The 72,089-nt window shown below is 36.6% G+C and overlaps 2 protein-coding genes across 5 annotated transcripts; one reads left to right on the top strand and one right to left on the bottom strand.

The window, feature by feature from the left end:
• Positions 1 to 29,150: 29,150 nt before the first annotated feature.
• Positions 29,151 to 43,296, top strand: LOC102231348 (protein APCDD1-like). 4 transcript variants are annotated; one of them, XM_023325701.1, is made up of 5 exons: positions 29,151 to 29,306; positions 29,452 to 29,552; positions 38,788 to 38,974; positions 39,742 to 40,261; positions 41,225 to 43,296. In XM_023325701.1, exons 2-5 carry the CDS (start codon positions 29,498 to 29,500, stop codon positions 41,984 to 41,986), a joined length of 1,524 nt encoding a protein of 507 aa, XP_023181469.1. In that variant the 5' UTR covers positions 29,151 to 29,306; positions 29,452 to 29,497; the 3' UTR covers positions 41,987 to 43,296. The 4 variants fall into 4 exon arrangements, with proteins under 4 accessions (XP_023181469.1, XP_023181470.1, XP_023181471.1 ...); XM_023325702.1 differs by having other exon boundaries at positions 29,421 to 29,552; XM_023325703.1 differs by having other exon boundaries at positions 29,151 to 29,552; positions 38,791 to 38,974.
• An 11,567-nt stretch (positions 43,297 to 54,863) lies between these two features.
• On the bottom strand, positions 54,864 to 71,725 carry LOC102227542 (vesicle-associated membrane protein-associated protein B/C-like). The gene is made up of 6 exons (XM_005807547.2): positions 71,479 to 71,725; positions 65,879 to 66,031; positions 60,288 to 60,391; positions 58,735 to 58,815; positions 57,807 to 57,983; positions 54,864 to 55,114 (listed from the first exon to the last, which is right to left on the bottom strand). Exons 1-6 carry the CDS (start codon positions 71,534 to 71,536, stop codon positions 54,959 to 54,961), a joined length of 729 nt encoding a protein of 242 aa, XP_005807604.1. The 5' UTR covers positions 71,537 to 71,725; the 3' UTR covers positions 54,864 to 54,958.
• Between the last annotated feature and the right edge of the window lie 364 nt (positions 71,726 to 72,089).

Raw genomic sequence — 72,089 nt, 5'->3', positions numbered from 1 at the left:
AGCACCCTTTAATAACATCAAATCACAAAAAGTTTCAAGATGGCACCTCGCTAGGATCAAAGTATGAATCAAAGACACTCTTTTACACCTTACACCTACAGAGTGTAAGATCTTAGAGTTCACAGAAAGGTCAAGTCTGTGAAACTTGGACAATTAAGAGGTCCAGGAAAAACAAACTAAAATCAAACAAACAAAATAGCCCTTTTTTATGGAAGTTATCCAACTTAGATCCAAACATTTAAAATGATTTTTTGCAAATTTGTTGTATCAACAGAAAGGCATCTAGTTTTCAGATTCATTTAGGCTCAATTGTACAAATATATTCTCTGTTATGAAACCAGGATTTGTGTCATTTTCTTTCAACACGCTTGCTGTATTTAGTCGAGTTTAATAAAGTAAATAAAAGATGATTTGTGTGCAGCAAACTCTGCGTTTCAGTAAGAGTCTCTGGTTAGACGTCTTTCTACTTATTATAAAACTTTTTTTGTAAAAATATACATACTTTGTGTTGTACTTAACATTTTCCACTGTAGGAAAATTATTTCAGTAATAATTTTACTAGTTTTTATCATTCTTCAACTACAGTTTGGGATCACAAAATATCAGTCCAAGGGTCACAAATGGTCCCCAGACCACACTTTGAACACCTTCTCTAGAAATATCAGTACTAAGAAACTCAGTCATTTGACTGAAAACATATGATCACAAATATGTAATGTTGGTTATTTTGAAACCACCATCATCATTTTTTATTTTTAACAGTTCTTCTCCTGTTTTATTTATCCACCTCTGATCTTTACTCACCTAATCTGTCTTCCTCTGCTATCCTCTTGGTATTAGGTGCGATATTCTTCATGTGGAACCAGAACAGTCACTTCTGGAGGTAGACGCACATGTTCTCCATCATCAACTGACTTCAAACACCAGGTAGATCATTCAGCTGCGTGTGCGAACAATCCCTGGAGTTTCTTTTGTGGACTTAATGACTCGGTCAGACTCTGCACAGCTTGTGAACAGTAACAGGATATTCTTCTTGATATCAGAGGATGAACAGGTGTGCAGATGGGGACCAAACTTTAATCAGTCTTCCTTTGTTGTTGAGCCGTTTGGATCTCAACCTGCATTACAACCTTACATGTTGCTTGCCAAGTTGCCACGGGTGTGCGAAGATCTTTGTGGCACAAAGTTGTGCCCTGAAGTTATTACTAATTACAGTCGAGTTGGCAGGAGTTTTTTTTTTTTTTTTGCCTCAAGCTAAGCTCTATCGTGACAGTAAGAGCCGTGTTAGGATGGTTCTGACATGCATGAAAAACTCTGCAAACATCTTCAAGAGACCTCAAAATACGTCCTGCTTTTTCTAGTGTTTTTGATGACAGACTGAACAGAGAACTTAATCTCTCCTCAGCACTGTTTCAAAGGAGCTTCTATGTGTAATCTGACACTCTTCCATCCCTTTTCAATGGATTCTTTTTGCAGATTTAAAGCCCAAGAAGTACAGCAAACAGTCTTCCTGTTTGAGATAATCTGTTTTCATGGTTGCTAGGCAAACCTCTGCCTTTGCTGTTATTTTGTCAGCCCAGTTGTGCTAGTAACAGAAGATGGAAATGTGCACATGCTGCAATATATGTTGTACTGTTGTAATCCTATTACTTTAAGCACTTCTGAGATTGAATCTGGTAAAATATCAAATGTCTTAGAGAATATGAACAATTTTCTAAATTAGTTAGACTAAAGAATTGTGTCAGCTCAGTATATTGCACTTGCAAGCTGTAGTTGCTATGAATGGAAGCAGCTAAAAGTCTAACTTTCTTACACATTTAAAGTTTTAAGAAAGAGGTTATTAATTTAATTTCATAAAGCAGTCAGCAAGCATCATCAGGCACAATATTATGCAGATAGAGAGCACATGAAAAGCAAGAAATAGGATTAAAAAAGAAGATGAAATAACACTTTTTCACTAGAGCTATTTAATGTTGCAATGACATTCACTGTAGGATATACCTCATCAGCATGTGGTATCCATAGTAGAATAACTTGTTTAAGTGATAAAAAAAAATGTCCGTTACACTTTAAATTTTAACAATAGATCTTGTGTGGTATCTAATATGACATACTCATCCAACATAAGGTAGACATTCAGGAATTATCTATTTATCCACATTGAATTTTTCTGCTTTTACTGGTAAACTCATCAACTAACTTTATCCCGATATATACGCTTATAAACACTAGAAATACTAACTGCTACTATCAAAAAGCTAAAATATAAGACTAAAAATGTGGGTTTCCATAATAAAAATCTAAGTCAAAACTTCAATCAAGTTCAACAAAACTTAGCTATTTGAAAAATAAATTCATACTGAATGTTACGCTGTAAAAATGCCTCAAAACTACAACTTAACAAAAAGTGTAACACAATCAATCCAGCATCAAGTTCAAATCTCACCTCTGTCATGGTAAAATATGCTTTGTGCCGTCACACAGAATGTGGCAGCAGAGACTTTTTTCTGCTCTTACTTTACATTTTCAGTCCATTTTCATTCAACTGCTCATAAATCCTCCTCTCCTCTGTCAGCTCACCTCCCCTCGCAAACACTTTGTCACATTAATCTTCCCACTCGCCCCGTTTCCCGCCCTCACTTATCACCACGGAAAGGCACACTTTTCCTCCACCTGTCTCTACTGTCTCACTTTATCTCCCACCATCTCCCTTCGCTTCTTTCTTTACCCGTATTTTAACTTCCTGTTCCTGCTTGCATGTTTTGGGGCCTCAGTGAGACTGTGATGTGCCCCACGCCTGTTCGCTCTTCTGTTATTCATCATCTTCTATTGGTCTATTCATCAAGTAGTCAGGATGCGACTGACTCAGTAAGCAGTGAGCCAGAATCTCGCAGCTGCAGATTGTTGACCTGTCCATGCATACAGGTCAAGGAATGCATGGACTCGAAGTCTGGACCTTAATGCCGCTTCACGTTAAACCAACTATTTTTTTTCCTCCAAAAGTCAGGACCTCGTCAGGGCATTCTTTTATTATGTGCTTCATCTTCACAGATGTATCTCTCTGATAATACCTATGATAGCAGAGAATCTCTATTCTTGATTTGACACAGAGGGAGTTACGGACACTCTTTGTCACTGATAAGCCAGCTGCACCTGCTGAGCATGTGTTGAGTTAATTATCGTTATAACATAGCGCATCTCAAACTTTAAAAACAATTAAATCTGACCTCAAAGCACAAGTATTAGACTTACAAACTAAATTGATTCCTGCATTAACATGTTTTTGTAATTAAACAATCAAATGAAAACAATAGTATTTGCTATTTTTTGTTGAATGTAACTAAATTATTTGTGGAAATTCTGCCTAAGTGCAAATTTTATTGTAGAGCATATCTCAGACATTTGAAAGAAATATTGGCTGGTGTTTGTAAAGCAGCCAATCCAGGAGCGCCATTCTTTTTCTTGGCACTGATTGGCTAAACTATTAGTTTTTGCTGTAGTGCTATGACAGTTTCCACTGTGCCTATTGATCAATTTTAAGGTATATTTGTATTTGAATGATTAAAATCTGTATTTATAAATGACTTTAGAGGGAACCATAAGCATCTTAGCTTTTCGTGGCAGCTGTGGTCTCTAACCTCCACAAATATTGACGATCCACATTATGTTTTCTTTTACAGTAATTCAGATATTCTGAATACAGAACTTTTTTTAAGAATCTTGATTTTATCCCTGAAAACCTGTCAATTAAAATGGTGCTGTTTAACAACTTACTTGTTGAATCTTTAAGAAACAAAACACTATATTTATTCCTGTGAAGTCACTTGTAAATGGAAAAAGTAAAACATTTAATATTTTTGTTTTGTTTGCTTTTACGTGAGTACAATGAGCTATTTCTATACAAATATTTCTCTATTCTAAAGGGAAGTCTTTGTGCAGTAGAAACCTAAACACAAACAGCTGTCCTAAAATAGTCTTTGTATGTTTGCTCACATCTCCTAATGAAATTATTTACATCATGTAAAAAAAAAAAAAGACACAATTAAGCTTATTTGGCATTCTGCCTGCACCTCCACAGCGCAAACACTAATCATAAAGCGATCCAAAGCCTCTTATGTAAACAGATAATTCGTAGATTAGCTCAGCTTGCAGGTGGCCTGGTTGGATATCACTTTTAGAGTTAGAAAAAAAAAACACACACCAAGCAGGCTAATCAAAGATTGGACCTGGTTCTGGTTCTGCATCCGTTTTGTTACGCTAACCTGTCTGGAAAGCCAAGCTGCAGTGAATTAGTTTGGTTTCTTTAAACATGAATTCAGAAGACGGCTAAAGACAAAACATCGGAAATTTATGGCTTGCACTTTGTAAAAACTGCAGAAATGGATAAATATTTTTGAAAATGTCTGTATACTTCGGTAAGAGACAAATCTATGCACCTGCTCCTCAGTTCCTTCCCTTCTGCATATAAATTTTGTTAAATTTAAAAAAAAACAAAGGTTTGTCTAATCAGCTTCCTAAAAACAGGGAAACCGTAATGCATGCAAGTGTAAATGCAAAAATATAATTTATACTTAAGTAAAGCTGAATACAGTAAAATCCAGTCATTAAAAATACGACAGAATTTTCTTTATGATATGTTTTTTTCATAATATTTACTATTGTGAAGTTTTGTGGTAAAACAAACTCTCTCCCTCCATCTCTCTCTCTGTGTGTGTGTGTGTGTGTGTGTGGGCGTGTGTGGTTAACTACTACAGTAATAAATATAATGCCTTCACTAATAATAATAATAAACTCACTATAGTCATACAACAGCTGGATCTATAAAGACTCATTTTGAAGATGGAAAAATTAAACTCCTGCTCACAAACACACATGCATGTACGTATAGATAGAGAGACAGATGTCTGGATAAGACACAGCTGCATTCCTTTGGTTCCACATAACTGATTACATGTGTGATTGCTCAAAGCAAACACAAACTACTTGCACTCTAATACCAGGTTTCACCACAGAAGAAAAATAAATTCATAAATACATATATGAACCCAGATATTTGCATACACAGAATAAAACAACACAATTGTTTTTCCACTGCCTGAATTTAAATTAGACCAAACTTCTCTTGATTAAGGTTAGTTAGAACGCCTCAAAACTTAGCTAAAACACTTATTCAATTTTTTCTTCCAATTCAGACATTCGTATTCATTTGGTCAGTATCAGGGACAATTGTTGTATAATCTGCAGGATTTGGGTCAAACATTCCCTGTTAATTTGTACCGGAGCAATGAAAAACAGGCATGAATACACACTCACACACAAACCTGGGGTGTTGAGGACATTGCCCAGCAGGAATACATGTCTTTTTGGACATATGTGTTCAATAGTAGATGAAAAAGTAATTGCTGTTCCTAAATCTGCTGATTTGGATTATCTCCTTGAGGAAAATGCCTGAGCTAGATGGGATTCTCTGAAAGCCTGAGAAACAATTTAAGGCTTGTATTTGTAAGTCTTTATACACCAAATTAGTTTCTTACAATTGTCTTAAAAGTTTAAGAAATGTGTCTACCAAATTGGGCTATGAACTCAAGAAAGTCTACATTTTCCAGTACAGTTGATGTCAGATTTTCTTCTGAGTAAATTTCACAGGGTCAAAACCTAGAATGTGTTAGAACAGTCCACTTGGTCACTACATAGTGCATTATGTTGTAACCAACCATTATGTAGACTTTAGAGACTTTTTCTCTGTTTACTTTTAGTCAAAAGATGTGCAAAATAAGTTCAAGATTGTAAAAGCTTTGTTGCAAAGTCCAAATAGTAATACATCATTACAAAATTAATAGAAAGGTGAAAGGGAGTGAATCAAATGAAAGTTTTGCTGTGCTACACTGCAGCTAAACTGCAAGCTCAAAAATCTAATGTTTTATATTTGAATTGTAGTCTGATTTACTCAAATCTCACACTAGACATGATGCTGTCCCTTCTCTAGTATAACTGGCCATAACTACGCAGTGGAGCAATGTGAAGCAGCTGAGAGTCTGGTGCCAACGTTAACAAGGGCTTCCTCACTGCCACGTATTTTCCCACATTGCTACACCTGTTGCCGTGTGTGGAAAGCATCCAAAGGGAAGTACATGTGGAGCTCTTATGCATTCCTTCTGCTGGACACATGAATCACTCTGTCCACTTTCACTGGCCGGCCGCAGAGAGAGAGGAAGACGGAGGAAAGGATGAATGTATGTAAAAGGTTGAAGTATGAGCAACGTCACAGCTGCGTTGTGTGTCTGTCCAGGCTGTACACTTTGTGCTTGTGTGTACAGTCTGGGCATACTTCTATTTAATAACAAAATGGACTTTAAAAAGATATAAAGTGCATAAAGTGATATACAATAAAAAGGTGGCTTAGCTTCATGTTTTCACTGAATTTGTTATGATTCCAAAAATGTTCAGAGCTTATGCAACATACTACTGCTGTCCCCACACACTGGGTGTCTCACCCACTCACACTCTCCCACTGGGGGGGGGGTTGAGATGCTCTGGGACACATTGTAACATTCCACAAGGCTAAGCTACCTGGCCCAGCTATTATTAGACTGCATGCCTGACAGGACTGGGGAGGCCGCACTGGGTTGGGACGAGACCTAAAACAACTGTGGAGCTGATTAGCTAAAGTGTTGGAGGCGTACGAAGGTCTGAAGAGCTTTTCATCAAACAGAGAACAGCTAAAAGGAAGTGGGTGATTAAACCGAACAAAACAACCAGTATGAATAGATTTACAACAAATTTATTGATTGCCATAAAAGGTGGAAATTCTGACATTGGTTTCTCTGTATTTGTGATTTAAGTCTTTTTGTCAACACATGATCACAACATTCTGATAGACTGGAAAAGTGGGTAGGATTTTCTACTATATCTCAGTGATACTGTGAACACCAGTTCTACTTTCTCATTTTGCTATTTTTAAGTAAATTATATAAACATCACAAATGGGGTTCCTCAAGGCTCCATCCTCAAGTCACTTTTGTTCAGCATTTGTTTGATCACAATAGTCACTGAGACAGCCTATGCAAAATACACAGTAATTGTTCTTATATAATTTTGTAGACTGATAAATAAATTATTGTGGCATTTAGCAACTAGCGATAATTTAGGTAATTCTAGCTAACTTAAAATCTCACACTATAATTTAACCAACTGATTCAAACATTCTTTCAGTGAAAATCTCGTAAAAGCAGAGATACGCAAATCAGATCTTGACGCATTATTTTCAGAACCTGAAATTGAAAACATTTTCCTTTGAGCCTCATTATGTCTCCAAACTTCCAACAGGCACCTTTAAAAAAAAAACAAAAAAACACCACTTCACTTCCAGCAAAGAAAATCAGAAAAATTTGGTCTGATTTAACTTCGGATGGAGAAAAAATGAGGTCTGTCTTCGTATTCGGGTATGTAAGCTTCTGTTTTCAACTGTTTATACCTCTAATTTTGCTACACTTATCTACTGTTAGAAAACTGATGTTCAGATGTCAGAATTGCATGTGTTTAGATTCTGTTCACCCCAAACCAAGATGTGTTTTTTGGTAATAATGATAACAGATGCTTCAACAATGTCAAATGAGGTTAAGAAGAAGAAATGGACTTCAATATACAAAAGAAAAGGAAATTCTGTAAACCTCAGTTAAGTCACTGAGACTGAAGCCATTGATCATTTTCTTTAGTTTAGCAGTCAAAGCATAACTTTTTGTTCCTAAATAACAACGGATTTATGGCCTCTAACGGTTTGTGTTTCTCCTGGTGCTCATCTCCTGTTATTTCTCTCATGAAACTCACATATTTTTCACTCTCTGTCCAACTCCCTTTTCAGGAAGCCTGACAAAAAAGTTGCAAAACTGTCTTAAAATGAGTGAAAAACAGCTTTTATAGTGCAAGGAATTATGATTGCAAGCCTTTGGTGTTAGTTTCAAGTCAAGATGTTTCACTGTGTACTTTATACACCAATGGTGTGAAACGTTGCATGTAGCCACTGTTTATGTCAGTCTAGGGATTAACAATATAAATTAGACTTTAGGTAACATGATACATCACATGCAAAACACGTTTCTGGCTTAATGTTTCATGACTCTGGATGAAGAAAAAACAAAACGTGATCCATGCACAAAGAGAATCGCCACACAAACACTGAAGTTCCAAAGTTGCTGAAAAAATTACAGTTTGATGTTGGTGCTTTCAGCTCTTTATGCTCCCACAGCTCTTTCAGGTGTGGCAAAATTACTTAAGCAGCAATACTCTGTTGAAACCACAAGTGTCAGCCATCAAACATGTGCTACATTTGGTGTGAGTGTGATAACATTTGCTTCTCCATGTTTCCATCTTGAAATAGCTAAAAAATATATATGGGTAACATATAAAAATTAAATCATTCCAGAGCTAAGGTGTGGCCACAGAAAAAGCTATGAACTTTGTTTGTGCAAACATATGTAAATGTTGATGTCTGACTTCAAGGACCTGGTATGAATTGAGAAGCTCAACAACTGAAAAAGAGGGAAAAGGCAGAGAAAGACTGTTAAGAACTTTTGAAAAAAAAATGATAAAAGTTTGGAATATACAAGAACGCACAGTGCACACAAAATTTACTCCAACTAATTGCCATCATAAGTCAACAGATCGCTTAAAAAATATTAGTGAACAAAACAAAACCATGAAAACCAAGAAACAAAAAGTTGTGGAGAAGCTCAAGAAGGAAAATTTCTGGACAAGAATTTAGCTACAGAAGATCTTGATGCTCAATTTCTATTTTTTATTGAAATCCAATTGCTTATGTATATACTAATAATTAAATGACACCACAATGAGACTTATGTTTGAATGGTTTACATCCCCAAAGTTACCCACATGCGCAGAAGAAGAAAGTTGAAGTCACTAGTAGTGCTATGTTAAGAGAAGCAATAATGGAAGGATCCATTTGTGGATCAGTTTTAAAATTTAATCAGCAATTAGACCCGACAGTATCATCACAGGATCATAACAAAACAGGAGAAGCTCATAAAAAGAAATAACGACTAATAGCAATGGTTTTTTTCTGGAGTATTGACTGCAACTTCTGTAGGGAAGTCTGTTTGGATGCGCTTCAATGTCACTGATTTCTATTATAACTCCATAAATATAATTTTCAGTCATTGTTGACGTCCTGATTTACCATGTCTGGCTTTTTCTGGTGCAGAATTATGACGTAAAAGTCGGATAAAACAAATGAAACACATATGATGCTGACACTCTGTGTGGTTTCAGAATCCTTACAACATATGATCTTGGGAGGTGAAAAGATCAGACTAGGACCATTCAGACTACACTGAAAAAAGCACATTTGTGTTGCATTTGCCTGCTGTGTGAACGCAGCCTTAATGATGTGCTTCACAATTCTGATCTTCATATAAGAATGACAAGAGAAAAGAAATCGAAACACTCCTGACAAAAGTTTGACAACACGACAAACACATGACAGAAAATGCTCTGATATGTTAGATATGACTGTAATAAATTAATGTTGATAAAGACATATTGAAGCTTGTGGTTGTCTGATTTAAGGGGTAAACAGTCCAGCTAAAGTATTGCAATAACTCACTTGGAGCAACCAGAACCCTGAAATGCCGCCTAACAGTACCAACCCTCTGAGGTCTCCTTGCTAAGAAAACCTAACCATGATGCTACAAAAATGGTTCACTTTTTATTTTACTAGTGTGCCGCAGTATTAAGCTGGTGTGAAGTCAACTTTTGACAAATATGGAACCTCTCTCTTTTTTTTTTGTTGCTATTTTTGGGAAACATTTCAGCATTATGTAAAAACAACAACAAAAACCTATCCATATAATGTTTTCTGTTTTTCCTGGTTACAGTTAGCCTCATTTCTAAAAAAAATTGCAAAATGACAAAAAATCTTTTTACACTTTTAGGACTTTCGAAATAGCTGACCATATTTATGTGATGTAATAAAGCGAAGCATTTTCTCCAATGATACATCACCCAGAAATGTTTGTTCTGGATAGCATTAATTTTTTGTGCCTCATTCGCCCAGAAAAACAAGAATTTGAGATGCTATTAAGGATCGTTGGAAGATAATCTACTGCCAGAGGAGCATGAGATCATCTCTGAATCAGCAAAGCTATGATCCACAATAACCACACATCACAGCCAGACACTGTTGTGTTTGGAGAAATATGTGAGGATCCTTCAGTCTCCTTTACACGGGGCAGACTCTTCTCATATATTTTTAACCTCCTCTTCACTTTCAGCCTTAAATGGCCTCCTCTTCTTCCTCCCTCTGGGTCAAAGGTCTGGTATATGGGAGAACAAGATAAAAACCTTACGTGGGAGAGATCGTCAGATGGTTTAGTCAGACAGATCGACTGAGAAAGAAAGTTAGGGGGACCGTGAGTGAAAAGATGGTAAAAGTGCAGGAGAAATCCAACAGATGCTTAGAAGTGGATGTTTGGCTTCAGCGACATGACAGAACAGAAACATCTCAAACGAATTCAAATCTTTTTCTCTCTCACTTCCTTTTTTTCTTAATTTTTTTCCGCAGTGTCTTCTTCGCTATGTCTTCTCATTTTTCCATTTCTCCTTTCCACTTATCTCCAGGTTTCAGTCATTATTTCCCTTATTTCACATCGATTCCATCTCTTCTTTCTATAATTTTTCCCTCTTTAACATCTTTTCTTGTCTTCTCTTCTTTTTCTATACCTGCTTATCCTTGCAGGGTCATGGGTGAACAAAAAGAAAATTATTCTCCTTAAAGAAAAATAAGTTTCTTTAGACTTTAGCTCCTAAGAAATGCGGTAAGGAAAGCGATGAAATGAAAGAAAACAGAAAAAGTCATTTAACATAAAGACTATTTACAACTTATTGCAATCATTAAGTTCCAATAAAAAAAAATTCTTGTCAAATTTAGAGGTATTTAACATAATTTTCATTAAGCTCAAATTTCTTTATTAATTAATTTTTTTCATCGGATGTAATATTCTAAATTTTAATGTCATATTTTCATTCATTTTAAGCAGTAAATGATCATAATTAACAGAAAAAAGAAACACCCACCTGTGTGTAATTCATCTAAATAATGTGTCTCACTAAGGGAATTGAGTTACTGACGTAAATTAAGTTTTCAATAATATTTTAATTTGTTGAATATGACTGTACTAAACTAGATAAGAGCATCATTCTTCCATTTTGGTAAATACCCTATTAGTACTGAATTACACGAATGTTTCTTACTTTGTGTTATCTTCCATAGATTTAACCAAAACTCTCCATTTGTGAAAGTCTAATATTGTGAGTTTAAGAGCCATTTTAAATCTAAATGTTTCATAAGTAAAAGTTAAGTCACTTTACAAAACCTAGTACACATTACTCTGAAATATACACCCAAATATGATTCAAAAGTTCCTAGAAAACTTCTGACGTTTCTTCAAAAACAAATCAAATGTTGATCAAAGCCACTTGACAAGAAATTGTTTGAAAAGTTGAGATCACCAGTATGAAATTACCTAACTTTTATCCAGACCCAGAGTCAGATTTTTTTTTTTTTTAACTGCGTCACACCATTTTTAGGGTGTGCAGCTTCTCTGGTCTTCAGAGAACTTGTGGTAATTACAGCTGGAGCCTTGAGGCTTCTTATATTCTCTTCAATGCTACCTCTGACAACAGCGTAATAAAACTCCTGAAATCCTATCACAGCCTTTGGTTTTGTGCGCCGGATTACCATTGGCCAAGTTTTCTGGAAGCGTGTCTCAATATTTAACTGCTCTGAACCAAAAGAAAGAAGTAATGAATCAAAACTGTTGGACAGAACCTATTTGAGTGCAAGCATGCATGTCATATTGCTTATTAAAATAGCATTTGCATGCCTTATTAACAACATGTACATATTCATAAATCAACAGGTAGATTTGGGAGCAGTAATCTTTCAGCGATCACTGGATGAAGGCTTGGAGCTATTTCTGGATCAGAGTGGGGACACAACTTGTGCTGAGATGGACAAAAATGTTCTCTCTGCCTGAAGCTAGCAAATGGAAATCATTATCTGTGATTGCAGGGTTTGCCTGCCGGAGGAAAGCCTGACTGTCTCTGTGTATGACACTGGACATCCTACTGACTCACAGATGGTATTTGTGATAAAGCAATCAGCCCTGGGGATTATAAAGGCCTCCCTGTGCTGCCTAACAGTCTGAATCCCACAGTTAACAATCAGTGTCATGTGTGGAAGAGATTTATCTGTATTTATCCTGAATGCAGTGCCAAAGATTCCCCGTCTTGCAGACAGTAATATCTACATGCCAGCGTCTGATTGGGTCTAAAACGAAATAATTAGCTCAGGCCTGCTGTTTTCCTGGGATGTTTTCCATTCAGTTCTGCTCCTGACCTATACTTTCTCCTTCATCACCTTAATCTCACTCCTTTCCTCCCCCTCTTTATCTTTTCTTGTCTTTGCTTTGATGTCCCTTGTCAATATCCTTCTTCCCTTTTCCGACACCCAACACCAGACAACCTGGTTAGTCCAGATTACAGGGTGGGAAGCCCAGAAGAATAGAGTCACAAAACAATCATTTTCCTTTTGTTGTCATGAATTTATTCATATTTACTGTGATCATAGTTTCTGCTGAGACCCTATTATTGAACCCATTCTTTGTCTAAACCAAGAAGCTTTCATGTGTCATAGAAAATGACATTTTTAATGTCATTTTCTATGATGTTATGTGTAATTAAATTTTTGAAAAACTATTTAAATGTGCAGCCTTTCTTGTAATTTAAAAAGAAATTGCAGTCTGGCACTAATATTGCATCAGCATTGACATGAATTCAAAATCTAACTATGTAGAAGCTGTAAACACACTTGTCTAACAAGATGGCCGCCCTCTGTGTTCTGAAACTCAAAGAGTGCAATGGTGAAAAAAAATAAAATAAAATCCAGATTTCCCAAACATTAAATCTTCAAAATCCAAACATATTTTTAAAAAATAATAAAATGATTGCCCAGCCCTTAAATTTAAAAATAACATGACCTTTCTTTTGAAGAAAGGCAAGGTTTGCAGTTATAACCAGGTTGCCACAAAGTTTTGTTGTACTTTTAAAAAGAAATCCCCAAATTTCAGTTTTCTGCATCCTCGACACAAAATCTCCCCCCTTTTAAGTTTCCCCCCAATGAAGCAAAGAAGTGAGTTTTCATTACTGAAGAGCCTTATCCTTCTTCCACTCCACAAAAATCTCTTTTTTTATCTGGAACCATCCCCTGCTCCACAACTCATCCACTCAACCTCGACACCCTAATCTTGACCCCAGCTCAATCTGCCCTTCTCCCCCCTAATCCTGACCTCCTCCTAAGCCCCCTCTTGTCCCGCTGGCCGTGTCAGTGTAACAAATGCGCGCTCATTCTGGAACCCAGCACGCCGCCGGTCAGTGATGGATGTGCACATCACAGCCGCAGTTTACACAGAGTCCATGAATGCAGCGCAGCCACCCCAGATTCTGTCAGCTGAATCCTTTCGCTCAGCCTTTAATGCCATACGCAGTGGGGCTGGCTCCCTGCTGGGAACGACTCTTAAAACCTGATAGTAGAGTCGGTGGAAAGCCTCATCCATAAATGTCAACTTGTTCGCTCACGGGCCCCCGCTGCTAACACCAACAGCCGCCTCAGAGGGTTTTCAGTTGGCCGCAGCACCACTTTATGAGGGTCTTACATGGAAAAACCTGGGTGTGAAATTGATGATGAATCCTTGTCACTAAAGAATGCACTACAGACACGTTAAAAATCTTCCATTTTCCCACTTCTTCCTCATTAATGGCGCTATTCATCTCTCCAGCAACAGCCTGTTAAACTTTGGGTCAAACAGGAATCCTGAGGCAGTTAAACACAAAGCCCCTCCATTAATAATGCCCCACCTCTTCACAAACTGGCAGAATTTTACACCGACTATCTATTTCATCCCATTCCAACCTCGGCACAAGCCTTAAGCTGCTCAACCGGATGGTAACCTGAGCTCTGTCATGATATTGCATGAACTCTCCGGACAGGATTGGTGTTTGTCTAGCTGTGTGAGCGCAGAGTAGGAAGTGGTGGATTTAGGGACAGCTTCAGACACTAAACCCCAAGATCAGCCACCTGTGTGTTATCAAGGCCGGCCTTATAATCCTCCCTGCCCTGTATGTGCCCTTTCTGCATCCACATACACACCCATGCAAACACACAGCCAACACGCTTTTTGATCTTTCTGGCAAAGCTTTGGGACTACCGATGCAAAATACGGTAATGCAAAGAGTCTACACTTTCGATCTATCTAAATTGTAGGGCAATTTTATAAAAGGCAATCAAAATATTTCTCATGCGCTTTTTAAAATCCTCCTGATCCTCCGGGCAGCAGTAAAAGAGAATCCCACTTCACTTCTGATGAGAAGAAATTTATTTACTGCATAATTTCACTTCACAGAGAGGAATGGGAGCAGGTGAGGTGCCCTAGATGCAAATCATGGGAATATGAGCCTGCCTGTATGCTATAATTTCCTCATCAGGAAGAAAGACATGCTGTCACAAGACCTGCTTCAATCCAAACCACATCTCAGCAGGTAATTAAACATCAGCCGTTCCCTCTTTTTAGCTGAACCTACAGCAGAGTCTTTTCAAAAACGCAGAAATGTGAGAGCCAACATGTCAGGCCCTCACTGTGCCCCACAAACCACCTCAACACTTGATTTCATTTTGGTTCACTCACTCCTCCGTTTGACCTGTTTTTGCCATTTGTTGCTACAGACATAAGTTAGGGCCACTTTGCTGAAAAATGGGTAAACCTAGCCAACAAGGGAGCCTATTCTTTTGAAGGACCACTAAATTTCTGGTGTAATCTAATTCCTGCATGCCTTCTGTCCCATATCGTGGCTGCGCGTCTCCAAGGTGCAACAGCAGAGTAAATGATGGCCAGGGGCTCCACCTCTGCTTGGCAGGTCATTATTCCTTTACAGTACAAAATCATAAAGAGGCTGAAGCCATAAATACATTTCATCCAACAGCTCTAAAGACTACGGTGATGAGAATTATGGCTGCGCAAACCTGTCAGCAAGAATTATTATTTAGAAAGTTGAAATAGGATGCCTATTGTTCTAGTGAGGTTCAACGTACCTCACTAGAGCAGCTGGAGCAAAGCAGGTAAAAAAAGAGGAAGAGAATGTTGCTAATTGAAATAACTTTCAGATTTTGTTACTGATTCTAAGAAGGTGTGTTCCAACTACTGCACATGTATCAAAGTCAAGGTCCACAAGCCAAAAATGTCAAATGTACCAATTAATAACAAATGAAAATGGTAAGCTTAGTGAGCAAGTGTTAAATTTACTAATACAATTATACAGCTGAGTTATAACTACTATGGTCTATTATGGCCATGCTAAGAAAATTAAAAAATAAAATGAGAATAAAGTCATAATATTACAACTATATACTCTTAGTATTATGACTATTTTTGAAATATTATGACTATTTTCATGTCATTCCGATTTTACCTTCATTCAACTTTATTCTCATATTATTTCTTTTTTGTTGAATGACTTTATTCTAGCAATATTATGACTTTATTCTCCTGCAAGTTTATTCTTATAGTATTATTACTTTATTCTTGTAATACTATGACTTTATTCTCAAAATATTATGACTATGTGCTCACATTATTAAAAATGTTTTCTTGTATTATTTCAACTTTATTCTCATATTGCCATATTATAATATTTTGTCTTTTTATTTTTTTTAGTGTCTCCCTATTACTCCTTTGGATTTAGTTTTTAAAAGTGCTTTATTAGTTTTACTATTAACGTTTTTTCTAGAGTTGTTAATAGCGAGACACAATTGTTCTGCTTGAGTATATTAGTCCAGGTTTTTGCTTTTCGAGCCAATATAAGACATATATACCCCTCCGGCTAGCAAGCATGACATTGTTCCCTGTTGACTATTGTAATGATCAAAACAAGTCCTTCATTTTGATCTTAGTAACCCATCACATCCTCAGGGCCCCACCCAGACAATCTGACACCGCTTCCCCTCCACAGGAGCAAAACGCAGGAATGAAATCTATCGTTTCCAGATCAGTGGAGGAGGGAGAGCGAGGAGGGAGGGGGTGCAGGAATAGTGTGACCTTCTTTGATCCCCTCTGAAGGTCTTTGTCATTCCCACTCCTCCCTCTCCTCTCGTTTTCCACCTCTCTGGTGCACGTTCCACCCTGCCGAGCACCTGTCTGCAGGTATGAATTTAGACAGAGAGAGAGAAAGAGAGAGGGAGAGTCAGCCTGCACACTTTGTCTCCTCTCTCCTGCCTGTCCCCAAAGCTTATCTGTCCAACCTTAGCTGCCTCTCACCACATCAGTCAGCATCAATATCTCCAACTAAATTACAGACTTTGAGTGGCACAAAATGGAGGCAATGATGATTACAATCAGACAAGAGATGTGCAATCCAGAGGTGTTTCAAAGCAAACACATGCTGTTTTCAAAGGGGGGACAAGTCAAAGCTTGAAGGGGCTGCAGCTGCCTTTTTTTTTCCTTTACCATGACCCTTACAGCTTAAAAATTCAATATAAGAGTAAGACAACAATCTCTCTTTGGGCCGTTTATCTCCTGCTGAGAACAAAAAAAAAGCCAAAGGACAGAGTGGGTTTGTTTTCCAAACTCAAGCAGTCAATCTGAAGGAGCGTCGCTCGTGGAGTTTGAGAAGGAAATAGTTTTCCAGATTGGAGCAGTTTTATTGCTCAATTGCAGTGGATGGTGTTTGATTAGAGGTATGTTGTCCATCCAATGATCAAACTGGTCAACACTGATGGCTTCAGATGCAACCCCAGCTCAGATCCAGCATGTCTTCTCAGCAAGAAGTGAGGTTCTTGCTGAACCTCACTTCTTGCTGAGGTTCTTTTGACTTACAATCAAGAAACCACTTTCTACATTCTTGATGGCTGTGCAGGAGGCTCTACTAATGCTTTTCAAAGATGTACAGCTATATAATTGCATATCTCTTGTCAGCCATTTTCAAACCCTGGTGTTGACGTTGAGTTGGCCAGCAGCTTATTTGGATTTGAAGTGACTAGGGCCCCTAAAAAGGCTCCTTCTGAAAGGATGTCAAAATAGGCAGAATTCAGCAAACAAAAATCTTATTATCTAAGAAGGATTTTGTGCAAAAAATGTAATGAACAAAGAAGCATAATATTGTATGCATTTTTTATTTACAAATGTTGGCAGAAAGAGATACTAAAGAATTCCCATTTCTGACAAATAATCACATTAAGAAGCAGCTTTAATTTCATTATGCTCTCATTTCTTTAGAGATACAGCTGTTAAACATCCTTTATGAAAACCTGCTGAGCACTTGTTGCTGTATGACTGTAAAAACAGCCTCTAAAGCAGGACAACATCATGAAACGCCTGGCGTTGCCCCCAGAGGTGATATCTGTGGTCGGGATCAGCTCTCACCTCAGCCGGCCTCTTTGTGTCTTTCTCTAATCTCTCAAACTGAGACTAAGAGACCTTGCAAAGACCCCCAGTGGAATGTGACAAGTCATGAGACCGCCGTCGCTGCATCTCTCTCTCCCTCCCTCCTTTCCCCTTTCACCACGTTCATGCACAGACAAGAAACCAGTTATAAACTGAAGGGTGTGACGTTCAAACAGCGACTGACCCCCTTTCAGCCAAAATACCTGGGTCAACCTATTGCATGGTTGACCAAAGTATTTATTAATTTACAACATATTACTACAGTGACAGCTATCTGTAAAAGCTAGGCAACACAAATGAAACAAACATTCTCCAATCCAAGATGTGGCATTTGTAATTTCTAAATGTGTGCTGCATGTGTAGCATAATAATCTACCTCTGCTGCTTTGTGGGAGGCTGATGCAGAAGAAAATGTGATGAATTTGTGGTGCATTGATCATAAATCAACAGTGGCAGAGAGCAGGTGGTGTCAACATCTCCCGTTAGGCCGTTTAAGGTTTTCCTCTGCCTGTGGATTCAATCCAACTTGACTTTTTTATGTCAGGTTCTCATTTGCAGCTCAAGACGAAATCTCTTCTGCCGGCTGAGGTCAAGTAAAATAATATGTGGGCAGATTTGGAGGGCAGCTTTTATGGATCCAGATGACAACGTCCACAGAATGGGGAGTGTTTCTCTTTTTAAAGTGTTTCCTTCGCATTCCCCCTTGCTACAGGAGATCCATCATCTGGGTCAGATTACAAAGCGGTGGGGATCTTTGGTCAATTCTGGCTGATGGATGAAAAGAAGATCCAAAATGGCAGCTATGTCAATAACAAACGCAGTCTGTTCTGGCATCTGCCAGGCTCGAACCTTCACCCTCTCACCCCATTAGCTCCATTTTGTTCAATATACCAACCAGATGTGACTCCACATCTGTCATAGACACGACCCCTCACCCTTACCTGGGTTTGGGTCGCTCATTCAGTTTAAAAATAAGAACTTCAACTATTATTATTTTTTTTTTTTACCACATGCTAAAGAAGTCCTTTATAATGCAGCTGCAAACTAAAGGTAATAATAGAGTTATTATAGATTATTTTTGCAAAAACACATTTATCTGAATCATAGCCTGGAAGCTGTCCAAGCAAGTCTTTGCACACAAGTTGGTTTTCTACTCAGGAATATGATTACAGAGTGCAGGGTGTTTGCGTAAAGCAGCATAAATCAAGAAAACATTACTTGGTATAAATTAAAACACATGTGTAATCCATGCACAGACTTGTTTAAAGATTAAAATAATAGTGGGGAAAATGGTATTTAGTTTTGTAATGTTGCATAGAGGATAAAATCTTAGTTATTTCACAGTGGCTTAACTCCAGTTAAGATATGATGATTATACATTTCAGAACAACAAACCTGGAGCTCTGCTGGGAAAATTTCTAAGAGGATGGGCGCATTTTTATGCTTTCTTGTATAAAGATTATCCCTTAACCACCTTTTATCTCTTCTCTAAGATGGAAAATAACACATATAGAGACACGCCACATACCAAAAGACACTTTTAGCACAATGTTGAGTGATGGACCAGGGTGCCACGCATCCTCTTATCCTCTTTCATTATGTTCACATGGTGCTATACATGTTGTTTCACAGTCAGATATTTTAGCAGCAGCAATACATTCAAATTAAAAGTGTTTTCATTTATGCTTTTCATTACTTTTGAAGTAAATAGCTTTATATATGAAAGATATTCCGTTGGTACTCTGGCTTCAGGAAATGTTCAATGGAATTACAAGGTATCTGCATGGAAATTGGTTAAGCATAAGGGCATGAATCATAGAGTGGAAAAAGCTGGTTTCAATGTAAAGATATAATCTGTTAGACTACAGGTGTCTGTATTTGTCTCCGCTAACGACTGAGTTGCTACGGATCATATTTTAGAAAATGTTGCAGTTTAATTAACATTGCTGTCTTATTGTCTTGTTTTCTTTAATGATCTGTAAACAATAGTTCAAAGTACACACTCCTCTCACTAGTCAAATAATACTGAATTGATCAGAAAGAAGGCCAGTGTGTCGGATGGGGCTGCTTTGACTATTTAGCATCATTAAGTAAGTGAATCTTCATCAGTGCAGCCATAGTTGGGAGCATATGTGTAAATTCGATAACAATGTGCATTTACATATTTAGTCTCAGTGCTGTGAAGCTTATACTGTAGTGCATTCCCAAAAGGTTCTGTGAAATGAAGATCATATCTGCATGTGTCTCTGTTTGCTTTGCCTTTGTCTTCCTTTGAGTGTTATGCTTTACTATCAAGCATGTACGTCTGTGCAGCAGCTGATCAGTTCCTGAGTGAGTTTCTGTATTTTCTTTTCAATAGTTGCTTGCTGTTGCCATTGTTCTTTGATGTCATTTTTGATTCATGCATGTAGACAGAGCCTGAGGAGTAAACAGAGACAATGTGCTTGAAAAACCTATGTTTGCTCTTGTTTGAGAATGAGCAAGGCCGTAGATCCAAGATGAAGCATAGACCTTGAAAAATGACAAAAGACATGTATTTTGATCTTTGGATACAACACTGGAGACATGCAAACAAAGAAGCCCCACTCTCTATCTTTTTTTTCCCAACACCAGCCAGACAAGACAGTTGAACCATGGAACCCATTTTGGTCAAAATTGTTCTTCGTTGTTACTTCACTGCTGCCATAATTTCAGAGAGAGCATTTTATTTCTTTAAATAATTGAATTAACTTTTGAGGGCAACAATCGTTTGAGAAAAAGAAAAGTCTCTCCTAAAGAAAAAAATTTAACTAACACCACTAAATAAATTAAAACATTGAAAACTACCAGGTAAAGGGTGTGTCTGTGCAGAAAAAAAGGGTTTCTCCAAACACAGATAATGAAATATTAACAGAAAAACTAAACATACCTCCTGTTGTGCGATACTAGTCTCTGTTTTTTGGTAAAAAAAAAAAAAAAAAATCTCTTTCTTTGCAGAGTGTTTTATAAAAACACTCTTTTATAAAAGAGTGTTTTGTAAAAGGAGTGGTGACTTCTCTAAAAGTAAAAAAAAATCTGACGTGTTTGAGTGTAATTATTGAGATGGAAACTTCACAGAATTGGAGTGACAGAGGAGCAGTTGTGGCAACCAGCCGCTCAGAGAATAAATAAGCTTGTGGTTGACAATCATCTGTCAGCAATCAGTGCTTCTGAATATTTTTCTCTACTGTGCACATTTGTGCCAGAGACACTCATCTGGCTCACACGCTCAGTGGAATAAAACACTTTCCACTAACACACACACACACCCCCGCACGCCCCACACACACAGATCACACAGACAGAAATACACTTAACTGCCCTATCTACAGTATCTACATACCTACAGTATGTTTCACAGTGTTTGGCTTGGAAGCTGTTATTGTGCGTGTTTGAAACTATGCTTGACCAACATAGGATAATGTGAACCTTTATGTTTCTGCCTGTATGTGTGTTAAAAGAGCAAACATCAAAGCTCTACATGAAGATACCTTAAAATGATAATGATGAGACAACATGTTGTTTTATAGAAACAAGGATTATTTGGCCTCGACAAAAATCAATTTGTGACAGTTTTATAATTTGTTTGTCGGCTTTTTGCTCTGCCAAACTTTTTGATCATTTTTGTTGTAGTTTTAAACTATTTTGACTGATTTCAATGTAAAAGAACGAGTATAAACAAAGTGTTGGCATCACTACGCAGCTTTTGGCTACATTTTATATATTACTGATAAATGAACATTCCTGTATCTTTGTTGGAATAATTAATTTACACTAATGACCAATCATAGCAGCTTCGTTAAGCTTGGAAGCCTGGAGAGAAGCATGTACATTAAGAACACATAAAACACCATAGAAGAAGAAATTCTGATGAGAAATATGGCAGAATAACTCAAAGTAGATAGATAGATAGATAGATAGATAGATAGATAGATAGATAGATAGATAGATAGATAGATAGATAGATAGATAGATAGATAGATAGATAGATAGATAGATAGATAGATAGATAGATAGATAGATAGATAGATAGATAGATAGATAGATAGATAGATAGATAGATAGATAGATAGATAGATAGATAGATAGATAGATAGATAGATAGATAGATAGATAGATAGATAGATAGATAGATAGATAGATAGATAGATAGATAGATAGATAGATAGATAGATAGATAGATAGATAGATACTTTATTTTTTAAATGGTACTCCTTGCATCTTGTTTGCGTGTTACCAGGTAGTGGCGGCTATAACAGCCATCACGACATTCCTCGTCTTTATAACGCTGTAACATGTTTAGACACCTTCAGCAGGGTAGGATTACAGCATCAGACACAAACACGGGGCAAATCTTCTTGACATTCCCAATTCCTTGGGTATCTTTGTTTATCCTCTTCCTGTTTTGTAAAGCCCAACTAACTTTTTCTTGTAGATCATTTGATAATTCTTTCATTTTCCCTATTATTCTGCAGCACTGAATGAAACATGCAGGGTTCTCTCTGGATCTTACAAAATAACAGATTTTCTTAAGCACGCACACTGATTTCAAGCAAACAGATCAGGACAGTTACCTTCAGCTAGCATTTAAACTCATGTATCAACTTTTGAGTGTGTTAACAGGCCAAAACTTCCAGGTTATGTAAACCTTTGATTAGGATTATTTTGGTAGTTTCTGTCATCGTTATGTGTTAGAAAGCCCAGACGCAATTTCTTGATAACCATCCACTACCCGTGATATATATATATATATATATAAGAAAAGGTGACAAAAAATTCAATCTTCTGTCAGGGCATATAAGCTTATGAGCACGTCTGTCTCTACAAACATAACACTTAACTAGATCTTAAGCATAAGATTTGCTGTGGACCTTTAAGACCTACTTACACTGCTTGGAAAACCTTCCACAGTATTACAGGAAGCTTGATGCAATGCTAGAGGACTTTTCCCTGGTCACAGTGTTTGCGTGTTCCCAGATAGTGGCGGCGATAACAGACATCACTGCATTCCTCCTCTTTATTACACTGTAACGTGTTTAGACATCTTCTGAAGGGTGAGATTACAACATCAGACACAAACAGAGTGCCTATGTTCCCATCAGCACATTTAGAAAACATCAAAACATCATCGTATCTCAGACCTCACCTGGTTACGCCACCCAGCGTTGTCAGTGTAGCCAAAGCTCCAAAAAGTGTCGTGCATGGTTTAGCTCACGGGTGAAAGCTTGAGTTTCTCAGCACGTTGTGGTTATGTGGACAACGGTAAAGAATAATGTGCAAGAGATGCGGGTGTCTGTCTTTTTCTGGAGGTATGCATCTCATAGATAAGAAGCAGATGAATGTGTGATGATTAATGAGCAGCTGTCAGATGAAGGTTTCAGTGTCTGTGTGTTTGAAAGTCAGAAAGGAAAGACTGTCTTATCTAAAATAGAAGTGGAAGGAGGATAAATTTGAATCCTTGCTTGTTTTTATGTATTTCCTGAAAAATTATAACTTTTTAACATAAGTTAATGTTAGTGGTTTTATCTTTTTAAAGTGTAATACAGTATTTGTTTATTTAATCAAAGTGGGAAAAGTTTGTAAATTGGAAAATATGTCAGAAATTTGCTTGCCATCAATAATTTCCCATTAACTATATACAAAGAAATTCATACTGATTACACTTTTGTTCCTGAAAATTATGTGCAAAACATTTTTCTCAAAGGACTTAACTTAATATTTAAGGTTCTTCTTCTGTTGTTTTTTTTTTTATTATTTCAAGAACTAAGAAATTTTACTGCTACTAAGGCTCACAAAATAAGAAAAGTTGTAAAAGTGAAACTGTGCTTTGGATGCAATCCCGACATTAATCAGAACAAAATAAATCAGATATGTGGATGTATGTTTTATTGTTTGTAGATATAAAACAGTAAAATGTGAACATAGAGGAAAAGACAGAAGAAAATGTCTGATGCACATCAGCTCACAGCCCTACTGAGGGCGCTGAAGACTCCCACCAGCATCAATGAATGCAGCCTCAGGTTGTGTGTATATATGCACTCCATGTGAACATGGAGGGGGTGTGCGTGTGTGTGATTAGGCGTAGGATTTGTTCCCAAGAAAACACCCACCACACACAGAGCCCACCGAGGTTGATAGCTCACGCTCAGTGGAGGGGTATAGGTTACAAGATTGAGAAATTATTTGATTATAAAATAGTGCTGGCTGTGTACTCTTCAGCGCCTCATGCCAGCCCGAGCGCTCTTGTGCCAGCGGGCCGAGCCCAGTAGTCTGTGAGTGTTTGTTTATGGGGGTTTATGTGGAAACATGAGAACGTGTGTTGCACAGAGGGAAAGAAATTGTGAAATCATGAATTTACATCATCATCGATGCACTCAAAGCTATCTGTGTGACCTAAAATGTGTGTGTGTTGCGTGTTTATGCATTCCCGGGAGGACCCTCAGTGGATGAAAGCTGCTGGGACCTCAGGCGGTGTCCTCCGGAGGGAGCCAGCTGTCAGATCTGAGATCAGAGATCCTCTTCTTCGCCCTCTGAGGGGTCTGTCACAGCAAGTTAGCACTTAGCCACCGGCACTGATCAGAAATCAGATTAGGCTCCATTCAGATTATAGCCGGGACATTTGGCAGCAGGGAAAACAATGCTCAAAGGAAAAGTGGCCAAACAAGAGGTTTCCTTCTTACACACTGAAATACAAATCTTATGAAGCTATTTTTGTAATCTGATCCAGTGAGAGATCTAAGAGGTCAGTGGGTTGCATGTGGGTTTAATCACAAATAACTTCTGAATTAATAAAACAACAACAACAGCAATACATTCTTTAGTAACTTAATCTCTGGATTGATTAATCCTAATGGCATGAACCCTACAAACTCAGATTTTGTTGAGGTTGATGATGAAGTTATTCATTTTGAAAGCATTTTGGAATTTGTATTTTATCATTGTTATCATGATTAACTAAATTTGATTGTTTTGACAAATAAATACAAAAATTTTAATGTCAAATTGAAAACTGATTTCTACAACTAAATACAAATCTGAAGTAATTTAATAGATTTTGCATTGATGTTCTGATTGTTTTTTGGGGGGGTTGTCTTTTGTTTGCAGCACTTTGCCCAAGACAAATTTCCTTTGGGGAAATTCTATTCTATTCTATTCTATTCTATTCTATTCTATTCTATTCTATTCTATTCTATTCTATTCTATTCTATACTATAAAAAGTGTGAACTTCTCACTTCTTTTCAAAAAAGCACAGTAGCTAAAATGACTAATGTTGCAAAATTGTAATTTTTTTGTGTGCAAGTGTTTAAATGTGTATGTATATGTACGTACTCTTGTTCTTATTAATATTGATTTGTCCGAAATAATGAAAGCATATAAACTACTGCATTCTATTTTATTTTTACATTTTTTGACCTAATTAAACAGAGATCCAGCTAATTTGTGCTTGTAGTTTTGTACGTCTCTACTGTTTCCATCATTCAATGTGTGACACAGTCTAACTACAAATGACTTGTTCATCACTTTCTCCCACATAATTGAATAGACAATGTGTAGATTCAACAATTGTGACATTAAAAGTATTGAAATCATCCAGAAAACTAATTTTTAGAACAGTCAGAAGGACAAAGCGAACATCAGTAGGAGCCGTCTCCTATTTTAAGGCCTGGAAGTTATTTTCCATTCCGAATGCGAATATTTTAATTAATTTTTCGCAGGATGTTTTTGACAGAGGTTTTAGATACTAAAATATATTTTTGCAGAAAAGTGATAAAATGACACAAACATACAACATAAGACCTATTTTAAAAAACTTACATTTGTGTCCTCTTTACCTGTTAATGTAGTTCTTAGGGCTAATGAGAATGTGGTGTAAAGGTTGTGAGAAACTGGTTTAGTATTTTTAAGAAGTCAGGAAGAAAATCTTTAGGCAGAATGACAACTGGCACAAAAATATTAAAATAAGCAAGATGATGTATTCCAAATGTGCCATATAAAACAGTTCTGGTGGTAAAATTACTGCGTCCAGTTGCACTGACCATTAGCTGTGTGTATGTGTAATGGTGTTGGGAATGTGTGCAGCCTTGACCGAGTGCCAACGCTCCAGTCGGCCCACTCTTCGTAGATGAGTTGCCAGGTTTGGTTTGGCTGGAGACTTGAAACCCTTTTTTTTTACGTCTCCAGTGGTCAGCAGTGTCAACAGACCACATGTGTAGTGTGATTCAGTGACACTGGACTGTGCGTTAGCCGTCCTAATGCGGCGTAATGCAGGTTTGTGTGAAATGTGTGCATATGTGCGCCAGATTTTCTGATAGTATGCATGTATTTTATTCATCAAACAGGAAAATGAATTTTTCTCTGACCCCCATTATTTTGTTGCTTTTTTCCAACAACCCATGATGCTTTGCATGAATTATGTGGGCTACATCCAATCACTCAACTGGAACTGAGGCTTATCAGAATTTACACCAGAATTTACACACTGAGAGGGGTGGATGTGTTTGTTAAAGGATTTCGGGGCAAAACCTCATGCACCTCAAAACAGACAGAACCACTGGTTTTAGAAATAATCCCAGTTCGTTTTGAGTGCAAGCATCACACACTTCTTGTAGTCATGTGCTAATCTTTGTATGACTGCTCTAATGAACAACTCAACAAGTACCAGGGATTTGCACAGATGTTTATATCTCTGTTTACATATATATATGTTTATATGAGTGTGTGATTACCAAAACAGACAATAGAGAAGAAATATAGTTAGACTGCAAAACAAAAATACAACTCACTTACATGGGATTAGTTTATAAAAAACAGGATTTATTACAACTTCTTCTAGCTTACAGGAAGTTTCCCTCATCATAAATCCTACAGAAAGAGCATTAATTTCTGGGCGTGATATTCTGTGACTTTCACTGTATTGCTTTTTCCTTTGCCTTACTATTGAATTGAATTTTTTTCAAAATTTGCGTTTTAGTCAACAGTATATATATAATAAATTCTCAAAGCACTTAGTTTAATTTCCAGTTTTTATTTTACACCTTACCACTGTCTGATTCTGGGTTATAATAGTTTTTTTTGGTTTTTGGTTTTTGTTCTCGTGTTTGCTTTTTTTTTTTAGCTATTATAGGTTAAATATTGTTTGGTTTTTACTACATATAGTGGAAGTTTTAGTTTTTTCATACTTTGTTAAACTTTTAGGTGCAGAATTCTAAAAGGTCAGAGTATTGTATTGTGATTGTTGACACATCAGTTGTGTCTTGTCTTTTGAAAATTGTGTCCATTTTTTGAAAAATGGTATCAAAAATCTTTCAGACTACAGAGTACAGAGTGCTGTAACTTGCTGACAGCTGACATAAGATGCCTGTGTGGGAAAAATTCGAAAGTAAATTTCATATCAGTTCAAAATAGATTCATAAACACAAAAATGAAGGATATTATGTCTCTAATTTCAGTATATTTTTAGTTTTATAAACGCATAGTATAGTTCCAGTTAGTTATAGTTTTCCCAGTTAATTACTGTTTTTATTTATTTCAATTAATGAAAATGTATTCTCATTTTCAGTTTTGATTATTCCTTTCATTTTTGATAGCTGTAATATCTTCGGTCTGATGCAGATGTTTAATAATGTTCAAAACTCTGCAGGTTGGTTTCTCCAACAATCAAATTAGCAGCAACAGAACAAAGTATAACAATGCAGCAGCACAGAATATGGCCTTAAGAAAAATCATATTCACTCTTGGAGCTACGTCACTTAATCATGTTGAGACCCATGAAGGACGTTGGAAGTGACGTAAGTTATATTTATTTAAATCCAGTTAGTTCTCACTTTGGATCTTGTTTGAATGTAACTCCATGCAGTTCATTTCCAGTGCTAAGCTACAATGTTTCAATGTCTCACTCCAGGATCTTTTAGCCTTTCTGTAACTGTTTTATTGTCTTACTCCATCCCAGTTGGCAGTTTTGTTTGGCTGACCCCTGTTAAGATTTCTAACTGACTTTTATTTGAGTCTGCAACTATTTCACCCTGTTGTTGTAATAAAACCTTTTTTCTTACATGTGCTTGACTTTTTCTGCTCTGAATTTGGATCCTCTGACTTTTCCATGATTATCAAAATTATTTTAAGCTCAAAACAGGCTTATTAATGGACACCATTAATGGAATCAAGAATTAAGCTCATTGCTAATGGACCAAATATCTTCTCTCTTCTCATTAAAAGCAAATAAAACCAGGAAAGTCTCCTGGGACCCTTCCTTTCCTTTGCACATGTGGGACACTGAAGAGTGTCACTGTGGAGCGACTTTTATGAGCTGTTGACTTAAGCGGAAGGCAGTGGATAGATTTTAATACATTTATGGGATAGACATATTTGTCAATTATTTAACTTATAGAAGCTGAGCTATTTTTGTTCTTTTTTTCCTAAATATAATAAAGTAATTAGCCATGTAAAGTAACATTGGGTGATCGCTGGGGTGGGGGAATTATGTAAAAAATAAAAAAACAACATCATATGATACACATTCCCACTAAATATACCTACTAAATGCTGCAATGCTAACAGTTTATTCCTCTGCACCTAGCTAGCTTTTCTACTTATGTATGTATGGTCCTTGGGTAAATACCCTTAAATTTTACACAAATAAGAGTAGCACTACTTCAACATATTTTTATTCTAGTTAAAGTAAAAAAAAATAGCCTTCCGAGAAATGACTGAAATAAAAAAAAAAAAAACAGTATTTGGTAGAAAGGCAATTGAAGTACTGAATCCAAAAGTCAATCATTGCAACATCAGATGGAGCAAAATATAAATTGATGTGAAATTTTTGGTATTTTAAGATGAAATAATTTATTTTCTAGCAAAATTAAAAAACTAAAACAATCTGACAAAATCTCTCTCTATATATATTTTTTTTTTTTTCAAATCGATTTCTTTCAACATAAAACTTATGAAACTTTGATAAAAGCTGTAAGTGTGTATCTGGTGAATGTTAGATTAAACAAAGCTTGACTTTCATTCAGTGAAGTTACTCACAGTGGGCAGAGTATCCAGGAATTTTATCCAAGTAAGAGTAGAGGTGCTTTGTAAGAAAATAAATGACTAAAGTAAAAAATGAAAAGTACAGCATAGTAAAGCTACTCCTAAAAGTAAAATGAATGAGTCAGTCCACTGAACACACAGATGGGAAAAAGCTGCCACTATAAACTCAGAGACAGTCAATCTTCAAATTAATGAAGAAAATTATCACTTATTAATCCATCTGTTTCATTAAAACCGTATTATTGATATGTTATTATTATTTGTGGCTGTTCCAGTCACAAATGGATCTGAAAAGTGAATAAAATGCAAATAACATGAAAACTTACATCATGATTAGGTACTGACTGTCTCAAAATGGTGAGTAATGAAGTTACAGACATTTCACTCCTGGGTTGCTGCACTGCCGTTTTGCACCTTCCTAAAAGCTCGTCAGCCCTTCACTTCACTCCGAAGCTGAACCCCTGCTGCTCCCCCTCCTCCTCCAAACACACTACAACTTTCTCTGTCTGCCCTCCCTTTCTGTCTCCCTGTCTGCTCCCTCCTCTCAGCCCAAAACTATAAGAGTGAGACAGGAGCACACACACACAGAAAGTCCACCCCGCTCACGTGCACAGACACATTCGCTGTACATACATCGAGTGGAGCAGATCAGAAATCTTTGCTCCTCTCGTCAGCCAAAGGAAAACACCTGCACGGAGAAGAAAAACTGATTTTGCAAATCAAAGTATGGAAGCCAAGACAAGGAGGTAGAAGGGACCAAAGTTTTATCAGTTTCTGAGGGAATACTGGATTTCTCATGTTTGAGCTTTTGTCTTGTTCTTTTTTTTATTTTTTTCCGCTCTCTCATCTCTTGGTGACAGGAATGTCTCTTTGATTTTGGATTTCCAACAGGTGAAAGTTTCTATTTTTTGAGCAGTTTGCGTGAGAAGCAGAAAATATGTCAAGCGGACAGCTCAGTCACCTGCTGAGGGGAGTCCTGCTGCTCCTTCCAGGTGAGTCCAGATTTACATTTCACTGCAAGGCTAAAGATGCAAAGGATCAATTTCTTTTCAGTCAAATATAAACTTTACATTTATTAGATGCAAACCCTTGTTGTTAATCCAACAGGCGCAGCTTTCTCTCTGCAAACCAAAGAATCTCTTGTGTGAAAACAAAGATTGTCTCATGTGAGCAATCAGCTAAAATCTGTGGGATTATTGCGGCTTAGAAAACAGATGGCAGCGCAGTGTGACAGAGCAGATGAATTCATAATTGCAAGGAAGTCATTATGTAATTCACAACTGTGGATCACCCAGTTTAAAGCTAAAACCACAACTGATGCTGACATTAGTCTCATGAATGGCCAGCCTGTGTTTCCCTCTCTGTCACCGTGTGTGTCTTCAAAGCTCAGTGCGATCCGAGGCCACAGGAGGAGTCTTCTTGGCTGAGCCGTTCGGTGCGTTTAAACAATGGTTCCCTGGGAGCAGAGAAGCGTGGCCCTGGAACTAATGTTACCATTATGGTAATGGTTAGAAAAACAGGAGGCAGACATTTCCAACACCTCCGCAGGCTGCAGCCGATCACCCAGAGACGCAACGTTGCCGGTAACATCAGGGAAAGTTAGTGTTACAGGCGGCTGGATGCAGACAGGAGGAAGCATCTGTCTGCTTCTAATCATCATTTAACAGCTCAGTGGTGCTCTGCTCCGCCGTCTTGCACTGCTTCAGTGGCAGACTGGTATCTGTGGCCTGTTTTCTTTGTCACAATTCAGGTTTGGCTGAGGAGACGGGCGAGGTTATGGTTGCTCGCTCTGAGCAGATCACTCTAACCGACCTGGATTGAAATTAAATTAATGGGTCACAGATGTCAGAGTGCCGGACCGTTTGATTTTTAACAGATGTAATGTTAATTCTGAGTAAACGCTGAAAAATAAACAATCCAAAGAAGGTGGTGTTGCAGATGTAAACTTGAACAAGTTTTAAATATTTTTACTGAAAGGAAATTTCAGATTATGTCTCCTTCTAACTTAAACACTGTCTCCAACGGTGAACCGTCAACTACATCCACAATATCAGCTGCCGCTTTATTATAAGATTTACTCCGGTTCATTACTCACAAATTCTTTCGATTAAATTTCAGCAAAAACTCTGAGAAAACTGAAATGAGTGGATGTGCTGGCTTTAGACACAAAACTTTTGCCTGTTGTTTAATTCAAAGTTCACAAACTACAGAGCAACTCAACCAAGCAAACTCCCGTAGATCTCTTATCTAAATAAACAAGGCTGTTGGATTAAGGCGCTTATGCGGTGATGAAAAGACAACAGTAGTTGTCCTTGCTCTGCCCTGAGGACAGAGTGATGCTGCAAGTCTGCAGGGCCGCGATCATATGGGGGGTGGAGGCAGAAATAAGGAAGACGGCTGGGGAGAGGGGAGAGGGGTTAGAATAACAAAACGAACCTTGTGTTCTTTAAATCAACCTGACCTTCGCTTGACTGTGGCGACAATTGTGGCGGGGAGTTGGAGAAGCAGGTACTGGTAAATTTAAACCTTCTCTCCTTACCTGATGGTGTTGATGGGTAACTCACTAGTCAAAGTGTAAAACAAATTAGATTTTTTTTTCTTTATATCGGTGCTTTTGTTTAACTCATTTACAAAAGACTGTCATTTATAATACAGTAATTAACGTTCATTTTTAAAAATGCTGCTTTAAAATTCCTGCCTGTTAGATTAAACATTTAAGAGAAAATAACAGAGGAGACAAATTCATCTCCAAGCATATCCACTTAGCATCCTCAAAATACATTAAAAAAATGTTTGCACTCTTGTCAAATTCTTCAAGTCGCAATGAGACTGCACCAGTATGGATAATTATTTACCCATTTGTGGACATAAAAACAAATAAAATCAGAAGTTGATTCAGAGACCAAATAAATAAACTTGTTTTTGTCAAAATTATGCCATTGTTTCAGACGTTTCAAGTCGCCAGAGAACTAGTTGTGGAATGTTTGTCTTGGAAACTCATATTTGTGACCCAAATGAGATGATTATTTTGTTTGGTTTGCTCTCACTCACAGCTAGATTTTGTTTAGTCGGCAAAATGATTTATTTAGGGCTAAGACGACATCATAGTTTAGTCTAAATTATATTTTTTTCACAAGACGGTGTCAGTATTTGAGCAGTGACACCAGAATGTTTGAGTCCAGAAATGCTGAGATTAGTTACATCCACATCAACCTTTTACTTTTATTGGGACATTTGCATTAAGATAAAACAAAACTCTTAATAAAACCCTTTATCACTGTAAGCCTTGTTTGTCACACTTACAGTTGTTTACTTTTGATTATTCTTCTGACTATAGATATGCTTATGTCTATTTTCTTGTATCCACTCAAGAACACACATTTGCCTTAATTTAATGCCATGTAATCTTGTCTTTCCCATTTTGTAGAGTGGCTAAGAGAAATTGACTTGTATTATTCATATTCAAAGGACACAGGACGTCATAAAATAATATTCAAAAGTTCCTAATTACCATCAAACAGTTAAAGTACAATTGCTCCAATTACATTTATTTTACAGGAATTGCTACGGGTGTTGCTGTAATTCGTAGTTTTTACAGAAAACATTTTTTAGCCTCAAAAAAAACTAAAAGATGAACTTTCATATGAATTAAATGTGAAATTATACTACTGCGATAAATATATGCATATATAATGCTTCCATAAGGAAGCATTCTGTAACAAATAGTGATTATGTGTCTCAATAAGTATAAAGTAACCAAGACAAATACAAAAAAGGAGCATCTTCTCTCCCTTTACACTTCAGCACTAAACTATATCAAAGCTGCATCAGATGAATGATTACAGCCTCCATCCTTCAGACCGTACGTCCACTTTAATGAACATGATATTTCTGGGCTTAAACCAATAAAGAAAATTAAGGGATTTTTTTCATTTGAATGATTCTTGCATCTGATTAGTTTCTAATTGACCAATGACATGAAGATCTAAATCTTAACTGGACATGTGAGATTCAGGCATTAAAGATAAGCTTTTTCCTAAAACCAGAGGGGGAGCAAGTTTCTATTTTATATCAAAAACATACATTTAAGTTCATGGTAGCCTAATAAAATTGCTCTCAGTATAATTTTAGGGATTTCCAGTGGTAGTATTTGTAGTTATTTTGAAAATATTTTTTATTATTAAATTGTAGGATTCTTTCAAAGCTGAATGTCCATCCCAATGGGCATAAGGCAATGCTTAATCATTTAGTGTTACCATTCAAAGAAAGTACCTGTTAGCAATGTATAGCTGATTTATGGCTTCACAATTTATTTATTTAATTTATTTCATCTTTATTTTTTATGTTTTTCATGAGTATAAACTCAGATTTTCTTGAATTGCTCATAAAAAATGCATTTTCTCCTTTATGTCAGTGCTGAATGGGGAGTAAAGAAAATCTACTCGGTAGATAAAATTCAAATCTAAAGGAGTTAAAAAAAATGTCCAGGCTTCTAATTAAAGTAACATTTATATATTTTACAGTAAAATGAGGTTTGAGTCCTTTTCATTGATTCACATAAAAGTCAAGCAGACTATGCTGGGCCAAATCTTCCACACTCACCAATGAAGAAAATAATATAGCTAAAATAATTACTGCTTATATTAGAAGAATGAAAATCAATTGTTTTTCACTTATTGTATCACTTGTACTAGTTTGCTCATACATAATATGTAGATGTTATTTTGTGTAAATTTGCTCTTCCTTTTCTAGAGATTAGCTTCTGACGATGGATGGTTTTATTCTAAGGTAACACAATCTTCAATGTTTGGGAATTATATACTCAGCAACACTCATCCAAGGTCTGCAGGACAGCTCTGAGGGTTCCAGAGCATAAAAGAGCAGCTGCAAGCTGTGAATAATAGGCAGCACTCAACAGAAATATGTGCATCTCTGGGCTACTGTAGCGTTTAATTCTTCTGCTGAGGAAAAACGCACACATGCACCTCACTAATCTTGTCGATCCAGCGCACCGAGACGTCTCACTCCTCTCACGTCCAGCCATTATCCTTCTAACTAACTTCATTCACCTCATCAACCACAGACAGACACCGAGAGACAGAAACAAAAGAAACAAAAGACGAGGGGGAAACAGGGGAGGAATCTGACATTCATCCAGGAGAAATGAGGCGTAAAAAATTGTGGCTTTTTCATCAGAGAGGAGAAGGAGGAGGAGGAGGAGGAGGAGGAGGAGGAGGAGGAGGAGGAGGAGGAGGAGGAGGAGGAGGAGGAGGAGGAGGAGGAGGAGGAGGAGGAGGAGGAGGAGGAGGAGGAGGAGGAGGAGGAGGAGGAGGGAGGAGGAGGAGGAGAGCCAACAGGGCGCAGTTGTTTCATGGACAGTTTGGAGGGTTCAGAAATGCAGCTTGGATGGGGGAATGGTTATGGTCATTATTTTAGGGAAAACAAACGTTCAAGTGAAAAATTAAGAGATCCAACGACAGCCTGAGAATTTGGATCTTTAAAGGGGCAGTATCATGTAAAATAAACTTTTTTGAGATTTACATCATGCTATAACGTTATTCTTTCATCAAAAACTTACCTGGAGTGTTACCTTGATTCTTTCATGCATGTTTGAGAAATCATTTAATCTCCGTTAAACCATTCAGCTGTCTAAAACGCCTGGGGAAACCGAACCACACCTTTGAGACGCAGTTTCCAATCTTCCGGGCTTCTGCCTCACAGAGCACCACTCCCCTGTGACGTCCCCACTCAACTCCTTAAGACTAGCCGGCAGCAATTAGCAAACACCTGCTGGCACTGTGCATCTTCTGAGCTCATTATAGGAGCTACAACGTTGGTAAAAACGTTGTTAAATAGTTAATAGAGGAGCAATGTTATGATGACTTGCAGAAGTTTCAGAAAGAGCAAGAGTTTTAAAAGACATAGAGGCCCAATTTCAGGGCGTTAAATTATGGAGTCAGGTTTCTTTTAAGTCATATATAATATAGGTATACATAGTTTTTTTATATAATAAATTAAGGTAACAGTTTCTTGACTGTGCTGTAAAATGACACTATGTGCGTAGAACATACATAATGCAGCCCCTTTAACAAAACTTTAACACTTGCTATTAGGGTGTATGATGTCCAAACTTTTTCTTAAGTTAGAATGAACATTTTGCACCATTAAATCATTTTGTTTAATGAATGAAAGAATGTTCATTTTTGTTTTTTAAATGACTTCAATCAGAGACAAATGGGAGAAAAGATTACACCTTGATATGTGAACATTTATTTTGACATAACTGAATTTATAATGGGAAATCCAACTCTTTTTTTTTACCTGACAGAAGGCTTCATAATGGGTCAAATAAAGATGTCCCACTCTCTGAATGAAGGCTGAAGTGGACTCTCATGTCAAGCACTTGATTCCATGCAGGTTTTAATTCCAAATTCCCTGGATCTGTTTCTTGTTTTCGGAGGATTGCACATAAAGCTTCGTGTTTGACCAGCAGAGAGGAGGGCCGCTGCTGCCAAACCGTAATCACAAATACAAACAAACAAACAGAGGCACTTTTTTTCATAAATGCTATCCTTTTACAGGGTACAGTAAATCAGTGTGTGCAGTGCGTTTTAGCCAAACAGTGTGCATGTGGGTGTGTGTGTGTGTGGGTGTGTGTGTGTGTGGGTGGGTGTCTGTTTGTGTGTGCGTTTATAGACCCTGAATGAATGCAGGAACTCAAAGACAGGTAGATTACCTTGGCTGGACATCACTCAGATGTAATACGGGCCGGAGGCAGCAGCAGTGTTGTTGATGACAGACTGACCGTCCAGACCACACACAGCTGCAGGCTGCAGCACTGACCCCTGGTGGGAGGCCTGAAGTATTACAGGAAGACAGCTTGGACTGAATTATTGTTTATTGGCAGAAGTTCAGGATCAGGAGTGTGTTGTCCAGCTGTTCACACTGAGCTGACGTGAAGCATGGACTTGTGTTGAACTGGTGCACCCTCCCACTGATCTCACTGTCACAAATAACTCTGGTTCTCATTTGCAAAACCAGCTAACAGCTTTGGTCATAATTAAAGTTGATTAATCTGTCTCAGCTTTACCTGATCCACATGTCATATGGTCAACGCAGATGGATTTATAGCTGTTTGAGTGTGTTTACAGTATGGCTTTGTAATCAGCGTACAACACAAGAACAACATGTGCTGTATGATTGTGTGCTTTAAAAAAGAGGGGATTGTGGTTTTTACCACAAAGCTCTTGGAAAGCAGAATAGCACCACATAAATCAATTTAAATGGATATGAATACAATAAATATTCCCAGCTAGTTAAACAAGATGTGTTTTATTCTCAAATGCAAAAAAGCCATTCTTTCAGAATGTGTTCACATTAAATATTTTGCTTAGTATAAATTGAATAAATCCAAAATCAACACCATGTAGGAGAAACATTGCTTGGATGAAATCACTGTATTACATTTTCATACAATTCAATTCAATGATACTTTATTGATCCCAAAGGGAAATTAAATGTTGTTGTAACTCATATTAATTCAATATTCTTCAAGGTGATGGTTGACTGAAGACACTCTGTCTTTCTATGAAGACGATGGTCAGTGTCATTGTGACTAATGATTTGCTTTTATACAGTTTTATTCATAAAAACATACATTTTCTGACCACAATTTAAAAAAAACAACAATTCAACAACTGAAAACTGCAAAAATTAAATATTTGATCAAATAAATACACATAATTACCAAGCTCTAAGCTGCATAAAATCAAGAACTTGACAATAAAATCCTATGATTTATATATGCAGTTTCTCAAATGTTTCACATGGAGAAAATATCATCAGTTCAAATTTGATTATTAAAAATGTTTAACAGACTTTAAAATCAATAAAAAGTTAATTAGGTACATCATAACTCACTTCATTTTAAATACACATAACCTAAAAAGGTTAGGCAGCATTTTTACATGTTGACTATGTCTTTCACAGACACTATGCTGACCTTAAACTAATTTAATCAGTTAATAACTTCAGCTCCTCTCTAATGCTTTGTATTGATTGCTTTTACTGAGTTATAAATCTTACTAAACACCTCTCTGACCACACTGTTAAAATGTATTCAAAACCTAATTATCCCCACTTATCTTCTTTATGTAAAATCCCAGATGAATCAGTTTGATTTTCACTTTTTACACTAGCTCTTAGAGCAAGGATAAGTTAAATCTGCTTTCAGAAAATCAAGATCTGCTCTGTGACACGGAGGTGCGAACTGCGTGGCACGTTTTAGACCGCATGGTAGAAAAAGAACTCAGTGGCCCAAACTGAAGGGTAAATTTAATGATATTCCACTGCATGTGTAGGAAGCAAATCAAATCAAATAGTCCCTCTGGTGCCTGAAGGGGCTGGACATTATCATACTGGATGTACTAAGCCATCAGCTAACTTGTGGTTAGAATGGTCTTCTTTCTAGAAGATTCACCACAATGAGCAATTGACTAAGATCTGCTTTTATGAGCATTTTATAAGTAAATGCAACCATATGTCGGGAAGAGATCGGAGGAAGGGAAGAAGCTGAATGACAAGTGACCTCAAAAAGCAATTTAAAAATGCTTTAAAAACACCCATGTGTCCGTATCCGAGGCTTTTTCTGAATGTGTGTGTGTTGGAGGCTAACTAGGCAGCACGTCAAATGCAGCCACCACAAAAAAACAGACTGGATGGAGGACTTACATGAAGCATTACATAATAATTGAACATGAATAGTCTCCAGGGTTCAACTGACCAGCTACGTTCATTAGTAATAACCACATGCAGCACAAGCAAACACATCACCTCATGCAAGAAATTACTAAGCATGTTCCAAAACCATGGATGCCAAAGATAGGCCATAATTTTTACAACAAATTGACAGGCTGCTGCATGGAGGACACATGGGCTTTCGGTTAAAACCTGGATCTGTGGTCCGTGACTGTTACAGCTTGAATAACTCAATATGTGAGTGTGAGTGTGTGTGTTGGGGTGAAGGTGTGTGTGTGTGTGTGTGTGTGTGTGTGTGTGTGTGTGTGTGTGTGTGTGTGTGTGTGTGTGTGTGTGTGTGTGTGTGTGTGTGTGTGTGTGTGTGTGTGTGTGTGTGTGTGTGTGTTCAGATCAGGTGGGCCAAGCCTGGAGAACAACTGTGCTGCACACATGTCTGTGGTTGTGGTCGGCATGTGGGAAGCAGCATTCCAAGAGTGAAAGGAACAAAAAATATCCTTCGTTTGACATTAACAAGGTTAATAAATGCCCATCAGTCAGCCCCCATCTTAGGCTTCTTCTAAAGAAAATTCAGCTGTGCATACTTTCCACTCGGTCGGCCCTGTTTGTTGGTTTCTGTGTTAGACCAAAGAAAACCAAATTGATCTGTGGGAAGTTGTGGCTTAAACCAAGACAAATATCTGAAAAAAAAAACAAATTATACTGACTTAAATCATCTTTTTTTAAGTAACTTGGTAGCAAGTTTAAAAAATTACATTCCAGCAGAAATTTCTACTTCTCTTAGAAATTATTTGCATTTTCTTTTCATTTGAAAATACAGCCATACTTTTTGTCTGAAACCAGACGTCAGTACTCAACCTTGCTCCGACATCACACAGGTTTTTATTCCGAAAATACTTCCAATGACAGACAGGCTGCAGATGTGTGAGCACCGAAACTGCTGAAGAGTGAAAAAGGGCTTTTAGTTGAATTCAGTGTCAGCTTTTGGGAAAGAAACATTCATCATCATAAGAATTTCTTTGTTACTTTAAATCATATCATCCACATGTGTTTGGCTCAGTCGGCCTGCTGTTTGTCTATTAAAAAACACAAATACAGAAAGCATGCAGTTCACACACATTTCCTACCACAGAACAAATCCAGATACAAGAAATGTGTTGCAGCTGTGGAGAAGAAATGTTCACTGAAGCCAACATTTATATATGGCTTCCATAGTACCATCTTGGCTCTCTTTGCATGAATAATGTATCAAAATTACCAGTCCTGTAACAGTTTGCACTCAGCCAGACTCATGTTTAGGTGTAACTGGGAGAAATGTAAATATTTAGCTTCAATTTCAAATGATGGAGGTGGATAATCATCAGCCCATATCCCAAATCAGACTGGAATTTACCATGATGGAGTCTCAGTGTTTATTAAACAACTGTTGTTATTTACGAATTTTAATGACTGCCCTCTTCTTCTTCTTTGCAGCAGCAGCTGTAATTGTAGCAGGAACAAGGAGTAAACTTTGGGAGGTACCCACTGGTCACTTCACATCCTCTTCTAATCAAACCGAGAACCTCCCATTGGAACGCTGTCAAAACCAGAGGACGGAGTACGAAGTAAAAATCACAGCAGATATCCCTCCCAAACTGGATGGGACATGGGTGTCAACAAGGTATAAATGTTCATGAAGTTCTCACAGCACACAAAACATCTGCTAGAATGGCATTCTCTTTCAAATAAAACAGCAGAAATGTGTTGAATACCCATGTAACTCATTTTTGTTTTTTTTTCTATACATATTCACATCGTCCCAATTTATCCTAATTAGTCCTAATTTTGGTGTGGTTTGAGTTTTATTCTGAAAAATAAAACTCATCATTTTGTGTTAGCTAGAAAGCAAGAACAATTATTAAAAAAGGAAAAAAAGATCTTTAAAGAGATGGAAAAATCTGTACAATTTGTACTAAACTTGGGTGTGTTTTAAGCATTTGGGCAGGTTTTTTTAGAAGCATTTGAAACCCAGCAGGAAGTATAAAAACGTGCAAAATGTGATCTCGTTTAATGCCTAAGACATTATGCTAAATGCTAAGTTATATATGTTCAGAAATATATTATTTGTATATTTATTCTAGATTTTTCTTCTGCACCAATAACACTTTAATATATCTATATGCATTTAGTCAGAATTATTGTTTGTCAGTATTTCTTCTATCTGTTACGGTACCCAGGCAACAACATTTTGTTGTTGCCAAATTCACTGTTGTGTCTTTGTGGAATGACAATAAAATATGTTTAAGTCTAGAAAGGTTGCTCTAACCTCTAACACACATTCAATGGTTAAAATTAAATGGAAACATGAAAAATGACCCCTTGAGAGATGCAAAACATCAACTTAAAGCTATTCTCTAAAGGCTAACTTGATTTCTGCCATGTGTTTAGATGTGAAGTTCGGCCCGGTCCAGAGTTCCTCACCCGATCCTACACCTTTCATTCCAACCGTCACTTCCAGGCACTGCAGCACTACTACACTGAGAGCAGATGTGAAGACCCGGCTTACTCCCTGATGATCAGAGGCAAGATCCGTCTGCTCCAGGCCTCCTGGATCACCCGTGGGGCCACCGAGGCACAGCACCACCTCAGCAGAGTGGGGATTGTGGTTCACAGCGTGGCAGCCAAGCAGAGGCTGGCCTCCAGGCTGCCTCCAACCTGCATGAGCCTGAGCCTCAATGAAGCGGTGCCGGGAAAGCTGTTTGAGCTGTACAACACCCGCGCAGGCAGGGCATGTCTGGCAGCCATGGGCTTCTCTGTGACGGAGATGGGTCTGGTACGCGTGGAAACGCAGCATCGCAGCCATGGAGGGAAGGTTCAGGAGCTGTTTTTAGGAGATATTCACACAGACTGGGCCCAAAGAATCCAACACAGACCCACAGGGTACCAGCAGCCTCTGCAGAACGCCATGGTGAGATTAATAAGAATCATTGATTGATGATCTCAAGACTGTCCAATGAGCAGATCAGCTGAAGTAGTACTAGCAGGGCATATAGAGGGAAAAAGTTAGGACAATTCCAATTACATTTTTTGTCATGTGGCCCAAGATTCCTGGCGACGCCCCTGAGTACTAGTGCAGTACTAGATAACTTAACAAGTAACAACTAAAATGGCCAAAGATTTAGGTGTGTTCACATCAGCCCTGTTTAGTCCGCTTTAATTACACTTCAGTTTGTTTGCCTAGAAAGTCCGGTTCCTTTGGGGAGGTGTGAATGCACAATCAAACTGTGATGCAGACCACAACCACATACTGTAAAACCTAGGTCTCAGGTCGGTCGAAGTGTTCGAATGCATTTGCAAGTGAACCAGAGACCACTTCAAAAGCAAGAAACAAACTATAGTGCTGGGAACTCTGGGTAAATACAAATACAACCAAAACAAATGTGAGAAATGGCTTTCTCTCGCTAGTGTTAGATTAGCTCTCGTGGTTTTTTAACAAAGACAAAGGAGAAATCCTACAATCGCTAAAATCTGATGCTACTCCATTTTTGTTTACATTTTGTGAAAAAGGAAGTTGTGCTCAGTGTTTTCTTCAGAGGTTTTCATGTCGTTTCCTTCAGTAGTTCTTGGTGCAGCGCCACCACAGGTGAACATGGGAACAGATTGCTTAAAGGGTTTGGTTTGTTTTGACAGTGATGGCATTTATGATTTGCACTAAAACAAGTTTAGATTTGTTTTAGTGTAAATGTAAACTTGAAACACATTTAATAGCAAACCCTCTTATTTATGTAGTTTATTTTATGTAGTCAAGTTTGCATCTTAATTGCTGTCATCAGACAGATCAAAGCACTAATTTTTCTAAGGTTAAACAAATTTTTATGAAAACAGTTATTAAAATTATCAAAGCTTCTCACCTGTCTCTGTCTTTTTACAGCATCACATCCATCCCTGCCCTGTGTGTGCCCTGGTGTACCGATCCTCAGAGCAGCGCCCCCCTGTGTTACCCTGCGGTCCTGCAGTTCCTCTGTCTCTGGCAGGCCACTGGGTCAGCCTGCGCTGTGAAACCCGACCCAACGTTCTCTTCCTCACCCGAGACTTCACCTTTAACCCAAGCCAGCACGCCTGGGAAGGCATCTACCGTCACTACTTGGACTCTGCCTGCTCACAGCCCACGTTCACCCTGAGAGCCTGGGGGCACTTCGCTCAGGGAAACCCCTCGTCCAAACTCTCAGGAGCCTCTGAGTTCGTCTTCAAGGTAACGCAGGTGAGAGTCACGGCCATGGACGAGTCCACTTCCAAGCTGCTGAACAGCACAAGACCGGGAAAGTGTGGACGAGCGGGAGAGTGGAGGGTCGGTGTGGAGCAGGACTTGACCCCCACAAACGGATGTCCTATGCTGGGCATCAAGCTGCCACATAAGGAGTATGAGCTCTTCAAGATGGAGCTGGACCACAGAAAACGCCCGCTGTTATTCACAGGAGAGAGACCGACTGACGGGTCCAGTCCAGATAGACCATTAAGGCGGCCCACCTCCTTTCAGGCTCCCATGGTACTTTGCAATGGAGGGGAGACACACCCCTACTTCTCAACTTTTAATAGCAGGCAATTACAGTTAGCCAGTGGGACAGCAGGTCTGGAGAACCTGGTGCTACTGGTGTTTGGATCCGCACTGTGCAGCTGGCTTGTTGTTTACTAGAGACGTTCTCACAAATCAAACCTGGTTCTCAGCTCAAGGTGGAGATGGCTGTTTGGCAGCTGAAATCATCTGTTCCCTTTACAGACTAGAGCTGAAACAAAAATCAGGGGACGTTTAAAAAACGCTGAAAGATTTTTCACATCTTGAACTCAGATGCCACCTTATGAGTAAAAGACTAACCTGTTCAACAAGACCCCATTCGAGAATGAATTGAAAGAAGATGGGAAAGTATCTTTGACAATATTTATCCAAAAGTGCCATAATCCATTAAATAAATAAATTCTGAAATAATTATTCCAGATTTCTAGTGCAAATATCTTAGTACACTCGAAATAAGACAAAACTAACTTACATGTAGCTTTTCAGCGAGGCAAGACACAGGAGCTTGTTTAAAGTCAATAATTCATTAATATTGTTGAAAAAGTATTAGTTTCATTGACAGATTATTTCACTTTCACATTTTTCCCATGTCTTGTTATAAAAAGAGATTGTAATAGAGACACTGAATGCACTCAAATTCATTAGATGGCAGAAATTGTTTTTCTGGTTGTTTGGATAGATTATTGAGTTTCCATTAATCCTGAATATAAATCTCAGATGCTGCATTTAAACTTTTTTGTTTGAAATATCGCCACAAGAAGCAGAAATCATGGTTTAGCCTGCAAATTAGGTTTTCTGGACAAGACTGAAGAAAAAATAACTATGTAAAAGGCAAGTAGATTTATAGCTTTCCTAGTTACTGATCTATTTAATCATGTAAATAAGGATTATTTGTGTATATATTTCAAGAATTAATGACACCCAGATATTGATTAAATTACATATTTATTAATGGAGTATGGCACTTTTGGACCTCCATACATTTTAGTTTTGGTTTGGATTGTGCAGATGTTTTCCTCCGATGGCTCACCTGCATTCTTGAAAATCTAAGAATGTTTGAGGTGTAATAATAAAAAAAAATACCAATACTGACATGAGTCATTTCCACATTAAAATTTAAGAGATACATATTATCTTAATTCACATTTATCAGGAGACACCATAACCAATTCAGTTTGTACAGAACATTTTTTATTCTTCATTGCCTAAAGACTAGTAGCTAGATAACCACCGTCACTGATCCACAGACACTGTGGACTGAAATGCTATTTTATCTTGATGCCTTTCTACCAGCAAAGTAATCTAATCAAATGAGTATTTATTTTTTACCATTTATTTTGTATATTTACACAAAAGATCATTTTTTTGCTAAAATGGTTCCCTTGTCATTTAATATTTTGTATGTCAATTAAAAAGGACTTTTAATAACACGTGGGGTTTATTTGTTATTTCAAACATGATCTCAAGGTTGTTTATTCATACAAGTTCCTCTCTTGAGAAAATTGCCTGTTTCCATACAGATAATGGAAACTGTCTTAGCAGTATCACAGATGATGACATCTATTGTTTTCCTTATCTGCCAATCACTGTCAGCAAAAATGAGTGGCACTCATGCATTGCAAAAACATAAAATCTTACCAAGCTTTTCTGTCTATTTTGTAATGCAAATATCTTAATACACTTGAATTAAGCCGAAACTAACTTACAAGTAATTTTTCTGTAAGATAAGAGCTTGTTTTATGTGGGTAAGTCCTGACTATTGGATTATTTTACTTATGTATGGATATTTTCCCAGAAGTGAAATATTCTTCCAGTGGAACTGGTATTTTTTTTATCAATATTAAGGAATTATTTACTTAAAACAAGCTCCTATGCCTCGCTGAAAAGTTACTTGGAAGTTAGCTTCGCCTTATTTCAAGTGCATTAAGATATTTACACTATCAACTAAACCAACAATACTTGGCAATATTTTGTGTTTTTGCAATGTAGATTGTTTCTGGTGTAGTTTGTCAAGTTTCTATTTTGTGTCCTTTCAAATTTATTTAGACATTCTCTGTGGAAAAATATGCAGATATTCAAATTTTCCAGACAAAAAAAGTTGCTGTTACATTCCACAGAAAAATTCCTAAATGCTGGAATACGCCGAGTGTTTCAGATCCAAGCAAAGCCCGGTGTTAAAGTAGCTCAGTTGAAGTCCAAATCTAAATCCAATTGAGAATCTGTAGCAGAGCTCAACAATTTCTGTTCACAAATGTTTTTTCATCCAGCCTGACTGATCTAAAGCTAAAAGATTTGTAGCTGCAACTGGAGTACAAAGGTGTTTGTTCAAAATTTTGACCTTCAGAGATTCAATACATATGCATGCCACATGACACTAGTAAGATTTATACTTTTTAAAAGAATTTGGAAAACGTTTATATCGGTGCTGCCATGTGGAAATGAGCCGGTGATTTATTTTTCCTGATACTTTAATAGGAGAACAAGAGTGTAAAGACTGTTTTGATTTCAGGCACATAATAAAAGGATCTTGTTAGAGGTGGAGCACAAACATGGCCGCAAGCTTCACTTCAGTTATTAGTGGAGACAATAAAGACAAAAAGGATTCTCTATCCTTTCCAACTAATAAGACGGGGAATTTGTTGCCATTGAATCAATCGTTTAAATTTATTGTGACTGCTAATATAAACCAGTCATACTGCACTGACGGTGCAAGTTTGATCTAGGCCTTCACATGATTTTATTACATTCTTCTAACCTTTCAATGATAGCACAGTAGCTGTAGAGGAAATGCATGGATTTTGGTCCTGTAAAGTAAACATTTTACAGTTTAGCACAGACAGCTGACAAAGCCCAAATTAGAGTTTATGGGAGTGTTTGGACAATTTCATAAAAGTCTTCCACTTTGCAGCCCTGCTTGTCCACTTTCAGGTCTTGTTTTCCCCAAAGTTTGCGTGAGAACTGTCGTGTGTAACATTTTTATATGTCCACACAGGATATACACAAGGCTCTAGAGCAGGGGTGGGCACTCCTGGTCCTCAAGGGCCGGTGTCCTGCAACTCTTAGATGTCTCCCTGGTCCAACACGCCTGAATCCAACAGCTGAATCTCCTCCTAAGTGCAGTCAAGTTCTCCAGAGTCCTGTTAACGACCTCATTATTTGACTCAGGTGTGTTGAAGTAGAGATGCATCTAAAAGTTGCAGGACACCGGCCCTCGAGGACCAGGAGTGCCCACCCCTGCTCTAGAGGGTTCAGCCTTCAGTAATCACTGACAATCTGCTCAGTAACTGCTGAAATATTTATTCTTGACCAAAGAGGTGGACCGACCACACTCGCAACAGCAATAGCAAAGCTTTGTTTGAAACATTTCCTGATGCAGCTGCTTTATTTCAAGAAGAACCAGAAAATTGAAGTGAACTTCATCTGCAAGTTGTCGTCTTTAGCCTGATTCAGAGCCCAGATAGTGAGTTAATGTACTGGCATTTAATAAATACCTGTCATATCTGGCCTGCAAATTATTCCAAAGACAACCCAGTGCAAATTCTCCTGAAAACACACAGAGAGGGACATCAGACAGCTGTCAGCACAGAAAACAGTCTTTGCAGCCAGTCTGGGAAGAAATGAGCCGAGGAGAGCTAGTGGAGGGAAATAAAACTCGTGCAGTGTTATGGCTAAGGCAAGTCAAGAGTTGTGAACAGACCTGTATTAATAACATACTGACACCTGCTTCCACAAAATGAAGATTGTTTTTAGTCTAACTCACTGCCGTGTCTCGAAAAAAAAATCCATCACAAAAGTTCTTTAGATTTTTAGAATCAAAAATAACTTCCATGTTTCTATGGTAATTTTTCACTACGCTCTTTATTTTTTTATTATTATCGTTTTTGAAATGCCCCCTATAATGATTCAGCTGTATATGAGTGAGAATTTGATCATTCTGCTATAGTTAAATAACAACAGTCTATGTGATGCAAAAATCCTGCATATTCCAAGAAATACTAACATTTTTGCCTCTTATCTTTTCAATTAGTATTTTTTATTAGCTTAAAATAATGTCTGATTGATCTTTGCAACCCTATAGTTTACTTCTTCACAGCAGATATAGACACAAATTACTCCCTGACTACATAGAAGAGAAGCACAGACATCTTTTAGTTATTTCTTATGAAACATACTGGTGAATGGAGCAGACTATTTATGAAAAATGTTATGTAAAATGAAAATAGTTGACCCTGGAATGGATTGTTCTGGACCACGCATGTCACAAAATAGATCATACTTTTTGAAAAATCTTAGAAATCAGGTGGAGATTTGTCCCTGTCCTCCAGGGAAATGTGCAGCCTTAGTAATCCACTGTCACAGTTTTCACTCCAGCGTTCAAAACAGCTTGAGAAAATTAAATGGTGGTTTTTTAATGAATTAGATGAATAAACAAAGATCGATTTGATTTTAGCAACACATTTTTCAGTGAATCTACATTATGACATCAAAGTTTTATTTACATAGCACACAGTTAAATACCAACTGTCCATCAAATACAGAACACACAACACTGTTAAATCTCTACTGCAAGAAAAACTTCCTCAGGGGACTCGTCATTGAAAAAAAAAAACCCAGAAGTTTAGTTTTTACTCTGTATTTAACCGTCAAAGTGAACAGTCTGTCAACCTTTTGGCTCTGTAACAACGTTTATCTTATTTATTCTACGATTATAAATTGAAAACGTTGCTTGTCCAATCAGAAAATGGAACTATTTCCACTTAGTGGCTTGTTTTTTTGCATAGACTGCGCCAAATATAAAAGCCACATTTATGCTCTGCACATTTTAAAAAATTATATTCCAATAAAATAAACAATGGTGCAAGTTGCTTACATTCAAGAAACATAGGAAAAGTAGTTTCTATATCCCCAAAGAAAGAAAGAACAGAAGAAAGAAAGAGTGTTCAGAGGATACATGCTGTTTCCATTAACTCCTGTGAAAATGGTGATGGCAGCTGCTGGCCCCATGAGGTCATCCTTCAGGCTCGGATGGAGGATACAGGTCTGTACCCCCCATACTGACCCCAAGCCAACATAGAGCGAAACGAAGACTGATTGGAAGAAAAACAGAGACTGGGTGAGCGCCATTTATCTGTTCAACAATGCACAGACTTTGTAATTAAGCCAATCATGATCCTGGATAAATCCCGATTCCCTTTCACTGAATCCAAAAGCAACCACACGGATCCATCTGGACGGTTGCAGGCTGGGGAAATCGCTGCGCTGGGGTCTGTTTGTGGTTTCTGTTGCACACCAAAAAGGCAGAGAGGAACACGATGCCAACCTGTTAGCAATCAGACCCGGTGGCTTATTAACTGCATTTAGGAAAATATAAAGCACACTCACAAATCAATTAATTACATCATACAGCGCTGTGGGTTTGGCTTTACACCAAAGTAACAGATTTCCTCTTTTCATTCACCATTTTTAAATTAATTTTGAGTACGCTGCATTTGAAGCCAGTTAGCTCACAAATTGTGAGCTTATAGATCTAGTTTCAGATTTGTATAAATGAAAATTAAATGACAAACACCAGGCACGGCTGTCTTCATGTTTTCACTCCAAATAATGTCGTCATCTTTGTTTTTTGTGTCGCAAAAAACAAAGATGATCTCTGTCGCACGAGAGATTTATAACTCAATCCGCTCAATAATGAGAGGATTGAGTTATAAATTAAAGGCTCATTTTGAGCAGGATGTGTCTGCTTTTTAAATCACAAGTAATAGAGTGGACATTCTGTTTGTAAGTGGTACAAACAGTTCCCTGCTGATGTGTTGAGTATAGAAACAATCATAAATTATGATCCCAGATGCAGCCCATGTTATGCTAAATAGGCACAATTTGGTTAAAATGTTTTGTAACAGAGGTAACTCTTCAAACTTGGTGTATAATGATCAACTGGCCCTGATTTTTTTTAATTTTGGGAGGCGGGCAATCAGCTGATCCTTACTTGGAAAAGCAGTGTCTGACTTTTCAGACAATAAAATCAATATCAGAAAATTGCAATCGGAGCTCTCCTGCTTAAAACTTATTAAAATTTAAGTTACTTCTTTTACACGTCATAGCAGAAGCCATAATACCATAACAATACATTTTATTTAGGACACAGTACAGATCAAGCAACATATAGTAAATAAAGGCACTTTGTTCTCGAAGGCGCAGCTAAGTCCAACCAGGTGTTTTGCACAGCTGAATGGTTGTCATGGAGATTAAATGATTTCTTAAACATGCATGAAAGAATCAAGGCAACACTACAGGTATGATTTGGATGAGGAAATAACATTATAACATGATGCAAAACTCAAAAACGTCTATTTTATATGATCCAGCATCTTTAAAGAACTAGATATTTGTAAAAAAAAAAAAAAAAAAAAAATGCATTCAATGAAATACGAATGACAGCCAATAAAATGGTGTGCCTTTTCTTTAACTGTGTAAAGTATTGTAGAGTAACACCTTTTATTAAGATAACTGACACAACAGTTTTTAATCTAAGTCACATTTCTAAATCCACATTTTTGTTTTTTACAAAAAGCTTTATTTTTGAAAACTTGATAAACAGAAAATCTTTATCTTTTGCAGTGTGTTGCAGCACGACTCTCCCCTTCTTTCTTTGTCTTTTGTGCCCATCAGTAATAAATAATCATTGGATACGCGTAGCGCCAGTTTGAGCCATGAGGCTCATTCAACACCTCAATAACAGCAAAATAACTTAGCAGAAAGCATAGAATCAAACTATCAACAACTAGATTAATGTTGCTGAGACTAAGAATATATAGATATTTATTACAGGTTTAAGATTGGGTCAACGTTTATTGAAATAGGTAGAGAACAAAGACAAAACAAAAATTAAAAGATTATACAACCACCATTTGACAGTGATGTTCTGTGTTGATTGATGCAATGCTACTTTAAAGCCAACCAAATGAATGTCCTGTTGTGCAGGAAGTCTTGTTTTTGGTGTTTGCTAGTTATACTCACAGGCTGCACCAGTCTCTGTCCAACACTGTGGTCACTGACCACAGAAACACACAATCATCAGACGATTGGACCCCAGATGGTGAGAAGATTAATACCATTTTCAGATCTGTCTGCTGAAGGTGCAGCTGCAGCCAGCAGCCAGTTAGCTTAGCTTAACATAAATACTGGAAACTGGGGAATCAGCCAGCAGCACTCCATCCAAAGGTAACAATATCTGCCCACTGACAGAGCAAATGCTTACCATCTAACTGCTTACATCTAGCCTGTGGAGAATAAATGTCAGGTGAGCTGTTTCACTTAAGTCATGGGAGAAAGTGAAGACAAAATGACTCCTTTTAGGCATAAAATGTGATACTGCAGGATTTTGTAAGTGCCAACCATTAAAAGACTAACAGAAATATTAAGAGACAGATGTGGTAATACATGAGAAAACTGGCCAAAATTCCTCCATTTGAAACCATCCAGGCTAGAAGTGTGATCCAAAATGATGTCAATCAAAAGAAAAATAATGTAAGAGGGAAACTTTTATGAAGGGCCAGTTGAGGAGTTCACAAAGTTGTTGTAAATCTCTGCTCCTCATCAGTTTTTTTGTTTAGAAATTGTTTCTTATGACGCTGGAGTGCCTTTATTTTGACTCCAGGAACACATTTTTTGGTCTTAAAAAATAAAAGCAAGATTCCAAAAGTTTTTTTTTTTTTCAGTCAAACCAAGTTTCCAAACCACAAATAGTTTAGTGGTTTAGTTTGACAAATGTTCTAGTAAAAGAAGGGCCGACTGCTGACTTTGGACAGGCTTTCTTCTGGTCGCTTCTCCAACATTCCCAAGAAAATCTTACATGTGCAGTTAATGCTCACAGACATGACTGAGATGATTTCACTGCGGTAGTATGGGTAACTTCCAACTTCTCCCACTCATTCAACATTTCAGGCTCGGTTTAGAAAATCCCATTATTTCTATAAGAATATGAGCTGCAGCTACATCAAAAAAAGAAAACATCAAAAAAGAAAACATGAGCCACAACTCAGTTGGCTTAGTTCAAACAATTGAGTTTCTATTTAAACAACAACCTTCTGTCCTGCTGGCCGCAGAGCTGCAGCGTAGAGCAGCAAAAGAGTTTTCCTTGATCTCAGGCCAAACAGAAAGCGGGCTCCTTTCTGTCATGACCTCATGCTCATACTCACTGAACCAACTGAACAGAACCAGCGCTGCATTCTTTTCTGCTTTTTCAAGATGAACTCCTCATCTATCACACCAACAAGCTGAAAGTTTAGACTTTTTCATTTTATTATAGGTAAAAATATATATTAAATGTATTTTTCTGCAGCTGCTATAAAATGCAAATCGGCTTCAAAAGCTTGTGATTTCCTTTGGGTCGCTTAGATTCCTGCATAGAAAATGATTTAAAAGAAATCAGATATTGTATCAGCACAACTCACAGATTAAATATTTTAACTGGATGTTTGTCCTTTCTTAGATTTGAACTTATTGCACTCCAGGTATTTTAATGTTTTTTATTTACCGGTATTTATTTTTGGCCATCTGAAACATCTGACAAAATTAATCAAAGGTGCCCGTACAAAAATTATTGATAATATTTTCTTTTTTCTTGTCATTTATATTTGATTGATTTTTCACTTTTGTCCATTATAAATAAGCTTGAGTAAACAAACTGCAACATCAGGAGGAGAAAAAAATACAAATAAAATAAATAAAAAAGTTAACATGTTAAGATTTTGTGCTTTTGTAGTGTTGCATAAATATTACACTGCAAATACACAAAGTATCTTTGGTCTAATTTCAAGTGCAAATATCTTCATACACTTGAAATAACACAAAACTAAACAGCAAGTAACTTTTCAGCAAGACATAAGAACTTCCCTTAAATCAATCTTAATATTGACAAAACAAAAAAGTACTAGTTTCACTGGCAGATATTTTCACTTATAACTAGACGTTTTTCTTATATGTAAAATAATCTGCCATTGGAACTAGTCCTTTTTTGTCAATATTCAAGAATTTATTGACTTAATATAAGCTCATATTTCTTGCTGATGTTACTTGTAAGTTAGTTTTGTCTTATTTCAAGTGCACTGAGTTATTTGAGCTATAAACTAGACAAAAATACTTGGTGAGATTTTGTGTTTTTGAAGTGTATGTATAAACCTGAGTGACCGGGTTTTATGCAGAGTAAAAAAAAAAAAAAAAAAAACACATCCAGAAGGCACAATTATTGCAATTTGCATATGTTTTACCATGGTTACAATCTTCTGTCGAAGTCACAGGCTTGAACTTTGAAACTTATACTTTTCCTTTAAGTGAGACTTAAACCACAAACCCATCGTTTTCATCTTCTCAGTAATTTCAAGCATTCTCCAGCAATTTCTTTGAAAATAGATTCTTTCCAAATTGAATATAAGAGCATAAAGTAATCTTGGTAGCTTACCGGGTTTGCAGCTGTGCTCTAGTCAAGCCAAACCAAACAGCCGAGGAGCTACTGGCCCAGAAGGGCAGTTTCCTGACCCAACCTCAGCTGTGCTGCCTTCATCCAGGAGGTACACACAGAAACATTGTGTGGTTGCTACTCATGCAATAACACTGAGTGATTTACAGGAATTTATTTTTTCTTAAAACCACAACTGACTGAGTAAAATTTTAAGCAGTGATTAATTTGCTTGCAGCTGTAAATATTTTACCATTAAACCCACTGCAGATTGTGGTTCTGCCAAATCAAACAAGAAGGAACAACCAGCAGAGCGGCGGCGTGGGCACAAATGGTACTGGCTGCAAGTCACTGGGGGAAGTCAGTTAATGATCTGTTAATTTTTACTCCTTACTCTCATTTTTTAAATTGCATGCTATATTCACATATTTGGAGTTTCCTAAGTCCTCAAAAACTATGTCTTATTTCCATTAATTAAGAATTAGGCTCCTGAAACTAGCTGACATTATGAACATTAGCTACCAAAGGCTGCATCAGGGATCAACCATTCTTCAAATTCAGCAAAACTCATTTTCATTGTAGTTTTAAAAAAATTAATATTAAATGTGTTAGTATTAATTTGTCGCTATCTTCAAATCTAAGCTACAAACCTGTTTAAAAGGACTTACAATTTATATCCATCTTTCTTATTGACTCTCAGTGTAATACCTGTTGAATGTTATGTGCTTGTATCATTTTTCTATTTTTGTAGATTATGATTTTTTGTAATTTTCTCCTTTTTTTAATCACTTTGAAATGTATTGATTAAATTTAACAGAATTTGATCTCCAGTATGAAAAGAAACATATTCCAGCTTTTGATTATCTGTGATTTTACAGAATAAATGGTGGGTTTGAACATCTGTTGCCTTTGCGATAAACCTGTGTGGAGACCTGCATGCATAAACACATTAATGTAATTCCAGGGATATCGATGTATACAGGTGCATGTCAATAAATTAAAACTTTACTAAAAAGTTAATTAATTCAATTATTCTTTTTTTTTTCAACCAAGGGGTACCTTGCAATGGATAATAAAAAGAAACAAAAAGCATTTCCTTTGGAGAAAATAATTGTCCTTAAATCTTATTTAAAAATGCTGTAACTAAAAAAATCCAAAATAAATTATTCTAAAAAAAATGCTGTTAAAATATAATTTTGACAGGAAGAAACCTCCAGCAAAACCTGGCTCAGTGTTTCATGAGTTTTATCAATCACAATAAAAAATAAGCTTAGAAAAACATTTTGAGCTCACTTAGTACTGTTACTCAGCAAACTTTCTTTAAGTGCTGTGTCTCTCTAATCCCATAATAATCTCTCTTCACATAACTTTTTTTTAAACTAAAAATTATTTTCTGGTGTTCTGAGTCAGTAATAAAGCTTCAATGTTTAACAGAAAATAACTTCACACATTTAGGAAGAAGCTTTATTCATTTAATTTATTAAGATGCTACATAGTCCAACCAGGTCGGGTTGGATTTTTTTTTTTTACACCAGACTACTCCACTAAGAATTTTAATCCTCTTCTCAGATAGACTTTTTATTTATATACATACAAAACAGTTTGAGTGCTTACAATGATCACGGTGATGTTCGGAGACTTCAGGAAGGTTCAGCATAGAACATCTTACAACCAGGCCCGAATCCGTTAGTGTTCACACATAACTGCTTTATTTGGTCAGTTCCATACGGTGAAATTTACAGCACCAGTCAAATTTACACATTTGATTACCAAGTTATAATCTGGTGTTTTTAAAAGTGCCAAACATTTGGACGCTCCAAACTGGATAGAACTAAAGAACAACTTTGTGGAAACACTAGAGACTGAACTGTAGCTCCGGTCTGCTCTGCCCTCCCTTCAAAGCAGAAAGTGATCCTCAACCCAAAAACCTCAGAGATACAGTAAAAACACAAACTCATATTTATTTCCACTTACTTACTAACCAATCAGATCCATACCAACTTTCCCTCCACTCAACAGAAGAAAAAAATAGAACATTTCTGACATTTTCTTTATTTCTCAGCAAATGTGAACTGAAAGAAAGTTTTTGTCAACCTTTTTCTGATTATTTCATTTGTACAGATGAAGATAAATATCACCAGCTGCTTATTTTTCCTTCAAAGAATGACAACTAAAAAAACACTCGTCTACCACAGAATATGAATTTGAAGATGATTTGTGAACATGGTCCCCCAAGTTATAGCCCGACTGCATTCATTCCCTGCAAATCAGCTGCAGAAGAATCAGTGATCCTTTTCAGTTTAGTGCATTACAATGTTCGTGATGCAATGCAGAGATGAATTCACAAAAATAACTAAACAAAAAACTCAACAAAGGTGTGTATTTTTTTGTTTTTTTAACATGCAATTTGCCAGAAATAAGACAGAATGTCAACAAATGTCACAATGAGAAGGAGGAAAACAAGAGCTGAAAAAAGTAGTTTCCCCCTCACATTCAGGACCCTGATCCTGCTGATGTCAGGAAAAGCCATTTGATCTCCTTCAGTCTATTATGTACTGTAATTGTACCTCCATCTTAGCCTGAGAATAACTTGCCCCAACAGGTCACAAGGCAAAGCTTTCATATCGATTTACAGAAACGATCCAAACGTCACTTCAGTTTGCTGAAATACTTTTGACTGCTTTACCTCCAACCAAAGAAAAAATATATATAACATAAAACAAAAGAACTGCAAGAAAAAAAGGACAAAGGAGAAAGAAGGAGAAAAAAACAGCAATTAAATTGTGCAAATCTACAGTCAAATGACAAAAGCAATTAAATTAGATTCAAAAGTTCAGATGCAACACTCGTGTGAACGCATGCAAACATCCTCCTCTGACAAGTGAGGATGTGGTGAGCAGTGATTGACAGGTGGCGGGAATAAATTAGGGCAACAAAACAAAAAAAAAGGGCATGAGGAAATAAAACACCCGTTGTAGTGTTTCTTACACACATCAAAGCTGTTCCACAATCAAAGACGAGATTTTACAAAGCCTTAGACTGGAGAAGACTGTTGTAGCCCTGTGCGTGACCCCTGACCTTTTGGGTCCTCCCTTCCTTTAAAAACAGGGTTCCACCGGAAGGAAAAGCAGGATTTACTGTGCGGTGGAGTCGTCACATGTCGGAGAAGATTGGCTCTGGCGTGCATCAATTAGAAAAAGAAAGTCAGTCTAATCAAATAAAACGACATTCGCACAGCAGCAATCTGACCGGTCGCATCGACGCTATCTCGCTCGTTGTTAGAAGACTCACTGAACTGAATTACCAGTTAAATTATGAATCTGTTTCCCCACAAACCCCTGAAACAAATCATCTGAATACATGAAACTTTGGGAAGAAGGCCAGAAGGATTATGCGATGATTACAGAGGTGTTTGTTCTTAAGATGAGTCATTTTTTCCCTCTTTTTCTCTCATAGATTACCCTTTTAAATTTAAACTTTTTACATAAATGGGACTGAATCAAAACTAGTACCGCCCCACCCCACCCCCACCCACCCCAACCAGCAAATATGGCATTCTGATCCAAAAATCCCAGCTCCTGTGTGTATTTTCATCCACCATGAAAGCATGCTGCGGCTGACCAAAGTGTTGCGCTCTACAACACCAACTTCCCCACAATGACGCCGACGATGAAGAAGAGGAGGATGAGGGCCACGGAGCGGGCACTCAAACCTTCCTCCCTCTTCATGGAGCCTGAGGCATGCTGGGATGACATGATGTTGCTCTTCCTCATCCGGTAACCATCATCTTCCTGCATCGGGTCGGAGAAGGAAGAGAAACAGAGGAAGAGGTTAAAAAAATGTCCGGTTAGACAGTTTTTCTGCTAATATTATGACTGGGGTGGACATTTATTGCACCGTTCATCATTTATCGTGATAAATTTCTATGAATTTTGGTGCATCATTGTCACAATAAAATGCCAATTGACAATATTTAAAAGCCTCCAAAACTGTCCATATTGCTAGTTTATTTTCTCCACTGTTCAACAACAGAATCAATAAATATCAATAAAATTTAAAATATGTTTAAATGCAGTTACTGTGTGCATTTAATTCACACTTCTTTAAGTGATTGGTGTCCTAAAGAAATGTATTATGAATCGACATGTTTTTCATGTTTTCGGAGGTATGATTGATGTAGTCACAGCCATACAGTTAGGTAAAAAAGAAATAATAAATAGTTCTTATGGTCACATTATCACCAAAAAATATTGTGATAAAAATTTAAGTCCATATCGCCCCTATTATCCCTAGTATATTCTCAGAATTAAACAAAAATTCTTGTAATCCGGCCCTAATACTCTGTTGGACATCTCAGAGAAAGAATTATTAAAATGAAAACCACTTTTTGAAAACATTTTCTGTAACTTTCATTCTGGAAAAGATCTGATATTTTTTCAAGTCATATCGCCCAGCCCTAGAAAAGAGTTTATTTATCAGCTCAAAGAAATAGGATCTGCTTAAAGTTTCAATCCCCCGAGGAACACACAAGGCGCCAGGCTTTAACACACTTCATTTCCCAGCAGCGGGTGGGGCGGGGTCGAGGCGCTCTGTTAGTTTAATCTGAGCCGCAGGACCAGCCAACAATCGCTCTGCCTCTGGCAAAACCTTAAAGGGAGGGATGGTGGTGATGTTAGAGAGGAGGCCGACTCTTTCTTGGCAGCCTGGTGGGAACGTGTGTGACTCATGCCCAGCCCGACTTTTACAAAACTCCTTTTCAAAACTTACCTCATCGATAGTTGTGACTGATAGCAGGCTCATTGATTTAAATTACTTATTGCAAAACTGGGCTTTGAATAGCTGTCGAAGGGTGGAGGGCTCTCCGCTTTCTTTGACTCAACAAGCTAATTCATTTGCTTTACTTTACCGTGATTATTAATCAGTACCAAAATGACGGTTTATTGAAGTCATATAAACTTTTGATGAAAAGTTTATTTGTTCAATGTGTCTTTCATTTAGGATACAGGATTAATTTCCGCCGTTTGGTTTTATACGCAGCACACATGAGAACATTTAGGCTTATTAAGTTGCTTTCATGATTTCTCAGACACTCAAGACTGGGGCTGAAACAATTAGTCGGATTAATCAGATTAATCTTTATTAATCGATTGTTGAAATAACTAGTTTAGTTATTGATTAATCATTATTTTGAGTGTACAGACGCAAACAAAGCCATTTTCTGAGGGAGCAACATACACAAAATTGTAGAAAAAATATGTAGATTTTGAATTTAAGAAAAAAAACATTTGTCTGAAAATATGTTCTACCCAAAACTCATCAAGTGGCATAGTTTTAGTTTCACCTGATTGACATTATTAAAAAAAACTCTCTCCATTTATTAGTTAGTGAATTCAAAAAATAATCAGTCAAAGAGAAAGGGCCAAACTTTTCATATATTGATGTTAGAAGCTTTTTTTTAGCTGCTGATGCATCCTTTGCTGCAAATAATAAAACATACACTAAAGGAATACTATGTTGTTGCATTTTAGGCAATAAATTATTTTCTTATTTAAAAAGCAATTGAATTATTTGTTTATTTCTATCTTTTAATGTGTTTCTAATGTTGTGTAAAAGAGTTAGGTGAAAACTGTACAGACTGTGCCAACATTTTTATCCAATTATCAGATATCAGATCAGATTAATTGATTAATCAATTACTAAAATAGTCGTTGGTTGCATAAATATGACAAGACCTTCTCTTAGCAATATTTGAGTATGACCTATAGATTATTTCAGCGATGAAACATTGTTAATTTTCTGAAAACAAACAAAAAATATATTTAAATATATTAAATATATTTAAATAAAGTGTTTCACTGTATATATATATATATATATATATATACACAACATGTCATTTCTTGGATTGATACTCATAATGTCATTAATAAAAGTTGAAAAACTCTCTCTTAAAAACAAAAAAGAACATAAGACAGATCTAAAAGATCCCTTTAGCTGATCTAATGCCAGCCAAGATCTTTTTTAAAATGGTCTTGATGGAAGGATGGATGTCAAGCAGTTTTCCTTAGAAATGTTAAAAAAAAACTAAGATAAATTTGGAGAGACTTAACATAAATGGAGTTCAGAGTTTGAAACCAACTTTAAATCCTTTAAATAACTGAGCTCGTTGATCAGAAGCGTCCGAACATATTTTATCATTTGACACTCTGGTTTGAAAAACCAACAATGTTCATTATTTAGACTGGATGTCCCAGTCTTCAAAACAAAGAATAAATTTTAAACCACAATTAAAACAACCTTTTAGCCAAGCATTTTTAAACTTTATTTAATTTCCCCTTGGGCTCAATAAAGTATTGTTTGAATTGAACAAACTGAAGTTTCCTGTCTATCTATTGACTTGTGAGCCTTTGAGAAATGGACAAGAGAATCAAGGAGGACGAGAAGGAATGAAGTAATTCTTGTCTTTTGAGCTGTTTTACTCACTCTAATCTGTTTGTTTTCTTCCCGTAGCCTCTGAGCCTCCATCTGCAGCCTCTTGCACTCCTCCATGATCTTTTTTACTTCTCCGTCGTCCAGGGTGGAGCTCAGCGACTTCACAGGCAGCGCAGATGACTCTGACTTCAGCAAGCTCGACGACATCTTGTTGGACTCCATATCATGCTGTAAGTGGGTTACGGAGAGTTGATGCAATCAGTAAACTGGTGCTAAAATGTTTACACTGAGATTCCCAACAACATCTAAGTCGTCTGGCACAAAGTTAGAACCATCTGTTTACATTTGGGAACTTTAACACTGTTCACTTACAACGGTAGAAAGACACAGACACCTTTTTAGGGGAGTTCACCCAAGAGTGCCTTTCATAAGAGGATCAAGCTGGTTTCCATCACCATTATGTCTGCCTTAAACACTCCATGGCACACAGCCCCTACTGGGAGCCCAGCAAATGTCTCATGTAGGTCAAAACTAATTCAAAACAACTACTGAAGGTTGTTTTTGCTCCTTGTGTGCAAGAAGCTGTTAGGCTAAGCTGCTATCTCTGATGAAATGCTGTGTATACAGCTGAACGGAATCAGGTGGCCAAGGAAGAACCACAACAAAAATAAACTACATGTAAGACTAAAACAAAGTGACTTTCTTAAAGACTGTTTGAGTTAAAGTATGGTTGTTGTAAGAAAAGGTGAAGAAACACAAGAGGAAATGGAAAAATAATTGACAACCAGAACTTGTAAGTTTGAAAAAGAAACCTGAGAGCGCAAAAAGAAAATAAATAAGCAGCCTCTCCTTGTTAAAGTATATATTAAATGTTGTAGAAATGTTAAATAAAACTATACCGTAGTACAACAGTTTGAATTATATGTAGTGACACAATCAGCATGCACAATAAAGCAAAGCAAAAAGTACAAGAGCTCACCGTTTTTTCATTCTCCATTGGCATCTCAAAAACACATCTCAGCTTAGAGTCCATCAACTCCTCTGGCTTTGCTTCTTTCCACTGCAGACAGAAAAATATAGGGAATGTTTTTATTATAAAGTCATAGGTAAGAAACCCATGTTATTAGATAACACATGTCTCCTAATAAGCTAAAGGCTTATTAAACAATTAATATGATAAATAACCAGAGTTATAATGAACAGCCAGCAGCACAAGAAATATTACATTAGCAAATTAACCACACAGACTGTTAAAAATCACTTATTTTACCAATAATATATTAGACAGATTTAAAATAATATATATATATATATATATTTGTACCATAACAAAAACAAAAAAATAGATTAATATTGGTATTATTAATAACCAATAACAGTGACATTAATAATAGATATTTGTATTTATTTGAACCAGTTCATGATGCTCAGAACTGGTAAACAAAATTTGTGTTTTGTTTATGAAAAGCACATATTTAATCTTAGTATTAAAATCATAATTTGCAATGGTTGACACACTTCTGCTAATGCGCTAACAGTGGAGCTAATTTTCAATTTAGCGCTTCTGCTAAGTTTGAATGAACAGATAAATCGGCCGCGATTTCCTTAATTTTGAGTCATACTTGCGTGAGAAACCAATCAAATCTACCACAGCAAAGGTTTGAAAATCCACAATGTCACAGATTTTTTTTTTTTGCTTTTATATTTGTTGAGCCTAACAATAAAAATGACAAGACATGTTCATACTGGCATACTTGTTCAGTTTGAGGAGTAAGATTTAGAAAAGTTTGGCAGATCTGAGTCACAATTTTCCCTCCGTGGAATAAAGTTGACAATTTAGCACAGCTTGATGGAAAATGAAGGACCTTGTTTAACGGTGTGAAAACATAAAAAGATAGAAGTAAGTCAAATCTATACAGATTTCTATAGAATTTCACTTTTTACTGTGAGAGAAGGGTAACAAGTCTTCAACTTGAAAGATGAACATGGATACTCCATCATTTTAAATATAGTCATACACTTTTAGTAAATATAAGATAAAAGTTTAGATAATCACACATTAATGCTTTATTTATCAAGATAAACCAAATACTTAAGTTATCATATAGAAAACATTTAAATATTTAAAACTCTCAAAGTAAAAACAGATGTCTTAACAAGATTCCACTTCTTCTGACAGTAAGAACTAAATCTTCAAAATTATTTAGCTTTTGAAAAGTTAAATACATAAAACCAGTTTAGTGTCCTTGTCTGTTTTTCTAGATATTAGATATTTTGCCTATTGATTACACTACAGCAGTGTAAACAATCAGCAAAAACATTATGACTAGGAAAACTTCAGAATCTTTTTTATCTTAATGAAGATAGTGAGAATGCCAGCCAGAAACAAAAATGATAGTGTAATTGTTTAAGTGTTTTTAATGTGTTTTCCACGTTTGCAGAACAAAAAAATGCAGAAATAGTTTAGATATACAGAAAGTATTTGAGCAAATATTCCCAAACTACAACCAAAGAATGATTAGAAACACTTACCACTCCCTCCATGTCAGTCATGTCAGGAGGTGCTAGCATGGACTGGACCATAAACTTGTGCTTACTTTTTTCATTTGGGTCGTATTCAAAGGGTTGCAACATGACTGAAAAACAAAAGGACAATCAGTGACAGAAAAAATGAGCAAAACATTACTCTAGCTTATCTGAGTCACAATATATTTCAGATTTGCTTTAGGGACTTTTTTAAGCCACAGCAGTAAATCTGAAAAGAATTTTGGTTGGAGATGAAAGAAGAAAGACACAGTTGTTTTCAATATAATAATTTTTCGTTTTCTTTTATTTGAACTGGCAATATTTTTTGAATATAAAACATAACTGTGCTTGATTTAAAAATCCCTTCCTATGAATAGTGATGCAACCAATAAATCTGTCAGAAGATGAAATGGGACAGTTTTTTTTGTTGTCAATGTTTGACAGATTAGACAGAAATATCTGTCTTTTCCCTGCTAAATAAATGCATCAAAATTTTATGAACCGAGTTTGAGTTTAAAAATATTAATGATTCTAAAATTATTTAAATCTAACCTCAAGTGCACAGAACCACAATTTCCAACATGTCATTATTTGTCACACAAATAAGATGTAAAGTTCGTAAAAAAAAAGTTTTTTAAAGTACCTGCCCTAAACCTTAGATATGTACAAACTATTTAAAATTATAACCATTGTACTTTCTTACCATTACTATATATTTTTTTCTTACATTTTATTGCTTTACTTTTTTAGTTTCTATTGTCTGACCAAAGTCACAGCATGGTGTATGTTAGTTTCGTGGGTTAATAAAAACAAAGATACATTTTTGTCTTATTTTCTCCTTTTTATAAAAATGTTTATTCAAAAAAGTAAAAGGAAAGGAAGAAAAACAAAGTAATGCTGAACCCTTTCCTCCCACAGAGTATGAGTATTGTTTTCACGCCTTTAGTTTATTTATCACCTTCAGCCTCATGGAAATCAAAAATAGAATTTATTTTTGCATCAACAGATAAAACTGAACCGCAGGCAGCATTTGTTACAGCTTGAAATGTCCATCATGTCTACATAAAAGTCAAAGGCTTTGTAACTACTTGTACAGCATGGAAAAAGTGGTGAATATGACTGGTTTCTGTTACCATGATGATGATACAGTGATGGACCAACAGATACCCCTGGGGCTAATCTTTCTAACAACTTTAAAGCCTTTTTCTTTCCAAACATTACATATTGCCCTAACAAAAAGCAGGTGTGGAGAATATTTCTCCTCAGCCCCTCGCTTTATCAGTCCTCCTAGTATTTGATGTCACCGAGAAGGTATTTTAAAGCTGTAAAAATGATTTACAGTAATCACTTACTCGTGTCGTCAAACGGAGGTCTGGAAAGATGAAAATGGTTATAAATGGAGGATAATTTACCTCCCTTGACTCCAACTTTTAAATCAGGATGTAATCAGAAGCCATATTTCTACGTCAGTGCTGACTACATCCACTATGTTTGTGGGATTTTTTTAATTATTATTTTTATTATAATTTCACTGAAAACAAATGACCTATATTCAAAGCTGGTCTGGATATCAGCATGACTTTCATATATGGCACATGCCAATGCTCCCAAGAGCAGAGTTGTGCACCATTTCAGCAATCAATGTGGCTCAACATTGCAAATCAGAAACAGATGGCATGAACAGATTGAGAATGTCCTGTTTCAGTCAGACCCAATTTGCACAACCATCTAGCTTGGGTCCGCTGGGACAACACCAGAGAATGGAGGCAGGAAAGTATGAATGCTTTTTAGAGTAACAATGGAGAGTGTTAAAAAGATTGTTTGAGATGAGAAAATGTCATAAAACCTCAAAAAGAGCTTCTTTTTTAAGTTGTGTTATTTATTGCTCTAGTCTAATGCCAGAACTAGCACTTTATGAAACTCTCAGGAGCTAAATATAATAAGCACAGCAAAGGCAGCTGGGTAAACAACAACCCTGAAAAGAAGCCTAAAAAAAGCATCAACAGAATGGTTTACGTGTACAATTAATATTCAACACTCCACAATGACGTAAGTTGACCTCCTGAGCTAAAGTAAAAGATGTAAAAAAAGATATACAACTTATATTCTTTTGAGCTTATTTAACAGCAGATGAAGAGATACGTTTCAAATCAAAAGTTATGTACGTTTTGGCAAAACAGACTGAAATCGCAGCTGCATTCAAAAGTAAAAGAAAACAGTGCTGCTATGACGTGATGTCTTAGTGTACAGATTTATACGGATAAACTCTTAAATCAGAACGTCTATACAAGTGGAAACTGACCGACATAAAGTGGTTTATTTGCATCAACAAGTCTATAAAATCTGAAACTGGTGCACAGAAAACACTTTTCCCCTTTCTGACAACTGAAACAATGCAGTATTTTGTTAGATAGTTGTCTAATTCATAAATCAATTCATTCAGACGTAAAGATTTTACGCCTGGAAGCTAAGATAAACAGAAGATAAACATCAAACAACATTAAAGAGCATAACCAGGTCTTTCATGAATGCTAGTTTTCTTATTCTGTCTAGTAAAATACGTTTAAGATGTTTCCCAGATTTAAAACTTTTTAAGGAGTCTTATTTTGAAGTATGACAGGAAGAAGTTCTTGAGTTGTCAACCCAACAAGACAATTTCCAAGCGTCTACTGCTTGGAAATTGAGGTGTTAGCATATTATGACAGTCATGAACCTTCATGCACTAACATACTTCACTCAGAGGCCTCTTCACATATGTTGCAAGACTGACTGCTATCTAAAATGCTTCCTGCTCATAGCATCACCATCCACAAAAACATTCTGTAGATACTTGGATGATACGAGTTATGACAATGTTTAATTTCCCTTTGGGATAGATAAAGTGATTTTGTATTTTAATTTTTGCATTGAATAAGGACTCTGCCACTTTTCATTTGTTTGTGTTCCAATACCCTGGGTATCCAATAAAATTACAAACGGTCACAGAGAGAGAGAAAATCTATTTCTGAAAACACAAAAAAGACCGTAATCAGTTTTGTTTCATTTCAGATACAGATTGAATTCAGACACATGGACCAAATACTGTGCATCAGCTGGTCTCGTCAGCTCACAGTCCAAATAGCATTACTATGGTTTAGATTTGTGTTCAAAGCAAAAACTTGTGAACAGAAAATCAAATCTACAAAAGACGTTGCATACAGTGTGAGATTAAAGAACTGAGCTTTGTCAAAAAGCTCTGTTCTTTTTGACAAAGAACAGAGGTCTTCATTGACCTGAAGACAAAACTAACAAGAATGTGAAAGCAAACTCTCCAAATGTATTCAGATTCAGATTTCTAAGGGCACAATGCCTTTACTCCCCTGATTATGTGCTTCTGAGACTGTCCTAGTCAATTAAATCTGAAAGGGAAATAAGTGCTGAGACTACACAGAAATAACCTACAAGTCCTCGGCTTCCACTTTATACGTTGAACTTTGTTATGAAAATATATTTGACTTGAAATGGAGCTAGTACGCCCTCTGATTATTAGAAAACATCAGACATAACTCGGAGACTTTTGAGCTGATATATTGAGTAAATATCTACTCAGATCGCAGCTTGGACAGATGAATCAGTCTCTGGTTCAGTCAAAACAAAAAGCCCACAGGAAATAAATGTAAGGACAAGCTAATGAAATGATAACACTATCCAGAGCAGCCTATACTTTATCATAAAAACATTCACAATGAGTTACATATATTTTAATAGTTGTGGATATGAAGGATGTTTTTACATGGTCAAGTTCTACTTTTCCATTTAGAAGATGTTAACACCAGTCATGAACAACATTCTTGTGGTCGCAGTCAAACTCAGCATATAGTTACAGCAAAGCAGTATATATAATTATATTAGGGCTTGGACTTTAATGCATTAATTTTGATTAATTATTTTTGATACATTTCAACCTGTTTAAATGTAATTAATCGCTTACATAAATGTTATTTATTTTTATTTGCATGTTTCTGTTGCACCTATAAATCTGGCACACAAGCAGCATCCACAAACAGCTCAGTGGATTGCATTTCTAACTTAATTACTTGGGATTAGTCTGCAAATAATTAATCTCACTTAATTGCATTTTAATTGTACACCATATATTGAGAAAATAAGTAACTTTCTCAATTCAAAACATTTTTTACTGCTAAATTACTCAATATATAGATTAAGTGAAATGTTAGAATTCACATGTTTCCAATTTTCTAAATGTTGCAAACCCACAGCAGCTCTTATGACTTTACCTTAATAGGCTTAATTGGATTTTATATGTTTTAGTACCAAATCGCCACCAAAAGCAACAAGCGATGTAGAACCTGAGCTAAACCTAGACTTTTTTAAAACAAAGAAAGCATAAGGAGCAACAATTTGAATTAAATTTAGTAGAACAAGTCTAGCCAAATATGATTTGAGATAGTCAGTATAGATAAAATTTTACTATTTTTACTTTTAAAGGTATGAAAGACCTTAAATCCATCTGGATGTATCCATCAAAACAATGTGCTCTGTTTTTAATAGGTACATTTTCTCAAATGCAAGAATCCACATTTCACGGTTCTGTCAATTGCAGTGCTTTAAAAAGACCATATAAGCCCGAGTACTTGCTGGAAAAAGAAACTGGTTACAGAGCACACCTTTAAGTTTGCCAACAAAATTCCATTCTAAGGCAAGAAATCCTGTTATGTGACTCCAAGCTGACCCTTTTCAGCCTAATAAGGGTAATAATTGATGGCAGCTGAGATGGGACTCAGCTTGTCACCTACTGTTGACAGCGAGCAGCAGTAACTCAGTCTAGGGTTGTTGACACCAGATAGGGGAAGCTGTAAAATGAGCATCTGGTTGGGGTGTCACAGTATGGAAACATTCGTCTCTTTACTACAGAGTGAGTAGAAAAGCAGCCTGGTAGAACTCGCTGTACTACCTGGCTTTTTTGAGAAAATCCTTTGGAAAAAAAATCTTGTGACAATCCAAAGAGCTGTATAATTAGATACTGATGTATTATATTATTTTATAGTTACTGACTAAATATCCAACATTTTAATCCTAGCCAATGAACTAGAGTGGCTCCCAGCAGCACATACACAAGTTTGATTGACAGCACTAAAATCCGCCTCCTGGCTCTGATTGGTTGTTTCTAGTTAGCACTGGCAGAAGGCAGAAAAGTAAATTTTTTTCACAGATTACCTGTCTCAAACTACGGTCATGATATAACAATCATTTTAACACATTTTAACAAATAAATAAAATAAAGTTACATATGCACAGTTGAAGCCATCTTTGAACAACTACATAAGCTAACACCCACTCCTGAGTGCACAGCCAATCAGTAGCAAGGAAAATAAATGGTGTTCTTGGACCCGCTGCTTTGCAAACACCAGCCAATAACTTCCACCTACATATTTCATCTTCTTACGCTCCATTTTATTTTGATTTACTATGAAAAAAATCCAAGAATAAGCAAATTTGGAGTTACGTTCCAGAGACAAATTTACCATAACGCTGGGGTTCACTGAAACTTGAAGGAAAATCTAACAAACAAGTCAGTACTACTAACTTATCCTTACCAGAGACATTGATTGAGGTGCCTGCATCAATGATGCCGCTGTTAGGCCGCACACAGTACCGGCGGGGCGCTGTCGTCTTGACCTTAAAACATACATTCCTGTCTGTCGGGTTGGAGAGCTTAAGATTTGTGGTGACCACGTCTGAAAATGGACCTGAGAGAAAAGTAAACAGAAGAGACCCGTAAAAATATGAACTTTACGTAATCTTAATGGTTGGGAAAAATAAGAGAAAATAGAAAAGAGAGAAATAATTTTCGGGAAGAAACACATAAACTAAACCTGCAGAGAGATTCTTTTTATTTTATAGCTAGGGATGTTATGATTTGAGCGACCACACAAACGGGTTTATACCACTCCTTGGTCAGACTACTGCAATGCCAAATGCTAGAAAAGCAAGACAAATCAAAAAAGACAGATGGAGAATAAACTGTAACTGGCACGCAAACTCAAAAGGTTCGGAACGTCTTTAAGCTACACAGTAAAAAAACAAAACAAAACATGAGTCTAAGCAAATGATCAAGATTCATCAAAGTATACATCCATCATTTACTGCTACAGGGGAAACACCAGCAAGAGAAAAACAATCAAATAACAAAAAAACATTTCAAACAAATGCATGTTTTAATAAACTGGACTGAAAAGTATCTGTAATCCAGAAAAAATAAATCTAAATCACATTCTTCTTTTATCGTAAAACCTAAAAACAGGACAGCTAACGCACTTTGGCTTCAATTAACTACAGGCATCATTATAGATGCAGCCCACATCTCTACAAGGCTCTCCAAGGCCAGCTGCATTAGGTTGCACAGATTTGTCAATATCGCAGAAAACAAGAGTCCATGAAAAAAAAAAAAACACCGCTTAATCTAAAAGGGTTGGAGAAGCTTTAATTAATTATTCATATAGATTGCTAAACAGGATTAACATTGTTCTCGTAACAAAGTTAAATCCTAAATGTAGAACAGACAGAAATTCCTGTTATTTGCAAAATATTTGAAATTGAATGTAATTTAAAGTATTAAAGCTGGGGGCAATGAAATCTCAAAAATGATGACAAACAGCAGTTTCATTTGGCAGAGAAAACTCATCACATTTAGTTTGTATACTGGTCCCATATTGTGTAAATAATGCAAGATGGCTGACTCAAGCTTGAAATGCTTTAAAGACCTTGTGTTGTTAATTTAAAGCTGAAATAAATGACTCTTCGTGGAAACCCTCAAGGACTTAATAGGGCCTTGCAAACACAAATAAAAATTTCATGAATAAATAAAATTTGAGTCAAATTACAGTTTACATCCTGATAAATGTGGGGTTGACAGAAAGCTTTGAGGCCCTTCATGCTCTTTTTCTCATCCATTTACACAAAATTCATAACTATAACAAAGCAAAAATGTGGATCAGTAGTAATCTGGTATCAATTTAATTAAAATAAAACAGAAATATACAATTTAGTAAACAACACTTTCGGAACAGTATGAATGTCAAAACAGACATTAATGCATCCTTCACAAAGAAATACGATTTTATTTAGTATTCAAGTTTACCAAGTTGAATTACTCTGATTTTTCCTGTATTATATAAAAGCAGAGGCAGCATAAAAATCATATAGCACCAGAAAGGGATACATGGCAAAGTTAATAATAAGACCAACTTATTTGTCAAATTTAAAAGGAATCATGAACTGTAATAATCTATCAGTAACTCCTGTCGCAGTCAAAAGTCAAAATACAGCTGAAGACATAAAAATAACACCACTGATAACAGCACAGCAGTGTGAACCCCCTTCTTTTACTTCTCTGTTCAGTAGATAAGGATTTAGCACTAATAATAAGTAAACATTAACAAATGTTGTGCTCACATTGAAGCTGACAAGTAGAGCAGCTGTGGGAACCTACTCTGCTGAATAAAACAAAAAATATGATGAAATATAACCAGAAACAGAAACAAAACAGGCCTGTTGCTGGATACATTTTCACTGGCTGGATCCTTTACAAAACAAACTAAACGTTTTGTACAAACCAGATCCTTGTTTACATTGAATCTGGTTTGCCCACCTGAATCCAAAATTAATACTTAAATAAAGGACACTACTACTTCTAAGTGTTATCTTATCTATGGATTAGCTATATGAAAAAAATAGCTAATGGGTACTAAATTCCTGATGGGTGAACATATTCTGATCGTTGTCAGAGGCAACCCTGGGCTTTAAAAAGGCTTCCACAGTATCAAAAAACAGTGGAGTATTTTTCATTAACGAGTTTCAACTTTAATTGTGTTTATTAGTCCTAACAACTTTTCTGTGGTTAACAGGAATATGTTTTCATGCTATATCAGATAATAATCATGCTAATTCAGAATTATTTCCACTAGGGTGAATACAATTTGTTTTTCTCATTCTGAAACATAGCATACTAAATTCATCAAAAAAAATGTTTTTGTCCAATTTTTGCTCCGACTGGACAAAAGCAGCATTGAAATGAATACAATACAAAGTAAAAACAAACAACGTCTCCTCGGAAACTTATCAGCATACTGAATGTTTCTTTCACCTTCTGCACAAATAGCACTGATTTGTTGAAATGTTTTCTACATTGGCAGAGAACTAACAAACTGAAATGAGTCCCTCCCGAAATAACAGTGATAAAGACAATTCATAATTGACTAAGCAACAATAAAAAAATCTATGATTAAAACTTGAAAGCAGATGAAATAGCAAGATCATACATACAGTTTACAGGCTAACAGTTTTTAAATGTAATGTTTAACTTCTAGAAGACTATTTTAAAATATACATATTTGTAATAAAATCCTTATTTGTTTATTTGTAGCTAACACAAAATTAATATATTATATCAACAGTAATCCCTGTCTGCAGATCTTCTATGTTGTGAAAAATGTTACAGCTTACAAAATACTATTTGTTTTCCTAATTAACAAGTATAAATTACTCCTATTGCTCAAATCAAATATATTTTATCTATAGAGGCAGCTACTAAAATTTGAAACTGAGTAAAGCAAACGTTTACTGATAAAAACATGGACATAGACCAGATTTAAGATAAAGTTTCAGATCAGCAAACATCATCAACTACTGATACTTCCCTTCTTTTCTGAGCAAAGACAAAAGGTAAATTCACACCTCCATAATCTTGGTTTGACATCTAAAAATAAACTTTAATGAAATAATCCAAAATACTGTAACACCTGATCTACTTCTTCCTGGAAGTAGCTTTGGGTCTAATCCAATTTATGAAAACCATAAATAAAAGCTGAAGACTTATGAAAAGATTATATTTAAGAAAACATAATACATAACTAGATCTTACAGTCGAATACTTTTTTCCTTGGATTATTATTAAGGTTGGTGCTGACAATAAATCTGTTCAAAGGTGAGAAAGTTAATTTCTTGATTATTTAGGATATTTAATCAAGAGGTCATTAACAAAGCTAAACGGTCTAAACTTTATTCACGGGGTTTTCACACTGTGTGCCTACAGAACTACTTAGGGATTAATTATGAGCATGTGATTTGTGGTTATTACCTCATGTGCTAAGACTGAAATCTTTCTGTCTTGTGCAGAACCATAGATTAACACAATTAAATAAAAAAACAGCAAAGTCATGTGCAAAGGTTTAAAGACTTATAGGATTACATTGTTGCCCACAGTTATAAAAAACAATTAAAACTGCAGAAAGAAATAAAAAGCGGCTTTGTAGGAGTGGTTGCTGTTTTTACTATCTGGCATTACATCTGGGAGGCCATAAGCACAAACAAATAAGAAAATACCTTGCAAGTTGATGTCAAATGCATCAACAAAAATAGTGCCACTTTAAATAATGATTGTGAGTAGCTAAACCACAAAAAAAGGTTATGTTTAAGGCTTTACAGCTTTTGTACAACACTGTATACATGTCCTACAAACTAGTGTCCAATAAGTAAACTATGTGAGAGGTTGCTTCGAGCCAAAAATATGATAGTGTGATAGATTTTAGTGTGTGGTAAAAGTTGTGCAAAAGTCAAAACTTGGACTTTTTTTAATAAATAAAATCGTGATTTTTTTATACTCACATCCAGGTTGAAAAAATAAGCTGACCTCAGGCTAAGAGGAGAGACTGTCAAAAGAATAAAGAAGTTGCAAAACACAGATAGACTATTTATTTTATTCCACTACATGACCTCGCGTTTCACCTCTTCTTCGGTTACCCCGACCTGGCATGTGGCTCAAGTGATAACAAGATCCCAGCAAAAGTGAAACAACAATTTTTTTCTTCATGCATGTGGTAAAGTTGCCACTGTGTTATTTAAAACAATTTTGACCAGATGTGTTGCAGACTTAAAAACTGATATACCAAGAATATCATTAGACTTCTCCATTCTCCATTGTCTCCTTTGTTTGGAGTCATCATTGCTAATCAAGAATGATGATTATCTGTAAATCTTTGCATATTTCTGAAATCCTAATCACCTGTACATTGAAAATACATGACATACATTACTTTGTGTAGTTGATAAAATAAGATGTGCATTAAATACGTCCTCAACAAAATTGCAATAAGTGCTAGTGCAAAAAGACAAAGGTAGCAATAATTAAACATTTTCACTGATATTTTAATTCATCTAACTGAAGATTGAGTATTGAATTGCATAGGAGCGTGATTAGACTTTATGTTTCTTTTTAACACATTAAAATTTCAACTTTTTGCATTTTTTATGCTAACTAAAACAATCCCTAATTATTACATAATTAATACATCATTTAATGAATGATTTGAATCATTCATTAAACCCATTCAAGCAAATATTTCACAATTACATGGTGGATATAACAATTCAATTTTTTTTTCTGTGTCTCTTATAAATATCTATCATTGTCTGAGTAGTTTATTTTCTTGAGAAATCAACTTATCCCTTTGTGCATTTCAAGAGCCAAAGTTTAATATTTGGAGCTGTGTCAGAGCTTTTTAATCTGCTGCAACATGCTGAAGTAGAGTACAATGAGAGTTTATGTAATATTATTTGGGCCTAAACGTGATACCTCTAAACCCAATACAAGCGTAGCTAGGATGTTTGCTACTGTTGCTGAACCCTCAACAGTAAATGGTAATGATGTTAAACAGCAGAAGCTGCCCAGTGTCCCCGTCCTGTGTGCAGTCAAGTCATTAGATGACAGCTGGCTGGCCAATCAGAGAGCAGGCTAATGCTACTAAGCTATCATTGCTAGAGGTGATTTAGCTGTGGAGTATAGCATTTTTACCATTTCACAAAGCCTTATTACGCACAAGAGATTAATAATACCTTCTATAAGCTAACAGGTGTGCGTTTCATGCATTAACTCTTAAATATGATTGCTGCAGGAAAAATGAGCGACAAGGCCCAGCTAACTTCACCGTCGAAAGCTAGTCCAGCTAGCAGATCACCTAGCATGAGTCCTTTCAGAAAAGCCTTGGGTCTTTACAGAGCAATACTGTCAAAATACAACTGTTCTGCAGCCTCTCTCCGTTTTGGTTATTCCTACACTGGACTGCCCCCCATTTTCATGCTGGCAGAGGAAGCTCCCCCTCCCCTCCTCTCGTCCACAGCCGGGGCCCTCCCCTCTTACCTCTGAATTTCAGTTCGTGCTGAGGCTCCAAGAGCAGAACCTGTTCCGGCCTGGCCATATCCCAACAACTGGAGCGGGGTTATCGCACTGCAACCACTTCCTGACACCTAGCCCCGTGTTAGGATGTTGTTAAACCTGCTAAAGGCTGCTGTTTTCTGTGAACTAGCGGTGTATATTCCGTCCCCCGCGGTCACAAGTACTACCAGAGCTGCTAAAGGCTGCTGTGATGCAGCAGGAAGGGAGTCAGCCTAGTGACGTCACTGCCTCTGCATAGCCGCCCGGCTGGGGAGGGGTGATGCCGGGCTGGGGAGGACCCAAGGCTGGGGGGGCCCTTCACCCTGCTGGGGGCTTTAGGAAATCTGAACCCAACAAACAGATAGGTGCAGGTTTCAGCTTCAGAATGAAACACCTGTTTACACCCTGTCACCCTCAGTGCTGAAACAGACTCTGTAGTGTGCTGTTGCAACTTCTTTCTTTAATTCAGCATGTTAATAAATCAGTGAATATTTTTAACTTAAGAAAAATATAGAATGCATAGCATTCAAATAATAAAAAAGCATAACTTTTTAATTTAATCACAAACAGGACAAATAATTGCACTGTGAAGTGTA

Source organism: Xiphophorus maculatus, chromosome 20, assembly GCF_002775205.1.
Source record: "Xiphophorus maculatus strain JP 163 A chromosome 20, X_maculatus-5.0-male, whole genome shotgun sequence".
NCBI classification, from domain to species: domain Eukaryota; kingdom Metazoa; phylum Chordata; class Actinopteri; order Cyprinodontiformes; family Poeciliidae; genus Xiphophorus; species Xiphophorus maculatus.
The sequence above is the reverse complement of the archived record's forward strand: the minus strand, read 5'-3'. Positions and strand labels throughout refer to the sequence as shown.

What these genes read in the sequence shown, in the direction of transcription:
- LOC102231348 (XM_023325701.1), top strand. Translation starts at nt 29,498, where the DNA reads ATGTCAAGCGGACAGCTCAGTCACCTGCTGAGGGGAGTCCTGCTGCTC. An exon ending in AGTCCTGCTGCTCCTTCCAG is followed by an intron (nt 29,553 to 38,787) that starts GTGAGTCCAGAT and finishes TCTTCTTTGCAG; the next exon opens with CAGCAGCTGTAATTGTAGCA. An exon ending in GGGACATGGGTGTCAACAAG is followed by an intron (nt 38,975 to 39,741) that starts GTATAAATGTTC and finishes CCATGTGTTTAG; the next exon opens with ATGTGAAGTTCGGCCCGGTC.
- LOC102227542 (XM_005807547.2), bottom strand. Translation starts at nt 71,536, where the DNA reads ATGGCCAGGCCGGAACAGGTTCTGCTCTTGGAGCCTCAGCACGAACTG. An exon ending in CACCTCAATCAATGTCTCTG is followed by an intron (nt 60,392 to 65,878) that starts GTAAGGATAAGT and finishes TTTGTTTTTCAG; the next exon opens with TCATGTTGCAACCCTTTGAA. An exon ending in TGACTGACATGGAGGGAGTG is followed by an intron (nt 58,816 to 60,287) that starts GTAAGTGTTTCT and finishes TTCTGTCTGCAG; the next exon opens with TGGAAAGAAGCAAAGCCAGA.